Below are 64,306 nucleotides of genomic sequence, written 5' to 3' on the forward strand. Positions count from 1 at the left end.
TGAAGGCTCCAAGGAAATGAAGAAGGTGACTGAGGCCATGAGAGGAGTTGACCACATCGCCACCACCACCGACTGCTGGTCTGCAAGAAGACAGAGCTTCATTGGTGTTACTGCCCACTGGATAGACCCTGACAGTTTCAACAGATGCTCTGCAGCCCTGGCCTGTAAACGGTTGAGAGGATCGCACACCTTCGATGTGTTGGCAGGCGCCCTAAATAACATCCATTCTGAGTTTGAAATCATGGGTTAAGATTGTGAGAACAACAACAGACAACGGCTCTAACTTATTGAATGTTTTCCGAGTTTTTTATGAAAAGATGAAAAACAACGAGATAGTGGAAGCAGTGGGTGGTGAAGCAGCTCAGCCAGGACAGGAAGATGGTGAAGAGGAACAAGAGGAGAGTGAAGAAGTGGAGTTTGTTGAGGTGGCAATGATCCTGAATGAAGATGATGTTTTTGAGTACCAGTTGCCGAAGCACCAGCACTGTTCTTGCCACCGACTCAACTAAGTATCTACAGTCAATGCCCTGAAAGCAACATTCAGTAAGAAAAAATAAATAAAAAGTGTCTCGTTCAATATTTGCCAAGTGCCAAGCCCCAAGCACTTTGGAACAAATGAAGATGCTTGCAGCTGCTGCGCCCGAATGCTACAGTACAAGGTGGAACTCCTGGTTCATGGCTGTAGAAAGACTCCTGAGGATCGTCAAAGACAAAGGAGTGGCGGTCGTCAGAGTTCTCTGCACAGTCTTCGAGGTTCCAATGTAGGTAAGGATTATGTATTATTTTGTCATAATTTAAGTTCTTGAATGTTGTCTAAATCTGTTGCAGTTTCCTGACCCTTTGCTTGGGGACTAATAATTGTTTCATGTTGTAGCCATACACTAACATTGATTACTGTAGTTAAATCAGGTGAAATGGTTAGTAGTCCCCTTTGTATAGGGTTAGGAAACGCAGTATTATTATATATAATTTTTTTTCATAGGTTCAATCCAGCTGCACTCGCCTTCCTCACAGAGTATGCTGCCACCATGAGCCCAGTCGCAAAGGCCGTCAACATCCTGCAGGCTGAAACCAATGTCCAGATGGGGTGGCTACTTCCAACTACCAACCTGCTGATCACAAAACTTGACCGACTCAAGTTGTCCCTGAAGTACTGTAAGCCTCTGGTGGATACGCTACAACTGAGACTGAAGAAGCGCTTCAGCCACATGTTTCACAACCCTGAGCTGATAGCAGCTGCAATCCTTCTCCCCAAATTAAAAACAATGTGGACAAAGGATGATACCACCATCAGAATGGGTAACACAACATGTGGTAGATTAATAGTTTTTTATTATTCATAAACTGTGTATAGTGTACATTTTGACACTTCATAGAGTTGAGAAGCACCCATTTAAACTACAATCCTGACTTTGTGGTTCAGTCCAATGGGTAGCCTACTTAGCCCTGTTGCTTGGTTTATATATATGGGGGATGGGGATGGATTAATGTAGGCTCTTGACTGCATGATTGATATTGTCATCTCCCTTGTATTTCAGGAATGGACTACATCAAGGACCTGGAAGAACCCTTGATGCAGCTAGGTGATGGCATCAGTTCATCAGATGAGGACTTCTTCTCTGCCATGAAAACCTCTCAAGCACAAGAAAGCTCCAAACAGATGGACGGACACCTGGCCTGTTCAGCTGATCATATGGAGTTGCTCAAGTCCTTCCCGGCAGTCTGTAAGCTGTCTCTGAGGTTAAACACACCCTTACCTACATCAAGGCTGTTCAGCATTGCAGTACTTGTTTTCAGCCCCAATGGCTGGATTCCAGAAACGTTGAAAACCAGCTTTTCCTGAAGATGAACCGTAAATTCTTCAACTTCAAGTAATGACAGCTTACCGCTAGCAAGCCCAAGGACACGGCTGCCTTATGCGTTTTGTTAATTTATGTTTAAAATTCTAAATCTTTACACCCAAGCCATAAGACTCCTGAACAGGTAATCAAATGGCTACCAGGACTATTTGCATTGTGTGCCCCCCCTAACCCCTCATTTACGCTGCTGCTACTCTCTGTTTATCATATATGCATAGTCACTTTAACTATACATTCATGTACATACTACCTCAATTGGCCCGACCAACCAGTGCCCCCACACATTGGCTAACCGGACTATCTGCATTGTGTCCCACCACCCGCCACCCCCTCTTTTACGCTACTGCTACTCTCTGTTCATCATATATGCAGTCACTTTAACCATATCTACATGTACATACTACCTCAATCAGCCCGACTAAACGGTGTCTGTATATAGCCTCGCTACTGTTATTTTTCACTGTCTTTTTACTGTTGTTTTTATTTCTTTACTTACCTATTGTTCACCTAATACCTTTTTTGCACTGTTGGTTATAGCCTGTAAGTAAGCATTTCACTGTAAGGTTGTTGTATTCGGCGCACGTAACAAATAAACTTTGATTTGATTTATAGGTGTCCTTGTTACGAAGGCATGACCTGACACACTGATGGAGCCAGATACTTAAGGACATCCACCACTGCTTAATATAAGGAATTTAATGTATAACTTTTACTCACGTTTGATGATTGAGTACTTTTTACACCATTGAACTTAAGTACATTTAACACCAGATACTTTTAGAGTTTTACTCAAGTAGTATTTTACTTGGTGACTTTCACCTTTACTTGAGTCATTTTCTATTAAGGTATCTTTACTTTTTCTCAAGTATGACAATTGAGTACTTTTTCCACCACTGTGTCTACTTTAATTCACTGACATCAGGAAAGAGATTGAGGGAAAACTCTGTGGAATGGTACTGCTTGACCTACAAAAGGCCTTTGATACAGTTAATCACTGTCTCCTAATCTTCAAACTGGAGGCACTGGGGTTAAGCAGTATCCCTCTAGGCGAGCAAGTAGTAAAGGTTAATGGTTCACTGTCTCAGGCAAAACCAATGAGTTGTGGCGTCCGCAGGGGAGCGTGCTTGGGCCTCTACTGTTTTTTTACTGTATATTAACAATATGAAAGATGCTTGTTCTTGCCGTCTTTTCCTTTATGTGAATGACTCTACACTTCTTGTGTCTCACAAAAGTAAAACTATGTTGGAGAGCATACTTATCACAGAGCTTACTAGCAAATGGCTTGGCGATAATAAGCTATCTCTGCACTTAAGTAAAACTGAGGCAATTATTTTTGGAGCCAGACCTAAATTGAGTAGCTCCTCTGAAATCAGAGTGGAGTTAGGGGGTGAGGTGCTGACAACTAAAACCTGTTAGCTACCTGGAATGCTTCCTTGATGGAAGCTTGGGAGGTGTGAGCAGGGGCACTAAAGTGCAAGGGAAGGTTAATGCCAGGACTAAGTTTTTGGCTAGAAAGTCAAAGCTGCTTGATAAGGACTCCATGAAAGTGCTAGCCACTGCCCTCATTCAATGCCATTTTGACGACGCTAGTACTTCCTGGTTTGGGGGCTTATCTAGGCTTAAGAGGAAGCTCCAGATAGCCCAGAATAAGCTGATCAGGGTAGTATTGAAGGTGGAACTCAACTGGCTGCCTGTTGAGGCTAGGGTGTCCCAGATTAGACTGAGTTTGGTTTACAGAAGTATTTATGGTCCTGCGCCCAGATATCTAACTGATTACTTTCCCTGTGTTAGGGATGACCACAATCACAGAACCAGATCAGGTGTTGCTAATGTGTGGTTATACAGGTTCAGGAGTAATGCTGGGAAAGGCACTTTTTAGTTTACTGGAGCTTCAGAGTGGAATGAGTTGCCTCTGCCCATAAAACGACATCTTCTCTGGGCAGCTTTAAAAATAAAGTAAAAAACTGTTTGATGTCTTCTGTGTCCATATGAATGACCCCTATGATGTAGCTGCAATGATAATGTTCTTCTTCTTTGTTTCAAGAGGACCACAATGGAAATGAAGCCCCAGACTTTGTGCGTTATTGTCACGTTCCTGACCTCATTTCCTTTGTTTAGTCTTTGTTTAGTTGGTCAGGACGTGAGCTGGGTGGGCATTCTATGTTTTGTGTTTCTATGTTGGGTTTGTTGTTTGGCCTAATATGTTTCTCAATCAGAGGCAGGTGTTTGTCATTGTCTCTGATTGGGAACCATATTAAGGTAGCCTGTTTTCACTGTTGGTTTGTGGGTGATTGTTCCTGTTCGTGCGTTCATGTGTTCTATGTTCTCTAGTTCAGGACTGTAGCTTCGTTGGTTTTCGTTTGTTTATTGTTTTGTTCGTATTGAAGAAGTATTCTAATAAATATGGATACATACCACGCTGCGCTTTGGTCCTCCTCTCCTTCCAATGACGAAAGCCATTACAGAATCACCCACCAAACCCGGACCAAGCAGCGTGGTAACGGGCAGCAACGACAGCAGAAGCAGCGGCCCATTACACAGGACTCCTGGACATGGGAGGGAATTCTGAACGGTAAGTGACCCTGGGCTAAAACTGGAGAATATCGCCGCTTTCGTGAAGAGCTGGAGGCAGCTAAAGCCGAGAGGCGGTGGTATGAGGAGGCAGCACGGAAGCGAGGCTGGAAGCCTGAGAGTCAGCCCCAAAAATGTATTGGGGGGAGGCTAAAGGAGAGTGTGGCGAAGTCAGGTAGGAGACCTGCGCCAACTTCCCGTGCTTACCGTGGAGAGCGAGAGTACGGGCAGACATCGTGTTATGCGGAAAAGCGCACGGTGTCTCCTATACGTGTGCTTAGCCCGGTGCGGTACATCCCAGCTCCACGTATCGGCCGGGCTAGAGTGGGCATCAAGCCAGGTGCCATGAAGCCGGCTCAACGCATCTGGTCTCCAGTGCGTCTCCTCGGGCCAGTGTACATGGCACCAGCCTTACGCATGGTGTGCCCGGTTCGCCAGCACAGCCCAGTGCGGGCTATTCCACCTCGCCGCACTGGCCTGGCTACGGGGAGCATTCAACCAGGTAAAGTTGGGCAGGCTCGGTGCTCAAGAGCTCCAGTACGCCTTCACGATCCGGTATATACGGTGCCACCTCCTCGCCCCAGCCCAGTACCACCAGTGGCAACACCACGCACCAGGCTTCCTGTGCGTCTTCAGAGCCCTGTTCCTCCTCCACGCACTCGCCCTGTGGTGCGTGACTCCAACCCAGTACCACCAGTTCTGGCACCACGCACTAAGCCTCCTGTGCGTCTCCAGAGCCCTGTACGCCCTGTTGCTGCTCCCCGCACTAGCCTTGAGGTGCGTGTCCTTAGCCCGGTACCACCAGTTCCGGCACCACGCACCAGGCCTACTGTGCGCCTCAGCAGGCCAGAGTCTGCCGTCTGCCCTGCGCTGCCCGTCTGCCCAGCGCCGCCTGTCTGCCCAGCGCCGCCTGCGCTGCCCGTCTGCCCAGCGCCGTCTGAGCTGCCCGTCTGCCCAGCGCCCTCTGAGCTGCCCGTCTGCCCAGCGCCCTCTGAGCTGCCCGTCTGCCCAGCGCCCTCTGAGCTGCCCGTCTGTCCTGAGCCTTCAAAGCCGCCCGTCTGTCCTGAGCCTTCAAAGCCGCCCGTCTGTCCTGAGCCTTCAGAGCCGTCCGTCTGTCAGGAGCCGCTAGAGCCGTCCGTCAGTCAGGAGCCGCTAGAGCCGTCCGTCAGTCAGGAGCCGCCAGAGCCACCCGCCAGTCAGTCAGGAGCTGCCGGAGCCGCCCGCCAGTCAGGAGCTGCCCGAGCCGCCCGCCAGTCAGGAGCTGCCCGAGCCGCCCGCCAGTCAGGAGCTGCCCGAGCTGCCCGCCAGTCAGGAGCTGCCCGAGCTGCCCGCCAGTCAGGAGCTGCCCGAGTCGCCCGCCAGTCAGGAGCTGCCCGAGCCGCCCGCCAGTCAGGAGCTCCCTGAGCTGCCCTTCAGCCATGAGCTACCCCTCAGTCATGAGCTGCCCCTCAGTCCGGAGCTGCCCCTCAGTCCGGAGCTGCCCCTCAGTCCGGAGCTGCCCCTCAGTCCGGAGCTGCCCCTCAGTCCGGAGGCGCCCATCAGTCCAGTGAGGTTAATTTGGAGGGTCGCCGTTAAGAGGGGCCACGGAAGCGAGGATTAACTATGGTGGGGTGGGGGCCACGTCCAGCGCCGCCACTGAGGACAGATGCCCACTGAGACCCTTCCCTATAGGTTCAGGTTTTGCGGCCGGAGTCCGCACCTTGGGGGGGGGGGGGGGGGGGGGGCTGGGGTACTGTCACGTTCCTGACCTCATTTCCTTTGTTTAGTTGGTCAGGACGTGAGCTGGGTGGGCATTCTATGTTTTAAGTTTCTATGTTGGGTTTGTTGTTTGGCCTAATATGGATCTCAATCAGAGGCAGGTGTTTGTCATTGTCTCTGATTGGGAACCATATTAAGGTAGCCTGTTTTCACTGTTGGTTTGTGGGTGATTGTTCCTGTTCGTGCATTCATGTGTTCTATGTTCTCTAGTTCAGAACTGTAGCTTCGTTGGTTTTCGTTTGTTAATTGTTTTGTTCGTATTGAAGAAGTATTGTAATAAATATGGATACATACCACGCTGCGCTTTGGTCCTCCTCTCCTTCCAACGACGAAAGTCATTACAGATATCCACGATGATTTTACTGTGCATGTATGGCTTTTAAGTTTTATGTGCGTTTGTTTTTTTAAATGGTCGAATTAATAAACTAAACATCCTATGGGGGCTTTGCCATGGTAGCCAAAATCAAGGTCAGCCCAGCATTTTTATACATGACCCTATACATGATGGGATGTTAATTGCTTAATTAACTCAGAAACCACACCTGTGTGGAAGCACCTGCTTTCAATATACTTTGTATCCCTCATTTACTCAAGTGTTTCATTATTTCAGCAGTTACCTGTACTTTTCTAGTCCTTATTATTCGCCTTCCACTGGAACCTCTAGCGCAACATTTTCTAAAGCTACCGAGACCAAAAAAACTTTAAAACCTATAGGCTGACTTTCTCCAGGTTGCTTGGAAAAAACCTTTTTGATAGTACTATTACTTTTCATACTACAACCACATTTGCATGAATCACAATGGAGGATTTACCCAAACAACCCAATATTCAAGTCTATCAAAGTAGTCATAGTGCTAAACAGAACTCCACCAATCCTTAGCTAGAACCTCCATATGCAGCTTACTCTGTGTCTGTCTAAAACAGCATTTCCCAATCTCGGTCCTCAGGAGCCAAAGGGGTGCACTTTTTGTTTTTTGCCCTAGCCCTACAAAGCTTGATGATTAGTTGATTATTTGAATCAGCTGTGTAGTGCTAGGGTAAAAAACAAAACGTGCACCCCTTTGGGTCCCGAGGACCGAGATTGTGAAACCCTGGTCTAGAATGGCAACGCAGTACGCTATTGAAGCACGTTCTTTCCGTGGCTTACCGCCCCCGGTTGAGCTGGCTGTGCCTTGACTGCCGCGGCTGAGGAGCATGGTCATTGGAGAGAGCCAAGGGGGGTGGCACTGTACTGTGCTGGCTCTGGTATTTTCTAGACACATTCTCCTTTCTGGCACAGTTCCAGCAATTATGCTGAATGCCCATAGGAAAACCCTTTGAATAACCCTTTTGGGTTCCAGGTAGAACACTTTTCACTGATTGTTCTACATGGAACCAGAAAGGGTTAAGCTGGAACCAAAAAGGGTTCTCCTGTGGGGACAGCCGAAGAACCCTTTTTTCTAAGAGTAGAGACTACATAATGAGACCACAGACAACAGTACTGGATATGTAATAAATCACTCTGTGCCTTGAGATGTCATAATACTCCTAGTCTGTTAACTGACCAGAATCATGCTGGTCTACAATCTTTGTTGATGAATTATCATACTGTTAACAGCAATACACAAGTGCATGAACAGTAACCTCCCCTGAATTTCAAATCAAGTTCCATCCCCCACTACATCCTATGCACTTTTGGATTCAGGGTACATTTCAGCTTTAATAGAATATCAAATGATCTGGTAGCTTGACATCATCATTGTAAAGGATTCAGATAGGCTACACGATCACAACAACATTTATAATGACCATCTGAACATCTTTTTAGAGAAGACTATGCTGTGATTTTGAACATGTAAACCTCAGTGTTTAATGTATGGATTATATCGATTTTGTCAGATAATTTTTTTTAATAGATGTTGAGTCTTCTGTGGTTTGAATCCATAGCAACATGGCCATAGTTTCATTAAAACATTTCATTTTCAGTAGATGCAGTCGTATGCATTTTCATCATCGCAGTAGAAACACTGAAATGTAGCTTTTGAAATAACGATCTCACAACTTTAATAGCAGGTTTAGAGTTACAACAGCAGGTTGTGACATGTGTTAGCACAAATCAAATTAACAAAATAAAAAAAGGAGTTAAAAAGGTCAAATCCTACGGCCCATCTATGACCATGTATTAAAATGTTTTTGTTCACTTACAATATTAAAAACAGATCACGAGTTAGTCAATGTGTTACCAGGAACTACAAGCATCAAACCAAATAAATGGAGAGGTTCTATGAGCTCTGCCTAAAAAAAACACATGACTTCCTACACATGAAAGCACTTGGTCGGGTCCAGGTCCAGTGTCTGTCACACTTCATTGACTTCGTCACCTGTGAAAATGTCAATCATCAATATAACATTCCCTGCTTGGCCTAGGATTTTACAACATATAAAACAATGAACATAAATCTTCACAGGGCCGGCCCCCGACCAAATAATATATACTGAGTATATAAAACATTAAGAACACCTGCTCTTTCCATGACAGACTGACCAGGTGAATCTATGATCCCTTATTGATGTCACTTGTTAAATCCACTTCAAATGAAGGGAAGGACACAGGTAATTGTTTTATTTTTAAGCCTTGAGACATGGATTGTGTATGTGTGCCATTCAGAAGGTTAATGGACAAGACAAAAAATGTAAGTGCCTTGGAACGGGGTATGGTAATGGGTGCCAGGCACACCGGTGTGTGTCAAGAACTGCAACGCTGCTGGGTTTTTCACACATTTTTTTATGCTTTTTTTTTCACAGTTTCCCATGTGTTGTGTGTTATAATTGTAGAATACACAAGGTGCAGTTTTGAAATTTTGTTGTGGATTGGCAGTTTCTCTTGTTATGTCCGTCACTCAATCAGCCATGTCAGCTCACAATTCTTAGATTGGGCCCCTGATTGTGCCTAGAGCGACTTACAGGAGCATTTTTAGGGTTAAGTGCCTTGATCACGAGCCTAGTTGGCTCGGGGACTCGAACCAGCAACCTTTTAGTGGCCTAACTATCCTTTTATTTATTTTTTGTAGTACGTTTACTAGTTTTTCTCCCCAATTTCATGACATCCAATTGGTAGTTACAGTCTTGACCCATCGCTGCAACTCCCCTCCAGACTCGGGAGAGGCGAAGGTCGAGAGCCATGCGTCCTCCGAAACACGACCCTGCCAAGCCACACTGCTTCTTGACACACTGCTCGCTTAACCCAGAAGCCAGAGGAAACACCATCCAGCTGGCGACCGAGGTCAGCTTGCAGGTGCCCGGCCCACCACAAGGAGTCACGTGAGCGCGACGGGACAAGGAAATCCCAGCCGGCCAAACCCTCCCCTAACCCGGATGACGCTAGGCCAATTGTGCGCCGCTTCATGGGCCTCCCGGTCACGGGATTGAACCCCGATCTGTAGTGACGCCTCAAGCACTGTGATGCAGTGCCTTACACCACTGCCCAACTCAGGAGGCCCCTCAGCCCAACGATCTTAACCGCTAGGCTATCTGCCGCCCCGATGATTTTGTTAGTCACTCTCATATCATTAACATGGCATAAGTCTTGACAAAATGTGTAGAATTGCAGGACATTAGCTTTAAAAACATAAAACTTCTCTCAACCCCATGACAAAATGGGAAGAATTGTAGGAAATTAACTGTAAAACTACTAATTTTATCCTCTCTGCCCCATGGCAAAATTGTGGAATTTGTTATAAAGTTGCTAAACTTCTCTCCGAACCATGGCAAAATCTGTAGAATTGCCGAAAGTTTGCTTTAGAAATGCAACATTTCCTTTACTCCCTAAGACAAATGTATAGAATTGCAGAAAATTTGCTTTACAACAAAAATATTTATCTCCGCCGTCAAGAGGGGGGCCACTAAATGTTTTTCCTGTGAGGTGCAAATCTCACTTAGGGCACTCAAAATGCTAGGGCCGGCCCTGTATCTTCATTCCTGTCAGTTAACTTCTTATGGCTGCAGCCCGGCGTCGGTACACTTATGACAACAGCCACTTCAAGTGCAGGGCGCGAAATTCAAAATATATATTTTTTAAATATTTAACTTTCACACATTAACAAGTCCAATACAGCAAATGAAAGGTACACATCTTGTGAATCCAGCCAACATGTCCGATTTTTAAAATGTTTTACAGCGAAAACAGCACGTATATTTATGTTAGCTCACCACCAAATACAAAAAAGGACAGACATTTTTCACAGCACAGGTAGCATGCACAAAGCCAACCTAACTAACCAAGAACCAACCAAACTAACCAACAAACAACTTCATCAGATGACAGTCTTATAACATGTTATTCAATAAATCTATGTTTTGTTCGAAAAATGTGCATATTTCAGGTATAAATCATAGTTTACATTGCAGCTACAATCAGAAATTGCACCGAAAGCAGCCAGAATAATTACAGACACCAACGTCAAATACCTAATTACTCATCATAAAACATTTCTGAAAAATACATAGTGTACAGCAAATGAAAGACAGGCATCTTGTGATTCCAGCCAATATTTCCGATTTATTAAGTGTTTTACAGCGAAAACACAATATAGCGTTATATTAGCTTACCACAATAGCCAGAAACACATGCCATTTCCCAGTAGCAAAAGGTTAGCGATCGTAACAAACCAGTAAAAGATATATAATTTTTTGACTAACCTTGATATTCTTCATCAGATGACAGTCCTATAACATCAGGTTATACATACACTTATGTTTTGTTCGAAAATGTGCATATTTAGAGCTGAAATCAGTGGTTATACATGTTGCTATCTTAGCTACTTTTTCCACAACGTCTAAACAGCAACGATATTTTTCTGACACGTTTTCTGACACACATATTCTGACCAAATAGCTATTCATAAACATAACTAAAAAATACATGTTGTATAGGAAATGATAGATCCATTAGTTCTTAATGAAATCGCAGTGTTAGAATTCTAAAAAATAACTTCATTACGACATCCAGCTTCGGTATAGCTGAGTACCCCAAAGTTGGCCGCCGGCGACTAGTTCACATGCACGACAGATATATGAAATAGCATCATAAAATGTTTCTTACTTTTGGTGATCTTCCATCAGAATGTTGGACAAGGTGTCCTTTGTCAAGAACAATCGTTGTTTGGATTTAGAACGTTCATTTTCCCTCTTGAATTAGCAAGCGCACTTGCCAAGTGGCTCGAAGCTGTCCATGTCAACAAACGGAAGAGAACGGAACACGGCAAAACTCCCGAAAAATGTTCAATAATCTGATGAAACTATATTGAAAAAACATACTTTACGATGATATGGTCACATGTATCAAATAAAATCAAAGCCGGAGATATTAGTCGCCTATAACGGCAGCTAAACAGAAGGCAAATCCAAGTCCCCTTTCGCGCTCACCAGAAAACAGGAAATGGGCGGACACGTCATACAAAGAGCTTGTATTCCACTTCAGACCAAGATAAACACAAAATTTCTTCTCTCACCGCCTCTTGACATCCAGGGGAAGGTGTATGAAGTGCACGTATACTAATACGTATCATGCCCATGTATAGGCAGGAAGTAGAACAGAGCATCGATTTCAGACTTTCCACTTCCTGGTCAGGAAGTTTGTGCCAAATGAGTTCTGTTTGACTCACAGATATAATTCAAACGGTTTTAGAAACTAGAGAGTGTTTTCTATCCAATAGTAATAATAATATGCATATTGTACGAGCAAGAATTGAGTACGAGGCCGTTTGAAATGGGCACCTTTTATCTGGCTACTCAATACTGCCCCTGCAGCCCAAACAGGTTAAGCATGAGTATGAGAAATGTAGGTTTGGTTATAGAAAGGTTGTTATGTACTTACTCTCTGCACACGGGGAGCTGTATTCACTCACAGCTTCATCACCTGAAAACAGAAAAGAGGAGAATGCAGAGGTCAGTTCCTTTATAATGATAACTACTTCCCTGTCAGTCAACATCATTAAACTCCCACTTCAGGGGTGAACCAATGGGCTAGAGGCCAATTTCAAGTTTTCATAACAATCGGAAATTGGTATTTTTGGGCGCCGATTTGCCAATTTTTTTATATTTTTTTTGACCTTTATTTAATCTTTATTTAACTAGGCAAGTCAGTTAAGAACACATTCTTATTTTCAATGACGGCCTAGGAACGTTCTGCCTCGTTCAGGGGCAGAACGACAGATTTTTAACATTGTCAGCTCGGGGGGAAAAATCTTGCAACCTTACAGTTAACTAGTCCAATGCTCTAACACCTGATTACATTGCAATCCACGAGGAGCCTGCCTGTTACGCGAATGCAGTAAGCTAAGGTAAATTGCTAGCTAGCATTAAACTTATCTTATAAAAAACAATCAATCAATGACTGTCATTGCTCCAATGTGTACTTAACCATAAACATCAATGCCTTTCTTAAAATCAATAAACAAGTATATATTTTTAAACCTGCATATTTAGCTAAAAGAAATCCAGGTTAGCAGGCAATATTAACCAGGTGAAATTGTGTCATTTCTCTTGCGTTCATTGCACACAGAAACAGTTTGGGCCGCCTGGCTCTTTGTGAACTAATTTGCCAGAATTTTACGTAATTATGACATAACATTGAAGGTTGTGCAATGTAACAGGAATATTTAGACTCATGGATGCCACCCGTTAGATAAAATACGGAACGGAAAAATCGTTTTGTTTTCGAGGTGATAGTTTCCGGATTAGTCAAAGGTATATGGTTTAGAGAGAAATAGTCGACGCGTTATAATTCCTGTAATAACTTGTGGCTGAACTTGAAAGGGGTTCCTTCGTTATTTTACCGTTCATGTCTTCCATAGAGAATGTCTTGATCTACTTCAAATAAGGTCTGTGTTTCGTGCAGGCTTAAACCGCCTCGACGTTTTGATACCCGTGTAAATCTCACTAGGATAAGGTAACGTTTGTCAACATATTTTCATAAATCCACTCTACAAAAAAAATGATCTTCGCTTATATTTAGCCAATATTGATCAGAGTTACCTTGTCCTATGGATATCTACACAGTTATAAAATTAGCACGGTGGTGTAAGCCTACACGAAACACAGACCTTATTTGAAGTGAATCTAAAAATATCCTATGGAATAAATGAAGGAACCGCTTTTCAGATTTTGCTAGAAGGTGTCATGGGAATTATGACTCGCACTTTGGCCGTCAATTCTTACCATGCCCATTATTAAAATAGGATTTCCTGCATATTGAAATTACAGTTTTTGTTTTCAACATTAATCACAGGTAACTTAAACTCTATTTTTATTCAAACAGTTGAGAGTATTTGTCTCCTAAGCAGACTCTTCAGTATCATTGTCACTTCAGAGCTGTGTGTGTGTGTGCGTATTTATGTATTATATTAAGTTAAAATAAAAGTGTTCATTGTTCATTCAGTATTGTTGCAATTGTCATTATTACAAAAATGTGTGTGTGTATGATATATATATATATATATATATATATATATAAAAATATATAAAAAATGTTTTAAATAAATTGGCACGATTAATCGGTATCGGCTTTTTTTGTCCTCCAATAATCGGTATCGGCGTTGAAAAATCATAATCGGTCGACCTCTACAATGGGCCCATACTGGTGATGTCTCATTTCCTTCTTCAGGGAACTAGAGTTATGGACAGTACCAGTCAAAAGTTTGGACACACTTACTCATTCAAGGGTTTCTTTATTTTTTACATTGCAGAATAATAGTGAAGACATCAAAACTATGAAATAACACATATGGAATAATTTAGTAACCAAAACAATGTGTTAAACAAAATCAAAACCTATTATATTTGAAATTCTTCAAAGTAGCCACCCTTTGCCTTGATGACAGCTTTGCACATGCCTGGCATTCTCTCAACCAGCTTCATGAGGTAGTCACCTGGAATGCATTTCAATTAATAGATGTGCCTTGTTAAGTTATTTGGGGAATTTCTTTCCTTCTTAACCTTTCTAGGACACACGTTCCGCTAGCGGAACCCCTGACAACATTCCGCTGAAAAGGCAGCGCGGGAAATTCAAAAATATTTTTGGGAAATATGTAACTTTCACACATTAACAAGTCCAATACAGCAAATGAAAGATAAACATCTTGTTAATCTACCCATCATGTCCGATTTAAAAAATGTTTTACAGCGAAAACACAACATATGATTATGTAAGATCACCGCCAAGTCCAAAAAACACACAGCCATTTTCCCAGCCAAAGATAGGAGTCACAAAAAGCAGAAATAGAGATAAAATTAATCACTAACCTTTGATGATCTTCATCAGATGACACTCATAGAACATCATGTTACACAATACATGTATGTTTTGTTCGATAATGTGCATATTTATATCCAACAATCTTAGTGTACATTGTCGCCATGTTCAGAAATGCCTCCAAAATATCCGGAGAAATTGCAGAGAGCCACATCTAATAACAGAAATACTCATCATAAACTTTGATGAAAGATACATGTTTTACATAGAATTAAAGATACACTTGTTCTTAACGCAACCGCTGTGTCAGATTTCGAAAAAGCACACCATGCAATAATCTGAGACGGCGCTCAGATATAAAAAACATTTCTCCGCCATGTTGGAGTCAACAGAAATACGAAATTACATCATAAATATTCCCTTACCTTTGATGATCTTCTTTCTTCTTCACATCTTTTTTCTATGTGTGAGAACTTTTCTACGGGTTTGAACTGTCTTTTTCTTGTCATCAAATCCCTGCCAAAAGTCAGGTGACCTAAGTGCTTCCAAATATGGAGTTGCAGGTTTGCCATATCTGTCATGTTTGCGCTATGTGCAAATCTTTATGGCAGTCATTTTACTTAAGGCCCTTGGAAATGATCTGCATATCTGCAATTATTTAAAAATTATAATCACTATATCGATTTACAAATACAAATCAAAAGGTGTTTGTTTGTGGATAGTGAATTGCAGTTGTGGATAGCGATTTACATTTGTGGAAAGTGATTTACATTTGTGGATTGGTGATTTATATTTGTGAATACATTTGGCATTATATTGATCCCATACAGACCCCACCTGTTTTTGGGAGGTTTTTTTGTGTCTGTTTTGCATGTTATTTTGCCATTAATACATGTCACATATCAGTTTGCAAACAATGTAACATTTTTATAATCAAATGAGTTAATAAAGCCGTATACAAACATGGTCTCTTTTTTTCTTTCTTGAGTAATGCAGGTGTTTCAGACTAGCTCAGTGCTTGGTAATGTTGGTAATGTTCTCCAATTACGCCGTGATTGGCTCAGTGTTCTGTCACTCACGGGGACACTATGTCACTGCAAAATGTACGGGTAGAGCTCGAAAATTCAAGCCCCTTGGATGCTGCAATAGAGTTGCATTAGAAGTGCCTATCCAAGAAGGCTCAAGGTCATTGGACAGAGATAAAATGACGTCAAATCACGTTATATCTACTGTAGCTTTAATTGGACTGATCATGTCAACATCGTACTTTCAGAATCTTAGCTAGCAAGCTAGCAGTCATCATCATGAATCAAGTCAACAATCTACTGGCAAATCCTTTTCCATCATTGTCATATGAAGAGAAATTATGAAGAGAAATGATAGATAAAACACTGGTGCTCATCGGCCATAAATATTACACAACAAGTTGGAAAATCGCAAATTCAACAATAAGTGGTTTGGAAGGAATCAGTGGCTAACTGCAAGCTCTGCAAAGCAATCACTAGCCTGCTATTCAGTGGAGTGGGTGTGTGGTCCAAGTTTGGATTTAAGGGTCAACATTGGCCATTCAACATTGGCCATGCTTTCAATCCAGCATCACTTCTGCCGCGTTCAAGACAACTGGGAACTCTGAAAAAAACAAGCTCAGACTGGGAAAATAAATTTTGAACGGTCATCCAACTCAGAATTCCAGGTTGTAACTCGGGCCTCTTTCTAGAGCTCTTCAGTTTCCTGAAGATCACTGACATCATGATTGGACCTTGTTTTTTTTGTTGAGTTCCCAGTTGTCTTGAAAGCCCTTCATCAATAAGTGCATCGATGATGTCGTCCCCACAGTGACCGTACGTACATACCCCAACCAGAAGCCATGGATCACAGGGAACATCCACACTGAGCTAAAGGGTAGAGTTGCCGCTTCAAGGAGCTGGACTCCAACCTGGACGCTTATAAGAAATCCTGCTATGCCCTCCGACAAACCATCAAACAGGCAAAGCATCAATATAGGACTAAGCCTGAATCCTACTACACCGGCTACGATGCTCATGTGATGTGGATGGGCATGCAAATTATTACAGACTACAAAGGGAAGCCCCGTGAGCTGCCCAGTAGCACGAGCCTACAGACGAGCTAAATGACTTCTATGCGCGCTTCGAGGCAAGCAACAAAGAAGCATGCATGAGAGCACCAGATGTTCGGCTACGGAGAGCTTAATCACACAGTCGTCCCGATGTGAGTAAGACCTTGAAACAGGTCAACATTCACAAGGCCGCAGGGCCAGACGGATTACCAGGATGTGTACTCCTAGCATGCGCTGACCAACTGGCAAATGTCTTGTTCAACCTGTCCCTGACTAAGTCTGTAATAACAAAATGTTTCAAGCAGACCACCATAGTCCCTGTGCCAAGGAACACCAAGGTAACCTGCCTAAATGACTACCGATCCGTAGCACTCACGTCCGTAGCCATGAAGTGCTTTGAAAGGCTGGTCATGGCTCATATCAATATCCCAGAAACCCTAGACCCATTGCAATTTGCATACCGCCACAATCTTTATTGCACTCTTCCCACCTGGACAAAAGGAACACCTACGTGAGAATGCTATTCATTGACTACAGTTCAGCATTCAACACCATAGTGTCCTCAAAGCTCATCACTGAGCTAAGGACCCTGGGACTAAACACCTCCCTCTGCAACTGGATCCTGGACTTCCAGATGGGCCGCCCTAGGTGGTAAGGGTAGGTAATAACATCTGCCACGCTGATCCTCAACACAGGGGCCCCTCGGGGGTGCATGCTTAGTCCCCTCCTGTACTCCCTGTTCACCCATGACTGCGTGGCCAAGCACAACTCCAACATTAAGTTTGCTGGTGACACAACAGTGGTAGGCTTATAGAGAGGAGGTCAGAGACCTGGCAGTGTGGTGCCAGGACAACAACCTCTCCCTCAACATGGTCAAGACAAAGGAGATGATCGTGGACTACAGGAAAAGGAGGGCCGAGCACGCCCCCATTCTCATCGACGGGGCTGTAGTGGAGCAGGTTGAGAGCGTCAAGTTCCTTGGTGTCCACATCACCAACAAACTATCATGGTCCAAACACACCAAGACATGAAGAGTGAAGAGGGCACAACAACGCATATTCCCCCTCAGGAGAATGAAAAGATTTGGCATGGGTCCTCAGATCCTCAAAAAGTTCTACAGCTGCACCATCGAGAGAATGGTCACCGCCTGCTATGGCAACTGCTCGGCCTCCGACCGAGCAGAGTAGTGCCTTGCGGTAGCGCGTATGGCCCAGTGCATCACTAGGGCCAAGTTCCTGCCACCCAGGACCTCTATACTAGGCGGTGTCAAAGGAAGGCCCTAAAAATTGCCACCGCACGGCCAGTGGTATTGGAGCGCCAAGTCTAGGTTCAAAAGGCTTCTTAGCAGCTTCTACCCCCAAGTCATAAGACTGCTAATCAAATGGCTTCCCAGAATATTTGCATTGAAACCCCACCCCCCTTTTTTACGCTGCTGCTACTTGCTGTTTATTATTAATGCATAGTCACGTTACCCCTACCTACATGTACATATTACCTCAATTACCTTGACTAACCTGTACCCCCGCACATTGACACGGTACTGGTACCCACTGTATATAGCCTCGTTATTGTTGCTCTTAAATTTCAGTTAGTTACACTTACTTAGTAAATATTTATTATTTATTTAATTAAAATTGCATTGTTGGGGGCCTCCCGAACGGCGCAGCGGTCTAAGGCACTGCATCGCAGTGTTGTGGCGTAACTACAGCCTGGGGTTTTATCCCAGGCTGTGTCACAACCGGACGTGACCGAGAGTCCCATAGGGCAGCGCACAATTGGCCCAGCTTCATCCGAGTTAGGGGAGGGTATGGCCGGGGGGGGGTTTGTGCGCTGGCTTTCGGGTTAAAGGAGCGGGTGTTAAGAAGTGCGGCTTGGCGGGTCATGTTTCGGATATGCATGACTCAACTTCCACCTCTCCCGATCCCATTGGGGAGTTGCAGCGATGAGAAAAGATTGCAATTGGATATCATGAAATTGGGGAGCAAAAGGTGGTTAAACATTTTTTTTTGTGTTCTTTTGCCCATCTTAATCTTTTATTTTTATTGGCCAGTCTGAGATATGGCTTTTTCTTTGCAACTCTACTTAGAAGGTCAGCATCCCGGAGTCGCATCTTCACTGTTGACATTTGATACTGGTGTTTTGAGGGTACTATTTAATGAAGCTGCCAGTTGAAGACTTGTGAGGCGTCTGTTTCTCAAACTAGAGACTCTAATGTACTTGTCCTTGTGCTCAGTTGTGCATCGGGGCCTCCCACTCCTCTTTCTATTCTGGTTAGAGCCAGTTTGTGCTGTTCTGTGAAGGGAGTAGTACACAGCGTTGTATGAGATCTTCAGTTTCTTGGCAATTTCTCGCATGGAATAGCCCTCATTTCTCAGAACAAGAATAGACTGACGAGTTTCAGAAGAAAGGTCTTTGTTTCTGGCCATTTTGAGCCTGTAATCAAACCCAAAACTGCCGATGCTCCAGATACTCAACTAGTCTAAAGAAGGACAGTTTTATTGCTTCTTTAATCAGAACAACAGTTTTCAGCTGTAAGGTCTACTCTACACCTGTTGTATTCGGCGCATGTGACAAATATAATGTGATTTGAAATCCATAGAATGCCAGACTTTGATGACAAAATTTCCCCACGATGGCCCGCTGCACCACCTTCCTGTTCAAGTGAGCACAGCACAACAAGGTAAGTTGAAAAATGTATTGTATGCTGCTGCATAAATTATGTAATATGCCAGGGAGATAGATATACTGTAGCTAAGAAAGGAATACTAAGTGTATGTTGTGTAGTAAGCTGTTAGTAGCCCATGTGCCTCACCCTAATAATTTGGTCCCTTTCCCCCTCATAATTTAGGCTAATGTTCTGACTTGGTGGTGCACATGTAGCCTATAGCCTGTTTAGAGAAATGTAATCATTGAATATTGTAAGAGCTTTCATTGTCTGCTTATATGTCCCTTTTACTTATCCTACGGTTCTGACTTGGTGTACAGGGAATACTGTCAGAATGCCCATGTTCTGAATTATGTCGCTGTACATTTCAAAAGTGCTGAACAAAGTTAAATTGACTACGTCCGTCCTAGCTCGCTCATTAATGTCTTAATCGAAATTACGTATTGCCTCTTATCCGCTCGTCTTCCCCTTATGCCATAGTTTGTACATCTCAAATGTCAGTAGAAACCACATTTGTTTAAGCAAGTCAGCCATATGAGCCATGTATTTTTTTCTTTTAAAGGCAGTAAAATGAGGCTGAATTAACTTTTTCACTGCCAGACAAGGATTTCTGTACAAGAGATGACATTTTTGCTGTCTGTGTTAAGATGGAATTCTTACTTGTCTGGTAGTAGTCATACACTTTCACCACAGCTGGTTTCAGATTCCTCACAGGCACATCCTCCTCTATGGCCAGGCTGTACGTCTTCGTTTCCTTCTGCTTGAGCTGGAAGAAAAGGAATAATACATTTGACATTGCAGTCCAATGTTATAGATTCACATAGTGTTACTGTATAAAACATCCACTACAGTCTTACTTTGATGTTACTGTTCAAGTTAAATCCAGTGTGTAGATGCAAATGAGACCACATCCAACTAGGTTCTGTAACCGATAAAGACAGACCCGTTTAGATGCAACAGTCATGTTCCTACCCCATCTAGGTAGATGATGACATGTCCTTCCTCCAGGTCAACACGTTTGACAGTGGGGTCATTTTTCAACTGGAAGAACAGAACACAGGATAAGATAGTGTCATAGACAGTACAACTGATACATTCAAAGGACAACTACTGGCATTGACAAAAGGATAATACTTACAATTAGAACAGATGCCATTATCATTTTATACATTAACTAATCCTCAAGGGGATTATACTTAGGGCCAGGAGTGTTCCCCAAACTGGTAAAACTCCTGGCCCTGATTAACTGAGGTTCTCTTATCGACTCACAGGCCCGAGGGAGGATTTGTCCAGGACGAAGCCGGAGAGAAGCTTGACATTGATGATCACCATGTTGGTCTCCTCTCGCCGACCATTGTACCTGTCAGTCACACAGAGTCAGATGAAGGATGGATATTATCTTAAAGGTGCAAATACGCAGAAATCGCTCCACCATTTCCTGATTGCTAAAATTCTACTAGTTAGCTTAAGTTAAGTTTGTGACAAAACAAGCAAGAAAATCATTGTACCATCTAAACCACTTTGAAATATATTTTCAGTAACCAAACATTTTTTATTTTATGCTGTTCAAAACCGAAAGTAAAAGACGCAAAAACGATACTTGAGAATGGGAAGCATAAAAATAGCGTACATAGAACAGATCTAACACTTCTTAGACTTGCTGTCAATGAGGATGACAGATCTATAACTCATATGTCTACATGAATTTGGTCAGGTCGCCCAAAAAGTTATAGTGCAGCTTAAAAGATGCATTTTAAATGAGATGCATGAAATCAACAGACATTTCAATGTACAGTAGCACACATGCATTTCCATTAACGCTGAAATTCTAGGGTTGAAACGTTAGTTTTTGCGCAACAGTGTGCTCTACTGAACACAAACCAGATACTCAGTACATGCAGTACTGAGAGGCAGCAAAGGGGAAATGACTGGAGCCTGACCTGCACAAACACGCAGCTCTTGCCCTTTGCCTTGATGTTGTAGTCTCCAGGGACCTCCCTCAGCTGCTCCTCCTGATAGAGCAGCCTGTTGTTCTGATTCACAGTGAACTCCATCTTCAGGCCTCCGGCCGAGTTCACACTGACTGTACTGGCGCCCTCTGGACTGAAGGTGGCAGCACCGTACTTGGCCAGGGCCTGCAGTGCTAACACTGTGTCCTGGTGACAGGGGGGGGAGAAAAGTACTGTTGCAAAATCAAATCCGGGTCGACTATAGCTTGGGTATGAATGGAGAGAATCAATATAATAAAGCAATACATATGAAGATTGTAAAATGAAACACAACAATTCAAGGAAATCCATGTGTTGTGTTATGAAATGATTGTAAAGCTTTAATACAATGTCCAATTTACTACATTTCATATACAAATAAGGATTTGGTGTGATCCATGTTTGGCCATGTACTAACAGTAGGAGCGATTGGCAGATGAGTTGCTAGAGTGAATGAATGTCTACCAGACCAACAAAGTACCTGTGTGGAGGCAAAGCCTCCGTAGGGGTTCTGCTGCTGGGCCAGCCAGCGGACGATGCCAGTGGAGTAGTCCAGCCCAAAGCCTGGCATGGTGGGACCGGAGAGCAGCGCCAGCAGCACATAGGATGTCATCTCCACCTCCAGAGAGTCCGTCTTTGTCCCAGAAGCCTCTGGTCTCTCCCAGTGACGATTGCCACCTGTGGGAATTTTCATTGTCAGTGGTCGGCAGTGACCGTTTTACGGCAGACAGAAAGGTAGAAAGAGACATTTTCACCAAGAGACAAGACATACCTGAGGTAGCAGCTATCTTGTCCAGGTTGGTGATGAGCTTGGCCCTCATGACCTGGTTTTGGGCCAGGGTGAAGGTGTAGGACAGCAGGGCCATGGTGTAGGTGTTCTCCAGCTGGTCAGACACTGCTGCCTTCAGACACGTCAGACTCTTCTCCACCATGGGGTCCTGACACACTCACATACAACAGGATTGTGTTTATTAGGCACCAAACAGAGGAACACTGAATGATCCAGATATTCCCTCCCAGTTTCAATAAGAAACATGCACATTGTTGCAAAATGTTCATGGCTTTTCCATTGCGCTCCCTAATGAACACAACCCAGACCTTTTATCAGGTTTTTAATACGGGTATGAGTACCGAATAATGTTAGCAATATAAATAAATTAACTAGTGTATATACTGTGTACAGTGACAGAGCTTGAGAGAATCTGCAGAGAAGAATTGGACAAAATCCCTAATATATACACTTTTCAAAAAAATAAAGGGAACACTTAAACAACACAATGTAACTCCAAGTCAATCACACTTCTGTGAAATCAAACTGTCCACTTAGGAAGCAACACTGATTGACAATAAATTTCACATGCTGTTGTGCAAATGGAATAGACAAAAGGTGGAAATTATAGGCAATTAGCAAGACACCCCCCATAAAGGAGTGGTTCTGCAGGTGGTGACCACAGACCACTTCTCAGTTCCTATGCTTCCTGGCTGATGTTTTGGTCACTTTTGAATGCTGGCGGTGCTTTCACTCTAGTGGTAGCATGAGACGGAGTCTACAACCCACACAATGGCTCAGGTAGTGCAGCTCATCCAGGATGGCACATCAATGCGAGCTGTGGCAAGAAGGTTTGCTGTGTCTGTCAGCGTAGTGTCCAGAGCATGGAGGGGCTACCAGGAGACAGGCCAGTACATCAGGAGACGTGGAGGAGGCCGTAGGAGGGCAACAACCCAGCAGCAGGACCGCTACCTCCGCCTTTGTGCAAGGAGGAGCAGGAGGAGCACTGCCAGAGCCCTGCAAAATGACCTCCAGCAGGCCACAAATGTGCATGTGTCTGCTCAAACAGTCAGAAACAGACTCCATGAGGGTGGTATGAGGGCCCGACGTCCACAGGTGGGGGTTGTGCTTACAGCCCAACACCGTGCAGGACGTTTGGCATTTGCCAGAGAACACCAAGATTGGCAAATTCGCCACTGGCGCCCTGTGCTCTTCACAGATGAAAGCAGGTTCACACTGAGCACATGTGACAGACGTGACAGAGTCTGGAGACGCAGTGGAGAACGTTCTGCTGCCTGCAACATCCTCCAGCATGACCGGTTTGGCGGTGGGTCAGTCATGGTGTGGGGTGGCATTTCTTTGGGGGGCCGCACAGCCCTCCATGTGCTCGCCAGAGGTAGCCTGACTGCCATTAGGTACCGAGATGAGATCCTCAGACCCCTTGTGAGACCATATGCTGGTGCGGTTGGCCCTGGGTTCCTCCTAATGCAAGACCTCATGTGGCTGGAGTGTGTCAGCAGTTCCTGCAAGAGGAAGGCATTGATGCTATGGACTGGCCCGCCCGTTCCCCAGACCTGAATCCAATTGAGTACATCTGGGACATCATGTCTCGCTCCATCCACCAACGCCACGTTGCACCACAGACTGTCCAGGAATTGGCGGATGCTTTAGTCCAGGTCTGGGAGGAGATCCCTCAGGAGACCATCCGCCACCTCATCAGGAGCATGCCCAGGCGTTGTAGAGAGGTCATACAGGCACGTGGAGGCCACGCACACTACTGAGCCTCATTTTGACTTGTTTTAAGGACATTACATCAAAGTTGGATCAGCCTGTAGTGTGGTTTTCCACTTTAATTTTGAGTGTGACTCCAAATCCAGACCTCCATGGGTTGATACATTTGATTTCCATTGATAATTTTTGTGTGATTTTGTTGTCAGCACATTCAACTATGTAAAGAAAAAAGTATTTAATAAGAATATTTCATTCATTCAGATCTAAGATGTGTTATTTTAGTGTTCCCTTTATTTTTTTGAGCAGTGTATATGGGCAAATGTGTAGCAACTCTAACACACAGGTTTTGGGTTGTTTAATATATTTGATTGTAGTGCACCCATTGTACTTTAAATAAAAATCTGTACAGACAGAATATATTGGTTCATTTATTTTATAACCAAGCTCTAGTACTGTAGTTGAATCAGAGACAATAGGAGGTGCGTAGGAAAAACTCGCCGCCCACAGATTCTGCATTCAATCACCCCTTAACACCGAGTGCTGTTTGGGATAAATCTGTCATCTCCATATTACTGACCTTTCTCTCCCCTGCAATCCCAGAGCCCCAATCCCTCGTTGACCTTCTGTGTGAAGACTCACGACAGACTCTACTACATGGTGGCCTCTGCCCCGGAGGCCATGAGGATATGGATGGATGTTATAGTAACCGGAGCCGAGGGCTACACGCAGTTCATGAACTAATAGGGGAGACTTGTGTACGGAGGCCTAGCAGTGACACACTTCAATAGACTCAGGCCTTATCCTCTCCCCAGTATTGGGAAATTGCCTTTTTATTTTGTATCTATTTTTAAATCACTTTACAATAGACATTTTTCTCCACCTGCTCCTGCCCACGGATTGAAAAAGGGAGTCCTGGAAAAGACACTGTATATAACCAAAATGACAACTGTCAGATTTTCTGCTCAAAAGCCTTTCTATTTTGTCAAATTGAGATATTGTTTGTTACAGGTTCTTGCTTGTGAGACCTGTGTGTATCAGTGTCGTAACTTTTTTTTTTTTTTTTTTACACTATGGAATATTGCTAAATTACATTATACCAATGGTTTCAGATGGTTGTTTTATACAAAAGGCATTTCCCGACTACCTATTTAGTTCAAACTTAAGTGAAGACAACTCAATTTGTTCCATCGGACTTTAGCTTACTGCTGAACTAGATTCCACTAATGTTGACTTGACCACTTGCACATGTCATTATAATAATGCTAATCATTCTGTGCCTTGTCAGTCTAATGTCACTGAACAGTAACCTCCTATGCACTTCTGTAGATCTGATTGGGTAGGTTGAATTATTGCTTACACTTTCCAATTCTTTCAGATCAAGAATGTCATGATCTGGTAGCTTGACATGGTACATGAAAATCTTTAGGTTTTTTAAGCCTTGTGAAATTGAGGTACTATAAACATCAGAATATATTAAGATATTTTTTCCCCACACCGAAATGGGTGTAGCCAGAGGTATGTGTTAGAAAAAGGTTTACTGTAAAATGTCACTCATTCAACCAGTATTGTACAATAATTCTAATGGTCAGAATACACTTCAGTTAACAGTATACCACTCTGCTCCCTCAACACTGTAGAACATTGCTCCCATATGTTGACTGTACACTTTCATGTATGGATTCTCAATACAGATCTATTAAAACAGAAATGTTACAGAGTCTGGTTTGAATCCATAGCATGGTTTTATTAACGTAGAAACACGACAATCACTTTAATAGCAGGATTAGAGTTAACCTTAAGGCCCATCTATTAAATTGTGTTCACTTAATGTTAAACGGATTACAAGTTGGACAATGTGTAAGCACCAAATAGAACCCCTCCATTCTAGGAGCTCTTCCTAAATAGGAAAGCAATTGGTTGAGCCCAAGTCCAGTCAGCTTGATTGGCTGTGTCACCTGTGAAAATGACAAACATCAATAAAATATTCCATGCTTTGCCTAGGATTTTACTCCCTATAAAAAACAATGAACATACATCGCTTAACTGACAAATTTAGATGTGAAAATGAAGTATTAGAAAGGTTGTACTTACTCTGCACACGGGGAGCTGTATTCACTCACAGCTTCATCACCTGAAAACAGAAAAGAGGAGAATGCAGAGGTCAGTTCCTTTATAATGATAACTACTTCCCTGTCAGTCATTAAATTCCCACTGCAGGGGTGAACCAATGGGCCCATACTGGTGACGTCTGGTTTCCTTTCAATGAACTGGAGTTATTTACGTAACCTTGACGGGTATGCCAGTGGCCAATATTTCAGAGAATGGGGTGGTTTGGAAACTGGTATTCCATTAGAGAGGGGAGATAAAAAAGCTACACACACGAGGAAAAAAGAAAAACATCCCTTTGTCTTTCAAAGATAAGTAAAAATCCACAGATCATTGTAAAGGTTTTAAACACTGTTTCCTATGCTTGTTAAATGAACATGCACCTGTGGAATGGTCATTAAGACACTAACAGCTTACAGACAGTAGGCAATTAAGGTCACAGTTATGAAAAACTTGACACTAGAGGCCTTTCTACCAACTCTGAAAAAGACCAAAGAAAGATGCCCAGGGTCCCTGCTCCTCTGCGTGAACGTGCCTTAGGCATGAGGACTGCAGATGTGGCCAAGGCAATAAATTGCAATGTCCGTACTGTAAGACGCCTGAGACAGACGGACAGCTGATTATCCACAGTGGCACACCACGTGTAACACCTGCACAGGATGGCAACAACTGCCCAAGTTACACCAGCAACGCACAATCCCTCCATCAGTGCTCAGACAGGCTGAACTGAGGTCTTGTAGGCCTGTTGTAAGGCAGGTCGTCAGACATCACTGGCAACGTCGCCTATGGGCGCAAACCATCGCTGGACCGGCAAAAAGTGCTCTTCACTGACAAGTAGCGGTTCTGTCTCACCAGGGGTGATGGTCGGATTCGCATTTATCGTCGAAAGAATGAGCGTTACGCCAAGGCCTGTACTCTGGAGCAGGATCGATTTGGAGGGTCCGTCGTGGTCTGGGGGCGGTGGGTCACAGCATTATCGGACATTGCCTGCAATGACAAGCTCTCTCAACAACGCTGTGCGTTACAGGGAAGACAGCCTCCTCCCTCATGTGGTACCCTTCCTGCAGGCTCATCCTGACATGACCCTCCAGCATGACAATGCCATACTGCTCGTTCTGTGCGTGATTTCCTGCAACACAGGAATGTCAGTGTTCTACCATGGCCAGCGAAGAGCCCAGATCTCAATCCCATTGAGGACCTGTTGGATCGAAGGGTGAAGGCTAGGGCCATTCCCCCCCAGAAGTGTCCGGGAACTTGCAGGTGCCTTGGTGGAAAAGTGGGGTAACATCTCACGTCTTAGTTGTTCATACAAATATTTAAACATGTTAAGTTTGCTGAAAACAAATGCAGTTGACAGTGAGAGGACTTTTTTTTTTAATGAGTTTATATATTACATCACACGGTGCACTTTTGGTAAAAGCTAACAAGTTGACACTTAAGGTCACATCCAAGGGGTGTCACTCATTTAATGGAGGGCCTCTTCTGCTGGATTTTTTTTTCTTTCTCTCAATTAAGTCCTAGACAACCAGGTGAGGGGAGTTCCTTACTAATCAGTGACCTTAATTCAATCAAACATTTACAAGGGAGGAACAAAAACTCCCACTCGGCCCTCGAATGAGTTTGACACGGTCTAATATCTAGTTGAGTGTTTATCTTTTTCCATTTGAGAAAGAGTATCAGTTTTTCATGATAACCCTTGGGGAGCACAGTGTTTTCTGCAAATGAAATCACTTTTAAGGTTGCAGAATTTCAGGAAACTTAAATACCCTGGTATTCCATAAATCCTGGATGGAGGATAATGGATATCCTGCTTATTCTCCCTTTTCTGTGAATCCGCCAGTCGGGATTTTGGGAAAACCACAGAATTTATTTAAAGTTCTTGGCAACCCTACACATTTCACTGTTAGATGGAATTCTTACTTGTCTGGTAGTAGTCATACACTTTCACCACAGCTGGTTTCAGATTCCTCACAGGCACATCCTCCTCTATGGCCAGGCTGTATGTCTTCGTTTCCTTCTGCTTGAGCTGGAAGAAAAGGAATAATACATTTGACATTGCAGTTCAATGTTATAGATTCACATAGTGTTACTGTATAAAACATCCACTACAGTCTTACTTTGATGTTACTGTTCAAGTTAAATCCAGTGTGTAGATGCAGATGAGACCACATCCAACTAAGTTCTGTAACCGATAAAGACAGCCCCGTTTAGATGCAACAGTCATGTTCCTACCCCATCTAGGTAGATGATGACATGTCCTTCCTCCAGGTCAACACGTTTGACAGTGGGGTCATTTTTCAACTGGAAGAACAGAACACAGGATAAGATTGTGTCATAGTACAACTGATACATTCAAAGGACAACTACTGGCATTGACAAAACGATAATACTTACAATTAGAACAGATGCCATTATCATTTTATACATTAACTAAATCCTCAAGGGGATTATACCTAGGGCCAGGAGTGTTCCCCAAACTGGTAAAACTCCTGGCCCTGATTAACTGAGGTTCTCTTATTGACTCACAGGCCCGAGGGAGGACTTGTCCAGGACGAAGCCGGAGAGAAGCTTGACATTGATGATCACCATGTTGGTCTCCTCTCGCCGACCATTGTACCTGTCAGTCACACAGAGTCAGATGAAGGATGGATATTATCTTAAAGGTGAAAATATGCAGAAATCGCTCCACCATTTCCTGATTGCTAAAATTCTACTAGTTAATGACAAAACAAGCAAGAAAATCATTGCACCATCTAAACCGCTTTGAAATATATTTTCAGTAACCAAACATTTTTTATTTTATGCTGTTCAAAACCGAAAGTAAGACGCAAAAACAATACTTAAGAATGGGAAGCATAAAAAGAGATCTAACATTTGTTAGACTTGCAGTCAATGAGGATGATAGATCTATAACTCATATTTCCACATGAATTGTCAGGTCGCCCAAAAAGTTGTGCAGCATTAAAGATGCATTTTAAAATGCATCTACACACTGGTGGTCGTCATTTTTTTCAGCTGCTATTTCAAGGGTAAAAGGAATACCACTGTACCTGACAGCCACAGACACTATCAGAGATTTCTTGGTGCCGTCACATTTCCCAAGCGTCTGTGTTGAGATGTTGAAAGCAGAGAAGTCAGGAGGAGGGGGAATATTGTAGTGCATGGCGATCTGAAAAGACAGACAATACTATTGAGATGCATGAAATCAACATAGACATTTCAATGTACAGTAGCACACATGCATTTCCATTAATGCTGAAATTCTAGGGATGAAACGTTAGTTTTTGTGCAACAGTGTGCTCTACTGAACACAAACCAGATACTCAGTACATGCAGTACTGAGAGGCAGCAAAGGAAAATGACTGGAGCCTGACCTGCACAAACACGCAGCTCTTGCCCTTTGCCTTGATGTTGTAGTCTCCAGGGACCTCTCTCAGCTGCTCCTCCTGATAGAGCAGCCTGTTGTTCTGATTCACAGTGAACTCCATCTTCAGGCCTCTGGCCGAGCTCACACTGACTGTACTGGCGCCCTCTGGACTGAAGGTGGCAGCACCGTACTTGGCCAGGGCCTGCAGTGCTACTACTGTGTCCTGGTGACAGTGGGGAGGGGGGGGGAGAAAAGTACTGTTGCAAAATCAAATCTGGATCAACTATAGTTTGGGTATGGATGGAGAGAATCAATAAAATTAAGCACAATTCAAGGAAATCCATGTGTTGTGTTATGAAATGATTGTAAGGCTTTAATACAATGTCCAATTTGCTACATTTCATATACAAATAAGGATTTGGTGTGATCCATGTTTGGCCATGTACTAACAGTAGGATCGACAGGCAGATGAGGTGCTAGAGTGAATGAAAGTCTACCAGACCAACAAAGTACCTGTGTGGAGGCAAAGCCTCCGTAGGGGTTCTGCTGCTGGGCCAGCCAGCGGACGATGCCAGTGGAGTAGTCCAGCCCAAAGCCTGGCATGGTGGGACCGGAGAGCAGCGCCAGCAGCACATAGGATGTCATCTCCACCTCCAGAGAGTCAGTCTTCGTCCCTGAAGCCTCTGCTCTCTCCCAGTGACGATTGCCACCTGTGGGAATTTTCATTGTCAGTTTCCCAGCAGTCAGAAAGGTAGAGACATTTTCACAAAGAGACAAGACATACCTGAGGTAGCAGCTATCTTGTCCAGGTGGGTGATGAGCTTGGCCCTCATGACCTGGTTTTGGGCCAGGGTGAAGGTGTAGGACAGCAGGGCAATGGTGTAGGTGTTCTCCAGCTGGTCAGACACTGCTGCCTTCAGACACGTCAGACTCTTCTCCACCATGGGGTCCTGACACACCCACATACAACAGGATCGTGTTTATTAGGCACCAAGCAGAGGAACACTGATTGATCCAGATATTCCCTCCCAGTTTCAATAAGAAACATGCACATTGTTGCAAAATGTTCATGGCTTTTCCATTGCGCTCCCTAATGAACACCCAGACCTTTTATCAGGTTAATACGGGTATGAGTACCGAATAATGTTAGCAATATAAATAAACTAGTGTATACTGTGTACAGTGACAGAGCTTGAGGATCTGCAGAGAAGAATGGGACAAAAACATTATGGATTTTCTCCCATTCTTCTCTGCAGATCCTCTCAAGCTCTGTCATGTTAGATGGGGAGCGTTGCTGCACAGCTATTTTCAGGTCTCTCCAGAGGCAAAACAGTCAGGGGTCCTGAGCGCTCTGGAGCAGGTTTATCATGGACATCTGTACTTTGCTCCGTTCATCTTTGCCTTGATCCTGACTAGTCTCCCAGTCCCTGCTACTGAAAAACACCCCCACAGCACGCTGCCACCGCCACCATGCTTCACCGTAGGGATGTTGCCAGGTTTCTTCCAGACGTGGCCCTTGGCATTCAGGCCAAAGAGTTCAATCTTGGTTTCATCAGACCAGAGAATCTTGTTTCTTTAGGTGCCTTTTGGCAAACCCCAAGTGGGCTGTCATGTGCCTTTTACTGGAGGAGTGGCTTCCGCCTGGCACTCTACCATAAAGGCCTGATTGGTGGAGTGCTGCAGAGATGGTTTTCCTTCTGGAAGGTTCTCCCATCTCCACAGAGGAACTCCAGAGCTCTGTCAGACTGACCGTCAGGATCTTGGTCACCTCTGACCAAGGCCCATCTCCCCCGATTTCTCAGTTTGGCCGGCCGGCCAGCTCTAGGAAGAGACTTGGTGGTTCCAAACTTTTTCCATTTAAGAATGATGGCAGCCACTGTGTTCTTGGGGACCTTCAATGCTGCAGAAATGTTGGTACCCTTCCCCAGATCTGTGCCTCGACAATCTGTCTCGGAGCTCAACGGACAATTCCTTCAACCTCATGGCTTGGTTTTTGCTCTGGCATTCACTGTCAACTGTGGGACCTTATATAGACAGGTGTGTGCCTTTCCAAATCAAGTCCAATCAATTGAATTTACCACAAGTGGACTCCAATCAACTTGTATAAACACCTCAAGGATGATCAATGGAAACAGGATGCACCTGAGCTCAATCTCATTGCAGAAGATCTGAGGAATCTGTTTTATTTTCAATACATGTGCAAACATTTCTACAAACCGGTTCTCGCTTTGTCATGTGTATAGATCGCTGAGGATTTTAAAAATGGTATAAGGCTAACGTAACAAAATGTGGAAATAATCAAGGGGTCTGAATACTTTTCCAGAAGGAACTGTATATTGGGATGTTGTTTAACAAATTTGAATACATGGCAAGTGAGGCGTTCTGTGGGGGATATCGTCTTATTTAAAATTGTGTTAAGTAGTTGGACGGCTAAGCAGAAATATCCACTAAGGCCGTTCATGTTTTGATAAAAGCACCAAATGTGGCCTTCTTGTTTATCAATAATATTTCTTTTTAAATACTTGGATATGGAAAGAGGTGATAACTCACAGAAGTGTTGCCATCCAGCTCCAGCAGTGCAGCGGTGATGTAGGCAGTGAGCGACACTTGATCCCCGACCCCTCCCTATGACAACAAAGGATGCCAGTAAACGTCATACAGTACTCCAAGGTGTTACAGTTTCAAAGTCACTGATGTCAGGTAAAAACATTGCAGTGTTTAAAACATTCAAATGATAATGGTGCAAAGATAAAGAACAGGTGGGTAATAACTTTAAGAGTACGGTTTTGGAGATGCAAAAGCTGTCGGGACTAGTCAGTCAGACTGAGGTCCCTTTAGGGAGGTGGTATGTTCTCAGGACTGGCTAAAACATGCTTGGGATTCTTGTTGTGCTCAGTATGTGCTCCTTTAGGGCACACGTGGGGTTCTAAGGTCCTGCTGAACAGTACATTATCCTATATGTCAGTGCAATATGAAGTATGCTAAGTACTCATATTTGATGTTAGACTATGTATTATTATCAAGTCTTTTGTTTGCTAGTTATCTAGCATTTTATGCAGACTCCACCATTGCACTCTAAATAGAAATGGGACACTTGCACCAGAACCTCCTGCTGAATCTCTGCCCTTAACGTTACCTTGTCACATTTGGTGGCTGCAGTATAATACTCCTCTTATTACCCACTGAGCTCTGACCCCCCTTTACCTTCATGCCGTTATGGAAGAGTTTCCCCACTGACGCGATGCAGCCATCCGTCTGCTGGTGACTGGCCAACCAGGCCTTGGCCTGGGCAATGTGGGCGGGGTCCACAAAGATGTAGGGCTTGGCCCCTCCAAAGGACTTCAGCACAAAGGAGGTGAGCCTGAGAGGACACAGGTCAGATGTCACTGGAGTTACACGGACTAGATGTCGTGAGCCTAAACTATGGATCAGACTCTAGATAACAGTAGCCATACTGTATGTGCTGAAGCCAGCTCTATATTTGCCATAGCACATGCTAGTATGGTTTGAGACCATCACATTCCTACCTTGATTACATACTGCAACCCCCTATAATCTAATGTCATCTTCATGACAAACAAATGTAAATTGAGGAATCATCTAAGAGAAGGTATTATGACTGTGTGGACAACTGAACTGACCACGTGTTTCCAGACTCATCGCTCTTCCCAAAGGCACTGTAGGAGCCATCGTCATGCTTGTAGTTGAGCTCCCTCTGGTAGCCTGCAACACAAATGGCCAAATGAACAAAGACACTCCTAGGGACTTGTACTGTATGTGGAAGGTGACGTTAACTGGTTCAGAGCCAAATATATACAACAGGTTGTTGCTAGTCAGAGATGCACACAGGATCAGACAACTCATTTAAAAAGTACAAGGCTTACTACAAATATTGTCATATACCAGGGCATGCGATGTATGCCATTAAACGTTGCAGTCCATTTCACAAGGGTTGTGTCCAGTAGGAAGATTGTTATTTTTAGGCTGTAACTGAACATGTCTGATAATAATTGCTTGATTTTCGTTGCAACATGTTGTGCCTTACTGAACTGGACCCAGCTCACTCACCACTGTCTAGGAAGCCTGTGGCCCTGGTCTGGATCTCCATGGTGAGCTGCCTGGTGCTCTGCAGGTAGTTGAGGATGTAGATGTTGGGAGCAAACAGCACCATGTTCTGCTCTCCACAGCCATAGGGCATCTGCAACAGGCTGTCCAGGTTCTTTATGGCCCGACCCATCAGGTCGCCTGGTGAAAGAGACCAACCATTGAGACAATCGCAGTGGATAGTTGACCAGCAGAGCCCCATTTCTTACCTTAACCCTAAAAATAACCAATGCTTATCCTGATCAGCCATAACCTTAAGGCAATCATAGATCTGCAGGTGGAAATCCACATCCATGAATAGAGGGATGAAAAATCCTTGCCTACACTTCATCTGCACCAAAATGGAAAACATATCCTGAAAATGTTATGAAACTTAAAATAATTAGGTGTGAAAACTCAGCAAAACAGATGAGGAATTCTCACCCAGTACTGAGAGGGAGGCCTTGGCAGAGCCCTCCACAAACACCTCAGGCAGCTTCAGAGAGATGTCCTTCTCCACTGGGCCCTCTGGTGATGCGAGACAGATAAACGAGACACTGAGTGACTTGAGAACCAATTAAAAAGTATCTGTCATCTAAACCACAACAAATGCACGTCAACTTAATCGTCGGGGTAGTTATGAGAAAGTATGACTGATAGAGGTCAGGAGATTACCTGCAGGGCAGAGCAGAGCGTTGTGGCTGACCGTCTCCTGGGTTCCCTCGGCCTGACAGAGAAAGTGAAACAGCACCAAAATTTAAATTGTTTAAAAAGTCTAATGATGACAAGTAAATGCTACCATAGAATTTATATGGTAACCACTTAAAGGTACATTTCACTCAAATCAAAGTTAATCAAATGTTTTAGACCTGAAACGTAGACCAATTTTAAGATAAGTCTACGTCCCAGACCATCTGTTATGTAGGTCCAGCTATACAGCTTAATCTAAAAGATATGCACCAAGTAATTCTTTATTAAAAATATATATACACATTTTCAATTTATTATGCATGGGCCGGAGTCTAACTGCACTTGGGCTTGAAACACCAAACCTCGTTGGTCTCGTCGCATAAAAATATGCAACATACAATAGCAGGGGATATAAATTCTACTGTATTCACCCTTGCCCTAGTGTTACTGAACACCCGGATCTCTTTATAATTCATGTGGGAGAAAAACAGTTGACTTGCTATGCAGGACAGACACTCACCTCCACCAGCAGTGTTTGCACAACGGTGTCAATGCGTCCTTTCCCTGGCACCGTGGCCACTTCGTTGGCGCAGAACTTCTTAGTTGTCAACGCCTCGGCGCTCACTTTCACGCTCACCTCCCCTATAGTTCAGTCCAGGGAGACATTAACATTCTAGTCTAGACCAGTCACCCATCAACCTGCCCTTCCATCAGCTTGCGCACCCTTAACCACTCCACCTCCAGCCTCTGTCACTCATGTACCCTGGCTCAACTGTTCCCTCCTTTGTTCCATCCCTCGTTTCCTCTCCCCCTTGTTCCCTCCCGCCATTTCTCTGATAGCCACAGATAACCCGAGGGTTATCTTTGAGCATGTCATATATTCAAGGAATTTGTGTATCATATAAATAATTTCATTTACATAAATTTCAGTCTAACGAGAGCTGTGTGAAGTCAACAACCCTGTCTTACAGGAGCATCACTGCTTCCAAATCACTCCCTACCCCTCTGGCCCTAACACTTCACTATTTGCATATTTGAAAGGTGTGGATGGTATAAGTAGTGCAGTGGAGCTTCTACCATATTTCTAACACCTTACCGATCTGCAAACATCAAAGGGTTAGGGGGCAAGAGCCTAGGTGTAGGGAGTAACTGTGGAGTCTATTGCAAGAGCCTTGTGATAGATTGACAGAGAGTACTGTATGGCTCACCTAAAGCAGTTGGGGTGAGGGTCCACTTGAAGGTCCTGCTCTCTTCAGCACACAGACACAGTGTGTACTGGCAGCCTTCACATGGCCTGGCTGTGAACTGGTTCGACTCAGCTAGAGTTACCTTCACCTAAGAGAAACACATGGGGTCAATTGCAACTCTTTACTAGATTTCTCAAAAACGTCTATAGATTGTCGGCAACAGGCAGCTCGTGGGCCAAAACCGTCCCGTGAGTGATTTGTTCCCCCAAAGTTTAGCAAAAATAACTAATTCAAGGGTATCTTTATATGTTCTACATTGTAGAATAGTGACGACATCATAACTATGACAACCAAAAAATAAGTGTTAAAATATATTTGAGATTCAACGTAACCACCCTTTGCCTTGATGACAGCTTTGCACAGTCTTGGCATTCTCTCAACCAGCTTCATGAGTAATGCTTTTCCAACAGTCTTGAAGGAGTTCCCACATATGCTGAGCACGTTGGCTGCTTTTCCTTCACTCTGCGGTCCAACTCATCCCAAAACATCTCAATTGGGTTGAGGTCAGGTCACCTGACGCAGCACACCATTGCTCTCCTTGCTCAAACAGCCCTTACACCGCCTGGAGGTGTGTTTTGAGTCATTGTCCGGTTGAAAAACTAATTATCATCCCTTTAAGTGCAAACCAGATGGGACAGCGTATCGCTGCAGAATGCTGTGGTAGCCATGCTGGTTAAGTGTGCCTTGAATTGTAAATAAATCAGACTGTGTCACCAGCAAAGCACCCTCACACCTCCATGCTTCACGGTGGGAACCACACATGCGGAGATCCGTTCACCTACTCTGCGTCTCACAAAGACCTGGCGGTTGGAACCAAACATCTCAAATTTGGAGTCAGACCAAGGGACAGACTACTGGTCTAATGTCCATTGCTTGTTTTTCTTGGCCAAGTCTCTTCTTATTGGTGTCCTTTAGTAGTGGTTTCTTTGCAGCAATTCAACCATGAAGGCCTGATTCACAGTCTCCTCTGAACAGGTGATGTTGAGATGTGTCTGTTACTTGAACTCTGTGAAGCATTTATTTGGGCTGCAATTCCTGAGGCTGGTAACTAATAAACTTATCTTCTGCAGCAGAGGTAAGTCTGTGTCTTGCTTTCCTGTGGCGGTCCTCATGAGAGCCAGTTATCATAGCACTTGATGGTTTTTGCAACTGCACTTGAAGGTCAGTCAGAATTTTGTCATTCCTTTAAGACATGAAGAAACTTTCAGACTTGATTCTCATTGCTTATTTGAGCTGTTCTTGTCATAATATGGACTTGGTCTTTCACCAAATAGGTCTATCTTCTGTATACCACCCCTACCTTGTCACAACACAACTGATTGGCTCAAACGCATTATAGAGGAAAGAAATTCCACAAACTAACAAGTCACACCTGGTAATTGAAAAGCATTCCTCGTGAAGCGTTCCTCGTGAAGCTGGTTGAGAGAAAGCCAAGTGTGTGCAAAGCTGTCAAGGCAACAGGTAGCTACTTTGAAGAATCTCAAATACAAAATCTATTTTGATTTGTTTAACACATTTTTGGTTACTACATGATTCCATATGTTATTTCATAGTTGATGTCATCACATTATACAATGTACAAAATTGTAAAATAAAAAAACCTGGAATTAGTAGGTGTCCAAACTTTTGATTGGTACCGTACACTGCCGTTCAAAGGTTTGGGGTCACTTAGAAATGTCATTGTTTTTGAAAGAGCACATTTTGTCCATTAAAATATCAAATTGATCAGCAATACAGTGTAGACATTGTTAATGTTGTAAATGACTATTGTAGCTGGAAACGGCTGATTTTTTAATGGAATATTTACATCGGCCCATTACCGGCAACCATCACTCCTGTGTTCCAATGGCACGTTGTGTTAGCTAATCCAAGTTTATAATTTTAAAAGGCTAATTGATCATTAGTAAACCCTTTTGCAATTATGTTAGCACAGCTGACAACTGTGCTAATAAAACTGGCCTTTAGAGAATCAGAATTGGTGGGTTTGATTACAGGCAGAAACAAAGAAACTCGTTCTGAAACTCGTCAGTCTATTCTTGTTCTGAGAACTGAAGGCTATTCAATAGGAGAAATTGCCAAGAAACTGAAGATCTCATACAACACTGTGTACTACTCCCTTCACAGAACAGCGCAAACTGTCTCTAACCAGAATAGAAAGGAGTGGGAGGCCCCGGTGCACAACTGAGCAAGAGTACAAGTACATTAGTGTGTCGAGTTTGAGAAAGACACCTCACAAGTCCTCAACTGGCAGCTTCATTAAATAGTACCCGCAAAACACCAGTCTCAACGTCAACAGTGAAGAGGCGACTCCGGGATGCTGGCCTTCTAGGCAGAGTTGCAAAGAAAAGGCCATATCTCAGACTCAGCCAATAAAATAAACAGATTAAGATGGGCAAAAGAACAGACACTGGACAGAGGAACTCTGCCTAGAAGGCCAGCATCCCGGAGTCAATGCTGTTAAATTATCATCATCATCTGGGCCCCCCCCAATCATTTGCTCCAACACAAATTGGCCTGCAGCTGAATCTAGTTGCCTATCCCTGGTCTACCCAAATGAAGTGGGACTGGAGAGGTAAAGAAAGAGACAACACTGGGAGGGCTTACCATGATACACTTGGAGAGGTAGTTGAACACTGTGGCCTTGAGTGTGAACACCTCCCCCCGGATGACAGAGTAGGGCAGCGTCAGGCTCACAAAGAAGGGTTGGAAGGCAGTGAGGCCAGTGTTGGGAGCCAGGCCAAAACCCACTGGGGAAGTACAGAACGCTCCTGCAGCCCACTTAGTGATGGTGTCAGGGACAGTCTTCTCAACATTCACCTTTCCTGTATGTCTGGTAGTGGTGAAAAGGGCGCAAAAAAAACCCACAAAATGTATATTAACATTAGAACATATAACATGGTTAATTCAATAGCGGACTAGGTGATTTTTTTATATCGACCCCTAGGACAAAGACATGCCTGTGGTTTCAGTATTGCCATATTAGTAGGCATTGTCAGCCCAGCACCCCATGGAAAGGGATGTGTTGGACTACAAATATGGCGTCTGTCACAAAGCTTACCCCACAGGAACCAGGTCCCAGATCCAGGTCTCAGGGAAGTACGTGCGGACGGTCTCCTTAGGCCCGCCAGAGGCTCCAGGGGTTGGTGCACTCTCTTCATTTGGCATCATGTTCATGGGACGAACTGTAAATAGAAACAAATCTTTCATTAGGTTGACTAGAAAGGTTTATACATAAACATATCAAATCAAAGTTTATTGGTCACATACAGATTTGCAGGCATTTTGGCAGGTGCAGCGAAATGCTGGCATTACTAGCTCCAACAATACAAATAAAAGGTTAAGAACTAACAATCCAAGTAGATATTAGTGGGAATATAAATGGTGTGGATAGACAGAATATAATTTGGGAAATAAAAAATGTACAGTAGTAGCTATATTAGGATGAGCCATGTCGAGAACAGTATTATCATAGTGATTAAACAGTATATAAACAGAATGAATGCTGGTCACCTCAATGACTCTATACAATACCTTCCATCATAACATTATGTTTCATTGCATAGGTAGTCTTGCAGTCGTAAGGTTTTTTCACATCAGAGTTGGTCAGGATCTTGATTCCAACTTCCTAAAATGAAAAGTACAATTAATTAATTGAGTGTCTACTTTACAAAGACGCCATTTTAGCAGTCTTGTATATAGTATATACATTTTCCATATTCAAAAACAGACAAACTTATTTGAGTCTCATACTTTAAAGATGCTGTAGACATCGTTTTTGTCGTCGCTGGGGCCAAACCAGAATGAGCGTTTCCCCCAATCAGGTACAACCAACTCAGACCAGTTTTGGTACGGGTGGAAGGCGCATCATCATCATCTCCTCTTCAAATCTTGGAGGATATCGAAGGCATGGGTAGGGGTCTGCTACCCTGTATGAATATCCAGACAACTTCTGAACAGGCAGCTGACTGAAGACCTGCAGAGAAGTAATATACCTCTAGTAATACTGACTTTATAATCCGCAGCATCTTGACAGTCAGAGCGTGGTCAGAGGTTATAGGGTCAGGTCAGTACATAGTCAGGACAATGTCAGTGCATAGGATAACACCTGGGTTAAATTCAAATAGCCAATACTTGATCTGCACTCGATTTAGTGGTACAACAGAACCAACGAAATAGTCCCACAAGTTGAAACTTCTAAACTTTAAGTATCAGACAGTGGTTAATACATGGTTAGAGGAAGCTGACAATGAGCCAAATCCTATCTTGAAAAACATGGGTGAACAAAAACAATGCCAAAGGTGGTGTGATCATGGTTAGGCTTCAGCTTAGTGTGGTGAGTCAATGGTTAGTTAATGTGATGGGCTGTGTCTTGTCCCAAATGGCACCCTATTCCCTCTATAGTGCACTGACCACAATGAGGCCCTGGTTAAGAGTAGTGCACTACATAGAGAGCCATTTGGGATGCAGGACCATGGAGAACGTACAGAGTCTAGGCTGAGCTCCTGTTCAGGCTGCAGCAGCAGCACACTCTGGTCGATGGCCCTGAGAGAACACAGAGACCCTGGGTGGGCCTGGAGGCTCAGAGAGGTCTTCTCCCCTGGCAACTCCTGGAGGGACGAGAACTTCAGGGACACCTGGAGAGGAGAAAAGCAGGAGACATCACAGCTATGTTGAAATATATCTATACTAGCATACATGTCCAACGCATTGGTTCATTCCAAATATAGTAGCATCCTGGTACAGAGCCCATAACATAATAATGCTTGTACTGTGTAGAGCAGGGGTCTCCAACAGGTCGATCACAAGCTACCAGTAGGTCGCAGCCCACCTAGAGTAGCTCGCCCAAAAATTCTGAAAGTACATGTAAATCTCACGTGTTCCACAGCAAACTGTCAAACACCGTAAGCTCTCAGCTACTATCTAATCAACGCAACATTGACATCCCAGCCCTGGTTAGCCACCATTGGCTTAAAAAGCCAAACCTAACAATGTCTGCCAACTCATCTCCATTAATATTACCCCAGTCGGTCTGTGCGGTGTGCATGTGTGCCTACCACTCAGTGTGTAGCCAGTTGATGTGATCATCTTGTGGGTTGACAGAAATATTTCCCCCCCAAAAAACTAAATTCAAATGTTAACTGCGAAGTAGGCTGACCTGGCAGAATTATATCATGAGTAAGTGTATCTGTGGGGATTGCGCAGCAAAAGCCCCAGCTTAGATATTCAACGTACTTTTTCTTATTCAGCATGCTACTCCTCCTACACCGTTTACGCTAGACACGCAGTTCAAACTAAAACGTGTGGAATGGTCTCACTCAAGTTACTTGTATACAACTTTTTGTTCTGACTGGAAAGAGCAGATTAGGAATAGCTTCTACCAATAAAAAAAAGTTAGCCGTTTGTCAGAGTGACATGCTGAGGTCTACTATACTGTGTGTCATTATGGAGCAGCCCAAACGGAGCCATTGCTATGGGTACTCACCAGACAGAGGGGAAAAAAATGAGGGTGACCACAACCACACAAATATTGACCACAACCACACATCTAGTGATCACTCAACTGCTGACCACAACTACATATCTTCCGACCATTCATCTTCTGACCTCAACCACACAACACCTGACTACAACAACTAGTGACCAAAACCACTGACTTTCATCTACACCACTACTGAGCACGCAACAACTGACCAACCAGAAACAGAAACAGACCCAAAGGATTTGTGATGATCCAAAAGGTGCAGTTGAAGGATTTCATATCATCGTCTGATGCGAAGTCATTTTGGAAATTGATCGTAGTGCATGTTGCACCGATAGATCACATTTCATGTAGCTGGTGAAAGACGCCTAGTTGCCTACCTTGTTTTTAAGGCAGAGGTGAATGGGGAAGTCTCGGCTGTCTGCTACTGCCTCCCCATCAGGCAACACGGTGTACACCACCACCTGGGCAAAAGGGGTCAGCTCAGGCATCCGCTGCAGCGAGAGCATCAGCTGCCCTTGGTTAACTGAAACAAGAGATGGACAATGGGGATTGCCATTAAGTCACCTTAAACCACCAATACGGACATAGTGTTCAGTGACTAGTCTATGAAATATACTGTGCAGTAAGAACTTGTACTGAAGATGTAATCTGGATGATTGAATTCTGACATGGCAGGTTTATATCCCATGCCAGTTTAATGCCATTAGGTATTTTCCAGGAGGTATGTTCTCTAATCAAGTAGGGTTCTGAGAAGTCCTAAAGAAAAAATGTCAGGAAGCATTCGGAAGAATCCAAGACACTTTATTTACCTTTTCTTTCTTTAATGGCCACAGGAAGACGGCCGTGCTGCTGAATGCTGCCTCTAGATATAACCTGGGACATAAGAGACAGCCAGGTGGCAGGGTCAACATTAATAACCAGAGAAAGAGTTGCCAAAACCTGGAGATCTGCTAGCAAATATATTACTAAAGTGATATATTACTGTGTATCAGCTAAGGTGAAATAGTCAACTAGAAGTCAAGTACTGTATGGTTTTCCCAAGCCAGACAAAACAATCAAATACTGAAGTAAAATATCCCAAATCTTGTGGTGGAATCGATTAAAAAAGGTTATATTTTGAGTGAAACATCCCTTTAATCTTACCAGATAGAAAAAGTCCAGGGTCGTCTGTCCCTTTTTCAGCTTCACCCCTTGGATGATGTAGTGAGCAAGAACAATACCGCCCTTCTCACAGGAGAACTTCCCTTCACCCTGCATTATCTTCACAAAGCTCTTGCTCTTGGAATAAAATTTCCATGCGAAATGGTAAGCAGATGTATATAGAGGTCTACGCACACCCTGCTCGTACGGATAATCCTCCTCAACCTTTTGATAACGAGCCTGGTTCAAGAAAAACATAAAATGTATCAAAATTAGAAATTGTAGTAACCTTGGAGAATACACCAGGAAATTAATGATCAGTCAGAACAAACTGAATATTTACAGTAAATAATATATGAATAAATATTCAGCGGTAAACATGAGTGAGGGACCACTGACCGACAGAGAGACAGAATCAGAACTCCATAGAGAAGTGTCTAGAGAGAAAGAAGCAATGCCCTTGCTGTCTGTGGTGAGAGTCCAGTTCTCAGAATTGCCACTGTTTTGTAGGAAGAGATACACAGGCTCATTGGGAATGGGACTAGAGTCTGGACCGGTCACTTTGATCTGAAAACACAGGACAGGATGACTGCAGACATTCAATATACTAAATGAACACTCCCATTGCATACAAGACATCAAATGCCTAGTTTACATGCTCCAAATTACATGTTAACATTCAGCACAACTTCTTTCAAAGATATTTCCCTGCAGTGTTAAAAAAAACATTTGTTAATATAGTTTGTCCTCACCTTCCCCTCGTATGCAATTCCTGGTTTATATGCTTGGGGCACCTCCTCAAAACTGACAGTTATGATGACATTGGTGAAGCTTGCCTTGCCACTACCTTTAAGGATGACCCCTGGAGAGAACACAGGCAAGGGTCAGAGGTTAACAGTTCAGCATGTAAACACATCTACGTTCAAGATAAGGTTCTCCTACCCGTTCCATATTCCTCCATCTCAGTCTCCACTTCGAAGTCCCCAAAAGATTCACGTAGACGGAACCGGGTCAAGTCAATAATTTGGGTTGCACAACCAGTTTTGTCAGTCTAGGGAGAATGAGTACAGTTGTAGGTCAGCTTCGCGACAAAAACCTTAACATTTCGTCCACAGTGAGTGTTCTTCGTCAAAGAATTTGGCGTAACAATAAAAACACTTACTTTCATAAGATACAACTCGCAGATATTACTAGAATCATATAACCAGTGATATTGAATGACATTTCTGCAAACTTTCGCCGTGACAGACCCCACCACTGGTTTTCCATAAGTGTATCTAGAAATAAAGTCAGCAGAAGACAGACAAATTAACTGTTGCAAAAAAGTAGAAACAGCTTTGAACATGAGCAAGTAGCAAACATGGGACAGGATCTATAAAGTACAGTCTATGCAATAACCAAATTAAGGCTTAATATTCTGTCCATTAAGTGTCCCAGTTTACATCATCATCTTATTGTCTGTCATCTTATGCACTTACTTTCCACAAACTCTTAGTGTTGCTTGTTTGTCCAGAATAGTGATGGTTTGGGGTAGATAGACTTTGACCTCATATTTGGGTAAAACTATAAAAAATACATATCAATATTATTTCCTCATTGTCTGTTGAACTACACCAAAAACATAATCACAGACCACAATGGAATCAACATGTAAAAACAATAATCAGATTTGTTTTATCCCATACTTTTCTCTTTTTATCCCATGCCAATTTCCTCACCATATTCTTTGATGTCAAAGTTTTGGGAGGTTTGCTCTCCCTTCTCATTCCATGCAGTGATGATGTAACTTCCTTGTGTTGCCTCTGCGGACATGGGGTGGGACAGGTCCAGAATTCCACTCACTGTTGACTGGTTCAACCACTGAGCAATGCGGTTGGAGTTTGGGTCCTGTATACAGATTCATAATAGGTTGAAGGAATGTATTTTGTTATAGAGAGGAATTGTATAAATTCATGCCACAGTACATATTGGCAGGTAATATTTTTGAAGGGAGATCATGTCATTATTATTGCTCATGTTATATAGAGCTTTGGTTTTTAGTTGCAATGGATTTGAATGAGTCTCACCTGAAGCTCCACTGTTAGAAACTAGAAAAGAGAAACAAAACATTCAGCCCCCCAAAACATTCTCAAACTTTATTATTTCCCTAAATTGTTTTCACAGTAGGCCTAAAGGGAACTACTATCGTGTCAAAAAAATGGGTTTGAAGCAGTTTCACGACTTCCCAAAACAATTTCTACAGTACAGGCATCTTTATCTACAGAGTTACAGTAGAGAGCAAATAAACTCTGACCACGTTTGCCGAGCCAGCTACACAGTCCGTCTGTCTCACCCAGACAACACTGAAAGAGTAACTTACCATCTGATTGAATGTCAAGAAACTGGCATCCAGCGAGACGATTCGGAACTTGACTGGAAAAACGGTAGAAACATTTGTCTATATAGTGTACAGTATATCCATCCACCATTTCAGTAATGACCTTTCATCAAGCTTATGGCCTCACAAATATACTGTAAAGTACACAAACATTTCAGTGTTCATCAAAGATGATTTCTAACTACCTGTCTGTCCAGGTTTGTAGACTGGTTTGTCTGTCTGGAAAATGGTCAGGAATCTTTCAGGCTTGATAAGGATCTTGGTCTTATTACTCATCTCATCCTTCCTCCCCTTGATGCTGACATGGACAGTGGCCACACTTTCAGCCTTCACTGGGGGTACCTACAATACAAAGAACAGAAGCTTGTTAGATTGTCTACAATTGTCTAGCCCCTTAACCAAAGTATGGCTCTCTGACTGAGTAGCTTGAGAACAGAGGGCTTTTTGCTAAGTGGTAGATGTAGTAATCATACTTCGCTCTGCTGAGGTTAACTGCTATTGCCTTTCATAGGTTGGATCATTTTCCATACAACACCCAGCCTGTAATCCAAGTTGAATTCCACAAAACATGATTGACTACTCAGAATAAAATAATGAAGTGTTGAATGAATGTAGCTAGCTTGAGTCTAGTAAGAATAGTGTTCTTTAGATGATGGTAGAGGATGACCAGTACTAGTTTCCATAGTATTATAGAAGATCCTGATCTATAGCGCATCACATCGTTGTGGAACTTTGCAGTTAGAAATGTCATACATAGAGCTGGCTTGATACTTTACATGTCAGAGAGGCATGTTGGTTCTACATGAAATATTTATATCAGAGCATTCCACAACGTTGTAGCCTGCTGAACGCAGCACAGTTGCAGCTGACCTGGAAGGAGATGCAGCGATAGAAGTCCTGTGTTACAGCTTCCTCCAGTAGAATGATGCTGCTGCCACCCTCCATCTCCAGCGTCACCTTCAACGACAGAGGCTCTGTGGCTTGGTGGACCTGAGCACAAAGTTTCTCTTTGGTCCCTCCTACCACCTCCGAGCTGACCGTCACCAGGTAAATCCTAAAAGGGGAAAGAATCAGCATGAATGCGGCTGTGGTAATAATACTTAAGTGGCAGTGTACTCAAACAGCTCTTTAGTTCCTTTGTAGCCTACTGATTTTTTAAAGTTGGGGATAAAGTGACCTTAATTGTCTCTGGCTATGTGCCCCACTCAGAGTCCAATGGAGGGCACAATTGATTCTGTTTTGTCTCATAACAAATGAAAAGCCTCACATGCAGAGAGATAGAGGTACTGTATGTATAACAGTGATGTCCTGTGGCCTTACCACTATCTTTTTTTGTATTATTATTATTCCCAAATAGAGACAATTGCAAGCATCTATTAATTTATTAGTGCAATGAACATATAAAATGATATTTAATATGTTTAGAACTAAAATAATTATATTGTTCAGGTTGGCTATTCTACACCTGCACGTGCATAGCGTGCAGAATTCAGAGTATAATTAATTCCTACATTTGAAGTTGTATCCAGCCAGACATGTAAATAAAAATAGCTGATTGTGTGTTTAATCTACTGCTTTCTACATCAAATGTTTTGTAGCGTACTTACGATTTGAAGGTGCTCGATGTCGCGGTTTGTATAATCACTGATGTGATCAATACAAAGAAAAGTAAGTTGAGAGCCATGGCCATAGCTTCGGTACACAGTCGGTCTTCCTCCGCACTTCGAAATGCTCCCTTCTCTTCCTCGTCCAGGGAGATTGTCAGGAAAGCTGCACAAACGGTGCTATATATACCCAAATGCACCCTCTTGTGTCACTCCCTTCCAAATTGTTTGGAACACTGCAGCCACCTCCCGTTTCCTCCCAATTCCCGCTGAAGTTCTCAACTAGTCACAGCCCCCGACCAATGGGATGGTCAGAATGATGATGAAATCACCTCAGGCTATTTTGGCTGGAACACCTGAGAGAAGAAATACCTATGTAGCCTGGCTAACCTGTCGATTTAGTCCACCTGTCAATTTAGCCATTATTCATGTGAAAAGCCACCATAGCCTACAGCTTTCTGCTTTGACTGATAAAATGCAACATATTAGCTAACCAATAGCATATTTATTTCCCATTGTGTCAGCACTATGTTAATATCAACAGCCAAATATTGTCATCTAATCTAACAGTAAACCTAGTGGATTAATATACAACAACAAGAGTAATTTGAAACAATGGCAATTGTATGCTCCAATGCAGGGGGATTGTGCCTCTTGCTATTCTCAGTGGTGTAAAGTACTTAAGTAATACTCTCAAGTATTTTTACTTACGTAGTTTTTTGGGGTAACTGTACTTTACTATTGATATTTTTGACAACTTGTACTTTTACTCCACTACATTCCTAAAGAAAATGATGTGTTTTTACGCCATACATTTTCCCTGACACCAAAAAGTACAGGTTACAGTTTGAATGCTTAGGAGGACAGGAAAATTGCCTAATTCACACACTTATCAAGAGAAGATACCTGCTCATCCCCATACTGCCTCTGATATGGCGGACTCACTAAACACATGCTTCGTTTGTAAATGATGTCCGTAAATTAAAAAACAAGAAAATGATGCTGTCTGGTTTGCTTTATATAAGGAATTTGAAATCATTTATACTTGTACTTTTACTTTTGATACTTAAGTATATTTTAGCAATTACATTTACTTTTGATAGTTAAGTATATTTAAAACCAAATACTTTTAACCTTTTACTCAAGTAGTATTTTACTGAGTGACTTTCACTTTACTAGTCATTTTCTATTAAGGTATCTTTACTTTTACTCAAGCATGACAACTGGGTACTTTTCCACCACTGGTTATTCTAAACATTTCTTTCTGGGTGCTGAAATTAGCCACATGTCAATGTGAACAGCCGTTATGCCATTATAATGTGGATATCAGGCCCCGTGTTCCCCCAGGAATGAAGAGGAGTAAGTTAATAATGTGGATATCATGGAGAGAGTTTTCCATAGGCCAACCATGGCTGATAAAAATAATATGAAGATGGTGAAACTAAAACAATGACATTTCCTAAGGAAAATATGTATGCTTGCTAGTCTTGAAGTATTATGATTTAGTTTAGTTTACTAGGATCTCCATTAGCTGCTGCACATGCAGTAGCCACTCTTACTGGGATCCACATAAAATACAGTCACATCTGAAATGTATTAGCACCCTTGATAAAGATGAGCAAAAAAGACTGTATAAAATAAATAATTAACACTGAGCTATAATGTATGCTCAATTTTTTTCTGAGAAAAAGATTTACTTTAACAGGTATTGCTTTTGAAATCTTAAAAAGATAGGTGTGGCCAGTCCTTGCATCCATAGCTCTGTGTATGGATGCAGAGAAGTTCTCAACTAGTCGCAGCCTTCTGACCAATGGGACAGTCAGAATGACGACCAAAATACCCCAGGCAATTTCTTTTGGACACATGTTGGCGGGAACACTTGAGAGAAGAAATACATGTTTAGCCTGGCTAACCTGTTGATTTAGCCCACCTGTCGATTTAGACATTAGCCATGAAAAAGCCACCATAGCCTACTGCTATGTGCTTGGAGGGATAAAATGCAACATATTAGCTCACCAATAGCATATTTATTTCCCATTGTGTGAGCAGGAAATGTCCTTTTCTAGTTTCACTATCCTCATATTATTTATATCAGCCATGGTTGGCCTATGCAAAACTCTCTCCATGATATCCACATTACTGACTATCAACAGCCAAATATTGTCATCAAATTTAACAGTAAACCTAGTGGATCAATATAGAACAACAAATGTAATTTCATACAATTGCAATTGTACGCTCCAATGCAGGAGGATTGGGCCTCTTGTTATTCTAAACATTTGGTTCTGGGTGCCGAGATTAGCCTCAGCAAACCAAAATGTGTTGTTAGGAATTATGTGGATATCAGGCCATGTTCCTTCAGGAACTAAGAAGATTAGGTAAATAATGTGGATGACATGTAGAGAGTTTTGCATAGGCAAACCATGGCTGATATAAATTATATGAAGACATTGTAAAACTAGAAACGCTGTATGCTTTCTAGTCTTGAAGTATTATGGTTTAGTTTAGTTTATTAAGATCCCCATTAGCTGCTGTAACTCTTCCTGGGGTCCAACATAAAACTTAACATACAGTCACATCCAAAATTATTAGCACCCTTGATAAAGCAAAAAATACTATAAAATAAATTATACAAATACTGAGCTGTATTTTATGACCACATTTATATATATATATATATATATATATATATATATATATATATATATATATATATATATATATTTATATATTAAATTATATTATGTTATACCAATACAATTTCCTGGTAATGGCTTAAACTATCTGTCACGCCCTGACCTTAGTTTTCTATATTTTCTGTATTATTTTGGTCAGGTCAGGGTGTGACGAGGGTGGGTATGTGTGTTTTGGCCTTGTCTAGGGTTTTTGTTTATCTATGGGGATTTCGTATGTCTAGGTAATGTAGATTTATGGTGGCCTGAATTGGTTCACAATCAGAGGCAGCTGTTTATCGTTGTCTCTGATTGGGGATCCTATTTAGGTTGCCATTATCCATTTAGGTTTTGTGGGTAGTTGTCTATGTGGAGTTGCATGTCAGCACTCGTTCTATTTAGCTTCACGTTTGTTTTTTTTGTTTGTTACTTTGTTCGTTTGTTCAGTGTTCTTCCGTTATTAAAAGGAAGAATGTATTCATATCACGCTGCGCCTTGGTCTCCCCAATACGACGAGCGTGACAGAACTACCCACCACCAAAGGACCAAGCAGCGTGGAAGAGAGGACTGGACATGGGAGGACATCCTGGACGGCAAGGGATCCTACACATGGGAGGAGATCCTGGCTGGAAGGGATCGCCTCCCATGGGAACAGGTGGAGGCAGCAGGAAAAGGGAACACGGCTGGCAAGGAAGCCCGAGAGGCAGCCCCCCCAAAAAATTGTGGGGGAGAGGGAACACGGGGAGTGTGGCTGAGTCAGGTTGGAGACCTGAGCCAACTCCCCGTGCTTACCGTGGTGGGCGTCGTACTGGTCAGGCACTGTGTTATACGGTGGAGCGCACGGTGTCTCCAGTACGCGTTCTTAGCCCGGTGCGCTACATCCCAGCTCCCCGCATCTGCCAGCCAAGAAGGATTGTGCCAGCCCTGCTCTCCAGACCTCCAGTATGTCTCTACGGCCCAGGATATCCTGCGCCGGCTCTGCGCACTGTGTCTCCAGTGCGTCTGCACAGCCCAGTGCGTCCTGCGCCCCGCACGTGCAGGGCCAAAGTCACCATCCAGCCAGGACGGGTTGTGCAGGCTCTAAGCTCGAGACCTCCAGTGCGCCTCCACGGCCCAGTGTATCCGGTGCCTCGGCCAAGGACAAGGCCTCCTGCATGTCTCCCCAGCCTGGTGAGTCCTGTGCCTGCTCCCAGAGCCAGGCCTCCTGTGTGTCTCTCCACTCCAGCGAGGATCCATGGCAGGAAGCCTCCAGCGAGGATCCATGGCACGAAGCCTCCAGCGATGATCCATGGCACGAAGCCTCCAGCGATGATCCATGGCACGAAGCCTCCAGCGATGATCCATGGCACGAAGCCTCCAGCGATGATCCATGGCACGAAGCCTCCAGCGATGATCCATGGCACGAAGCCTCCAGCGATGATCCATGGCACGAAGCCTCCAGCGATGATCCATGGCACGAAGCCTCCAGGGGTGAGACATGGCGAGAAGCCTCCAGGGGTGAGACATGGCGAGAAGCCTCCAGGGGTGAGACATGGCCCGGAGCGTCCAGAGGCGGCCTCCGGCCCGGAGCGTCCAGAGGCGGCCTCCGGCCCGGAGCGTCCAGAGGCGGCCTCCGGCCCGGAGCGTCCAGAGGCGGCCTCCGGCCCGGAGCGTCCAGAGGCGGCCTCCGGCCCGGAGCGTCCAGAGGCGGCCTCCGGTCCGGGGCCCGCTGCGAGGGTCCCCAGTCCGAGATCGGCGACGAGGGTCCCCAGTCCGGGATCGGCGGCGAGGGTCCCCGCTCTAGAGGCGCCACCTAAGTGGGCCAAGCCAGAGGTGGAGCGGGGTCTACGTCCCTCACCAGAGCCGCCACCGCGGAGAAATGCCCACCCAGACCCTCCCCTATAGGTTCAGGTTTTGCAGCCGGAGTCCGCACCTTTGGGGGGGGGGGGGGGGGGGTACTGTCACGCCCTGACCTTAGTTTTCTATATTTACTGTATTATTTTGGTCAGGTCAGGGTGTGACGAGGGTGGGTATGTGTGTTTTTGGCTTGTCTAGGGTTTTTGTTTATCTATGGGGATTTTGTATGTCTAGGTAATGTAGGTTTATGGTGGCCTGAATTGGTTCCCAATCAGAGGCAGCTGTTTATCGTTGTCTCTGATTGGGGATCCTATTTAGGTTTCCATTTTCCATTTAGGTTTTGTGGGTAGTTGTCTGTGGAGTTGCATGTCAGCACTCGTTCTATTTAGCTTCACGTTGTTTGTTTTGTTACTTTGTTCAGTGTTCTTCCGTTATTAAAAGGAAGAATGTATTCATATCACGCTGCGCCTTGGTCTCCTCAATATGATGAGCGTGACACTATCAAAGGAGGTTCTATCAAAATAATTATATTAAAGTAAGTGAAATCAACACATAAAACCAAACCCGTCATTCTATGTTGTACAATCTAACTAGTAAGTCATACCGTTACACACATGCTTCATTACACAATTTTATTCATGGAAATACTATCATCATAATAAAGCTTAAGTCTACAGGCAAGGTTATACTTCTGTCAATGTGACACATACACAAAGGATCTGTAGACTCAGAGGTAAATAAATCTCTCAATGTTTAACCACTGTTTCCATAGCTCTTACCACAATGGGGTTGCACTGACATACAGTACCAGTCAAAAGTTTAGACACGCCTACTCATTCAAGGGTTTTTCTTTATTTTTACAATTGTAGAATAATAGGGAAGACATCAAAACTATGAAATAACACATATGGAATCATGCAGTAACCAAAAAAAGTGTTAAATAAATCAAAATATATTTGAGATTCTTTAAAGTAGCCACCCTTTGCCTTGATGACAGCTTTGCACACACTTGGCATTCTCTCAACCAGCTTCACCTGGAATGCTTTCCCAACTGTCTTGAAGGAGTTTCCACATATGCTGAGCACTTGTTGGCTGCATTTTCCTTCACTCTGCGGTCCAACTCATCCCAAACCATCTCAATTGGGTTGAGGTCTGGTGATTGTGGAGGCCAGGTCATCTGATGCAGCACTCCATCACTCTCCTTCTTGGTCAAATAGCCCTTACAGTCTGAAGGTTTGTTGGGTCATTGTCCTGTTGAAAAACAAATGATAGTCCCACTAAGTGCAAACCAGATGGGACGGCGTATTGCTGCAGAATGCTGTGGTAGCCATGCTGGTTAAGTGTACCTTTAGTTCTAAATAAATCACAGTGTCACCAGCAAAGAGCCCCCACTCCATCAAACCTCCTCCTCCATGCTTCACAGTGGAAACCACACATGCAGAGATCATCCGTTCACCTACTTTGCATCTCACAAAGACATGGCGGTTGGATCCAAAAATCGCACATTTGGACTCATCAGACAAAATGACAAATTTCCACTGGTCTAATGTCCATTTCTCATGTTTCTTGGCCCAAGCAAGTATCTTATTATTGGTGTCCTTTAGTAGTGGTTCATTTGCAGCAATTCGACCATGAAGGCCTGATTCACATAGTCTCCTCTGAACAGTTGATGTTGAGATGTGTCTGTTTCTTGAACTCTGTGAAGAACTTATTTGGGCTGCAATTTCTGAGGCTGGTAACTCTAATGAACTTATCCTCCACAGCAGAGGTAACTGGGTCTTCCTTTCCTGTGGCGGTCCTCATGAGAGCCAGTTTCATCATAGTGCTTGAGGTTTTTTGAGACTGCACTTGAAGAAACTTTCAAAGTTCTTGAAATGTTTCGGATTGACTGACATGAAGTAATAATGGACTGTCATTTCTCTTTGCTTATTTGAGCTGTTTTTGCCAAAATATGGACTTAGTATTTTACCAAATAGGGCTATCTTCTGTATACCACCCCTACCTTGTTACAACACAACTGATTGGCTCAGACACATTATGAAGAAAATAAATTCCACAAATGTACTTTTAACAAGGCACACCTGTTAATTGAAATGTATTCCAGATGACTACCTCATGAAACTGGTTGAGAGAATGCTAAGAGTGTGCAAAGCTGTCATCAAGGCATAGGGTGGCAACTTTGAAGAGTCTCAAATATAAAATATATTTTGATTTATTTAACACTTTTTTTGGTTACTACATGATTTCATATGTGTTATTTCATAGTTTTGATGTCTTCACTATTATTCTGCAATGTAGAACATAGTAAAAATAAAGAAAACCCATTGAATGAGTCCAAACTTTTGACTGGTACTGTATGTTCTGCATTAACTGTCAATGGGACTAGTCAAAATATAAAAACTGTTGTTTAACAAATCTGCTAGGGCCTTCAAAAAGTTGGTGCTGGCTTATCAGCTCAATATTCGGTACTTAAACTTTTACTTGGATCTCCTCCAGTTCTGGACAGTGTTCCACATAATGGAAACAGATGATTGTTTTAGATGACAGTACCTTCTTATTTAAATCACTGGTGTTATTCACACTATCGAATTGAAAAATTATAATTGGAAATAGTAAAAAACGTATATTATTCAATTATTCATACCTTGGTCCCTTACAGCCTGAGTTCAGTGAGTACCACTCACTTTCACTGGCGGCTTATCTATTGGTCCACAGGAAGCTTATCTTTAACCCAAACACCAGATGGCAGCCTCTAATTTCATATCAGTCCCAAGGCTCAATCCCTCTGTTCATCATGTGACCTTGTAATGAAACCTTAGCTTCTTCAAATTACTAAAATATTGCATTATTAGAGTGCTATCTGAAAGGCACTAATAACATTACCATTCACATACTGTCAACACTCATTAAATTTGACATCAACTGATAAATCATGAATACCATGACTCTTTCCATTTTACTGTCTTTATCACCGTCTTTTCTATCAAGTCTCCATATCGGTTTCAACTATGACCCTTCACTCTTTCCAGTAGGAAAAATCCTCTCAATCCCTATTGCTAATACACACAAATCACTCTCAAACAATGTTCTGCTTTTACCCCTATTGTAAGGTATAAAAACAAACAAAACAAACATGACAACTTTCGCCTCATTGGAAGGCATTGTTTTGCATTTTAGTCTACCCTAACAATGTCACTCTTAAAACCTCTATGGGATGGGTATCCCTAAACTGGGACGGTTGTTACTAAAGTGTGCTAATGTGACTAGTTGTATACAACAGCCAACTTTCTGGGACATAGACATGTCTTATATGGACAGAACGCTTAAATTCTGGTTAATCTAACTGCAGTGTCCAATTAACAGTAGCTATTACAGTGAGAAAATGCCATGCTATTGGTTGAGGAGAGTGGACAATTTTTTTTTTTTATCACAGCAACTGGTTTGATACATTCAACTCTGAAGATAAATAATGTACTTGCATTCAGTAATCTTGCTCTGATTTGTCATCCTGATGGTCCCAGAGATAAAACATAGCATAGTTTTGTTTGATAAAAATCTATTTTTATGTTCAAATGTAGGAACTGGGGTTTACAGTTTGACCCCATTGCTGTCTCTGGCTCCACACCCACCCCGCCCGGCCACCTAGATGTGTGAAGGTTAGTGTATCAGCTAATGATCCATCATGTATGACATTCCTGGGAGTGTGTAAAAAAAAAAATGTATGTTCTATATAGTTATGTACTTGAAAAGGTATCAATTGACCAATTCGCCACATTTGGGCAAACTCCTGGCAGACTTGATACAAAATATTGTGCAGTAATGTAATTCTTCACTGGATCAGTCTGAAACTTTGCACTCACACTGCTGCCATCTGGTGGTCAACATCTAAATTACACAGACTCCTTTCTGAAAGTATGGCCTTTCTCTTGCATTTCAAAGAATACATTCCTTCACTTTGTGTGCGGTATGTTTATCATTCTATGCCTTTAGCCATGTATACATTTTTTTATGTGCATCTGTACTGTTTTTCTAAAATTGTTTATCCACATTATTTTCTGTGTTAAAACAAAACGGGTGGATCTCTCCATCCACAGCTGCGCATTGATAGACTACCGGTCATCAGTGTGGAAGAGACAGTGCAGGACTTCATACTTTTAGAAGACTCTTCTGCCACAGACACACCTCCATCCACAGACAAGCCTGACCCACATCAAGTGATTTGCGAGGATGACATCATAGGCAAGCATGCATCCATCACTTATGAAGACAGATTAATACATCTGACAAACTTTCTTGTGCTACCTGTTGATCAGTGCCCATTCCACAACCGGCGAAGAGGTGAAGATTAACACGCCCTTCCACACTTTGAGGTCCACATCCATTCGAGAGGCACAGGAAGCATCATTGAATGAGTGAGTTAATCCAATCCTAACATGGGTTTGTGGTACTTCTCTACATGCATGCAATGAAGGATGTCACAGAATTGTATCTTTGAACTTCCTATGCTATTTAGACATAAGTAAGTATGCTTGACCTCTACGAACCAAAGACTGTGTGGTAGCCCTAGGTAAGACTTATTTCTGTGTTATGTTTGAGTGATGATGTACTTGTGCTCTAGCACTCGTTGCTGAAATCATATCCGCAACAGGCAAAGTGGAAAATGCCACTAATCTTTGAAAGAATGCATGCATTGCGATTGTATATCTCAGGACCTGTGGAGAGGTGTTATTCACCACGTGATGAATAAACACACATTTGTGACTTTGTGAACACGACTGCCTGGGAGACAACCACACCAAGGAATGGATCAAAAAGGGCTCTCCAGCACATCAGGCTCTCACAGACATCATCCTCAACACAAGGTGGCTGAAGGATCTTCATAAATAACTGAACTTCAGGCGGGTTACATATTTTCACAAGAATCCTTCCCCCTATTTAGCAATTGGTTACAAGGGGAACAACTACGTCAAGGTCTCAGAGCGAGTGACGTCACCGATTGAAACGCTAAACCCTGCTAACTAGCTAACCATTTCACATCGGTTACACCTGCACACAGCCAAAGGAGGATGACAATTTAGTTGATTTCATGACACATTCTTTATGTCTTCTGTGTTCTTTGTTTTGTGTTTTTTTTTTTTACAGATCAACAGCTGATCTTTAGTCCTACCAGAACCATATTCTGATCTACGACAGTAAGCGTTTTTCCTTTTCACCACCAGTCTATGAGGCCAGAACACTGCTGACAGAACTAGATTACAACTTCCACAAGGACAGACCAGCCAGGCAGAACGCAGATGGAACCAAGATGTAAGTCCCCACTCCATTTGAAGTCGATATGTTAGAGAAGGAACAGAACTTTTCAAGTCTGCCCCACGCACCTGTTCACACTCACACATTGGCCAAACACAAGGTCTTTCTAAATTAATATTTCTGAACTGCTTACATCCTCTCTCCTTACATTTTTTTCAAAACCTATTGGAGAAGAGGGTCAGATGGGAGTGACCCTGGACCTTCTTATACCATACGATTGAGAAGTAGGCAAGGACGTGGGATGCAAGAAAAATGTAGTCATTGAATATAAACAGGAACAGGAACAAGTGTATTTGCAGTGTATTGTAAACCATCCAATCTCCTTTCTCTTAACCATTGAGGGAGGTGATGCACAACCTTATTTGCTCTGTTGTACTCAGATTGTAACATCTGTGACCTTACTAATTGTCCTTGAAAGTACATATTTAATATTTTATAACACAATGCATACTCTCAAATTCTGTTGATTTATAGCTATAGAAGATTGTATTTAAAAAAAAAAGCAAAACATTCCGGACCTCCAATGCAAGATTTTGAGGAATCTGGTGGCGGGATGCCAAGGAGAAGAACCCTAAGGCCCGAAGACCCTAAACTCCAACCCCCTATTCCTCCACCAACAACTGAAGAACGTGCAATCACAAGTGAGAAGAGGCTTAGATAAGTAAAGAAGAATTGAAGGCAGGAATATCAGGTAGAGTGAGTCATATCAAAGCCTGTAGGAGATGATACCTATGCAGTCAATGAATAGTTGTCTTTTTATAATTTCACAGTATCGGTACACTAAACCTCCACATTCCTCATTCTTTCCCGCCCCCCGAGCGTTGGGTGAACCTCGAGACCATGCAGGAGCCCCAGAAACCTCCTCCAGCTCAGCAATCGTCTGAGAAACCCAGGTAACTACCCACATACGACAAATGACAGAATTTAGAAGCGGTTTCATGTAGTTTTTGCACTTCAGAATTCTTTGCCCCTCATAGTAACAATTATATTTTTTCTGATTCATCTGTTGGAATACATCTCTAGATTAACAGTAAAGGCCCTGATGAACCAAGTCCCCTGCTGCTGGACCTCTCTAATGACCCATCTGAAGCCTCCACAATCAAGCAACTAGGGGGAGACCTCCCTGCCTACCTCCCAGTCCCAACCGCAAAACTGATGCAGCACTTTCTCCATGTACCAGGCCACACACACAAACTGATGACAGGAACATACACATGGACAGCTTAAGCTCTATGTCTGGCTGGCATAGTGAAGGAATGGGATGAAATGAGCATTGATCTAATGCTGTGCAGAGGGCCTACAATGCCAGACCATTTCCATAAGTTTACTTTACTCTGTAAACATGGCCTTACTTTTGAGAGTAGATTACTTCATTAAAGGCCCAAAGTCATCACATGATCACCCCATTCAATTTGCCAAGCAGCACCTCCTAAAAGGCTATTCACAAAAAGTGATATCACACATCCCAATTTGCAAATGAATCATTGGTTTAGAAGACAAAATAAGAGTCAACTTGACTCTAGCCTATTGAAACAACACAGAGCAGACCATCCCCCTCCCAACCTCTTGATGCACACCTGAACCTTATTTTGATTTAGATTGTGGTCGGTGGTGTACATGTGAGGTCATTTGAATGGGGTGATCATGTGATGACAGTGGGCCATTAAACAGTTCAGATTAAATCTCTCTAAGTCTTTACACAGCTAGATCCATTGATCCACCTATGCTGCCATGTCTTACCCGGACCACCTGTCAGCCATAGCTCTAAATATATTGTTTTCCTCTTTATCCTCTAATCCTCCCATCCCTGTGTTCATGGGGCTGTACCTGCCTCTAGGGCTGTATATTATGTCTGGTTATATTAAGAGTTTCTGTTTTAGCCATTTGTCAGTTGACCATTCTTGGTAGCTAAGGGTTAACTTGCGTTTGATCATGTTCAAATTGCATCTTAACTCCTTAAAGCTGGAATCAGCGAGTCGTCTGCGATCCCCAGGACGCACCTCTTTTGTTATTTCTTTTGAAACCCAACAGCCATCACTTCTCTTTTCAGGTGGAGTTGATCCAGATCCAATACCAATGAGGATGATGCTTGTTCAGTAGATCATGTCTAAAAAACATTGTCCCTGCAACCACAGCTGTTCACCTAAAACTAGCTAGCAGCTGACTACCCTGCTGTTTACATTCTAGCTCTCTCATGCACGCTCCCTCAGGCCCAAGCGCTCTCTCTCGCATCTATGCCCTCTCCCACTCTCTCACAACCATAGATTGTGTATATATAAACAACACAAGAAGCAGGGGGAAGCCTGGGGTCATGGACGACTCGCGGATTACCACTTTAAATATGTCCAGGGGTACGCGCAATGCCGTCGGGGGTACGCCAAATCAAAATGTGAATCACTTTTTTATATATATATATACACTGCTCAAAAAAATAAAGGGAACACTTAAACAACACAATGTAACTCCAAGTCAATCACACTTCTGTGAAATCAAACTGTCCACTTAGGAAGCAACACTGATTGACAATAAATTTCACATGCTGTTGTGCAAATGGAATAGACAAAAGGTGGAAATTATAGGCAATTAGCAAGACACCCCCAAAAAAGGAGTGATTCTGCAGGTGGTGACCACAGACCACTTCTCAGTTCCTATGCTTCCTGGCTGATGTTTTGGTCACTTTTGAATGCTGGCGGTGCTCTCACTCTAGTGGTAGCATGAGACGGAGTCTACAACCCACACAAGTGGCTCAGGTAGTGCAGTTCATCCAGGATGGCACATCAATGCGAGCTGTGGCAAAAAGGTTTGCTGTGTCTGTCAGCGTAGTGTCCAGAGCATGGAGGCGCTACCAGGAGACAGGCCAGTACATCAGGAGATGTGGAGGAGGCCGTAGGAGGGCAACAACCCAGCAGCAGGACCGCTACCTCCGCCTTTGTGCAAGGAGGTGCACTGCCAGAGCCCTGCAAAATGACCTCCAGCAGGCCACAAATGTGCATATGTCTGCTCAAACGGTCAGAAACAGACTCCATGAGGGTGGTATGAGGGCCCGACGTCCACAGGTGGGGGTTGTGCTTACAGCCCAACACCGTGCAGGACGTTTGGCATTTGCCAGAGAACACCAAGATTGGCAAATTCGCCACTGGCGCCCTGTGCTCTTCACAGATGAAAGCAGGTTCACACTGAGCACATGAGCACATGTGACAGACGTGACAGAGTCTGGAGACACCGTGGAGAACGTTCTGCTGCCTACAACATCCTCCAGCATGACCGGTTTGGCGATGGGTCAGTCATGGTGTGGGGTGGCATTTCTTTGTGGGGCCGCACAGCCCTCCATGTGCTCGCCAGAGGTAGCCTGACTGCCATTAGGTACCGAGATGAGATCCTCAGACCCCTTGTGAGACCATATGCTGACACAGGCACATTTGTGGCCTGCTGGAGGTCATTTTGCAGGGCTCTGGCAGTGCACCTCCTTGCACAAAGGCGGAGGTAGCGGTCCTGCTGCTGGGTTGTTGCCCTCCTACGGCCTCCTCCACATCTCCTGATGTACTGGCCTGTCTCCTGGTAGCGCCTCCATGCTCTGGACACTACGCTGACAGACACAGCAAACCTTTTTGCCACAGCTCGCATTGATGTGCCATCCTGGATGAACTGCACTACCTGAGCCACTTGTGTGGGTTGTAGACTCCGTCTCATGCTACCACTAGAGTGAGAGCACCGCCAGCATTCAAAAGTGACCAAAACATCAGCCAGGAAGCATAGGAACTGAGAAGTGGTCTGTGGTCACCACCTGCAGAATCACTCCTTTTTTGGGGGTGTCTTGCTAATTGCCTATAATTTCCACCTTTTGTCTATTCCATTTGCACAACAGCATGTGAAATTTATTGTCAATCAGTGTTGCTTCCTAAGTGGACATTTTGATTTCACAGAAGTGTGATTGACTTGGAGTTACATTGTGTTGTTTAAGTGTTCCCTTTATTTTTTTGAGCAGTGTATATTTATTCTTCACATTTTCAAACAGTCCATTTATTTTTCAATGGGTCCATACATTTGGGTGAGGTTTTTTTCTCGCCTGAGTAGCCTCGTTTCACTGCCAGAAATAAAATTAAACCATCTAGTGTTCAGCGAAATAACAACAAAATGTCAAATACAGCTAGCCTAGTCAAATAATTAACATCCAATCACATTAACCGTTACTCTCTCGCGAGAATTCCACTAACGGTCCGTATGTAGCCAAACGTAGCTGCTGCTCATTCCGTTTGCTTGTAGTCAGATGTAGCTGCTGCTCATTCCGTTTGCATGTATGAGCTTATTATTTGTATCTCAGTGCCATTTGCTTGGATAGCTATAGCCTAATGTTAGCTCGCTAACATTGAACCTGGTTGGTTAGCGACCTGCAGATTCATGCAGGGTAGTAACGTCATGAGTTGGGCTTATGGTTAATTGTTTACCTAGCTAGCTAACGTTAGCTGGCTGGCTCGCTAGCTAAATTTACGTGTATGATCTTATTATTCGTATCTCAGAGCCATTTGCTTGGCTAGCTATAACCTAATGTTAGCTAGCTAACATTGAACCTGGTTGGTTAGCTACCTGCAGATTCATGCAGGGTAGTAACGAGTTGGGATTATGGTTAATTGTTTACCTAGATAGCTAGCTACATGTCTTAACAAAAGATTCCACTATGCAAGTAACCATTTCGGGTGCGTTTGTAAATTCTGTCTGACCATCTACTCCGATTTCAAAGCACTCTCGTCTGAGTATGCCAGAGCGCAGAATAACTGATGAATTTACGAACGCTCAACACCCGTTGAATATGGCCGGTGTCAGTAACAGTCTGCAAAAATGCGTAATTAAATTGTTGACAGCAGCACAGTTACAGTCCCCAACGCTCTGGATAACATGAAAACAGCCTAAGCAGCTCTGCTAGGGTGAGTAAAATGGTCAGAGTGGGGTGTTTTCTCATTTGTGTCTGGAAGTAGCTAGCAAGCTAGCCAATATTTGCGTGGGTGCTTGACTGCAGTTGTGAGGTCAGAACGTTCGGATCAACCCTACTCATCGGCCAGTCGCTCTGAATTTAGGAACGGACAATCTGACAGCACAGTTGCAGTCACCGACGCTCTGGATAACATAACATCCTAACCAGCTCTGCTAGGGCGAGTAATGTTCAGTGAGCTGTTCTCTCATTCGTGTCTGGAGCAAGTTAGCTTGTGTGCTTGACTGCTGTTGTTAGTACAGAATGCACAGATCAACCCTTAAAGAGATGGGTGGGGCTAAAGCTTAAGAGGGTGTGAACGATGCTGAATGGGTGTAGACAAAGAAGGGCTCTCCAGTAGTAGTACCAAAACATTCAAAGGCCATTTTCTCAATTACTTTCCCATTGTTGCTCAACAGTAGTGTATGATATGCCATTTTGTAGCACCGAGTCTCTACTTTTATTCAATGTAAAAAACACAATTTCAAAATTTGCTACATAAGACCAATTTGAGCCAGTCGGTCACTATGTATTCAGCCACCAATTATTCTGCTCATACATCAACTATTAAAAAATAAAAACTTTATTTTTGTTAAATATATAGGTATTTTCAACATAATACAAACCTGTGTGGCAGCCATTCTATCACGGAGAGCAAAAAGCCTCTTCTCATTTCTGTCTCTATGCACCTGCCTCTGCCCCCTGGCTTTCCCTCTAACCCTGCTAGTCGGACTGCCATCATCAATTTTGTCCAACGCAACCTGTGCATACAACGAATGACGTTAGCTAGATGTCCTGCTATGTGAAATACTTTCTTACAAACATTGGCTATTACTAGCTGTTTGACACTAATTGTGTCAAACTAGCTTTGGTTTAGCAAACGTTAGCAAGGGAACAGACAGAACACATCACGGAAAATCGAAAAGTTGGTTCAGAGTTCGTTTTTTTATTTCAATCTGCGTGTCCTGATCGCGTCTGGTGTGGGTGGACAAAATCAACATGCGCGCAATGGCCAGCATGTTAGCATTGCAAAATAAATTGACACATACATTTTATTCAATCATTGCACCCACACTGCTAGCAAGCGTCTGCATTAGTAGTTTCACAGTTCCAGACAAGAACACATTCTTGACTGGGCATTGACATCGCATTACTAGTTTCACAGCCCCATGCAAAAAACACATTCTTGACCAGGTATGGACATCACATTACCAGTTTAACAACATTCAAGAACACACTATAGGCCAGGAATGGTGGTTGCATTACCAGTTTCACACTGTTTACTTCAGATACAATTTACTGGATTTAATCAAGTCAAACTTTGGGATAATTCAGTAAGAACAGCAAGCACACTAATAACTAGTAGGAACCAATAGAACTTGATGAGCAAGGTATGTCGCAATATCCTTTAATCCTTCCTCTTAGCAAACACTATGTTTATTGAGGTAAATGTGTGTGCTTGCTAGCCTTGAAATATTAATGGTTGTGAAATAGTAGTATTAGTGACAGTGGTAATGACGGCAGTAGGCCTAGTAATGGTAGTAGTTAAAGGTAGTTATTTCGGGGTGGTTTGTAGGTGTGGACTTATTATAGTGGGTTATAGTGGGAAATTATAATAGGCAAGCATGAGTGCTAGTGCATTATTAACAATAGAATGGGTTTTAAAGATTTCCTTTTGTTTGTTATAATAGTCTGATTGTTCTGTGGCAGTGATTTCAGTTTAGAATGTTGAAGCTTGCATTCCACCATCGAAATGAATGGAGATACAACAAGCTTTATCGTTTCTAAAGTATGAATCGTGGCAAAAAGCTGTGTTGAGGAAATCTAAATTAAGTCAGTCAGCACATGTCAACATTGGGTGGTTTTTGTAGTTGAAATGGATCAAGAGCAGTGGCGAAAACAATTTTTGCTCCATATTCTAAACTGAAGTCACTGCCACAAAACTTTCAGAATGTTCAAAAATATATATAATTAAGCTTAAAACCCCATTCTATTGCTAATGATGCTATACTTACTCTAACCTATTATACTTGCCCACTATAATAACTCCACACCTACAAACCAACCCAAAATAACTAACTTTAACTAACCCATAGCCTATGACAACCACCATTACTACAACTACCATTAGCTAGGCATACTGCTGTCATTACCAATAATACTACTATTTCACAACCATTAATACTTCAACACTAGCAAGCACACACATGTATCTTAATAAATATAGTGTTTGCTAAGAGGAATGATAAAACGATATTGCAATATACCCTTGCACATCGAATTATATTGGTTCCTACTACTAGTTATTAATGTGCTTGCTGCGCAGTTATATGAACAAAATGTGTTCACTTATAGTATTGTTTTTACTGAATTATCTCAAAGTGTTACTTGATAAAATCCAGTTAGATATATCTGAAGTAAACGGTGTGAAACTGATAATGCGACCTCCATACCTGGCCTGTAGTGTGTTCTTGAATGGAGAGGTAAAACTGGTAATGCAAATAGCAACATTTGTTTTTGTCCAAGGCTCAACCAGTCTTCACTTGACCACCTAGCATCATAGCATGAGTTTTGTCTAACCTCCAAAAGCTTCAAACACTAACACAGAAGGCAGACGTTTTACGTGCCCCCAACCGTTTTTTGTTTGCAGCTTATTTTTTCTGAGAAGTCGGAGGCGATCGAATAAACCCCCAATTCTGCTAGCAAACATATAATCTTAGGACAATAACATGGATGAGTTACTGGGAAGATTAAATGACCAACAGGACATTAAAAACTGTAACATCTTATGCTTCACGGAGTCGAGGCTGAACGACGACAATATCAACATACAGCTGGCTGGTTATGTGATGTTCCGACAGGATATAACATCGGCGTCTGGTAGGACGTAGAGGTAGGACGTAGACGGCGGACGTAAAGGTAACGTAAAGGTAATGGCGGACTGAACGAAGTTATGTAGAGCACCTCAAGATAAAACATAATATTCGAAATATCTGCTAAATTAGACTAAAATATTAGCACTAAATAATCTGGTGGGTGATAACCTTCAATCTGGATAATAACACAAAACAAATCCTAAGACTAGAGACATTTATCGACAAATATTACAAAAACAAGCAACACCCAAACATGACGGAGAGTAAGACAGGGGAACCGATTCAAAAACGAAAACGTGACTCCTCAACCGACACTGATGATCTAATATTCTCACCACCGGCAATGGTAAAGGTCGAAACCGATCTGTTAAAATCAATAAATGACAAACTGGGTATACTTGAATTAGTTAGTAAAGATATAAAAGAGTTGAAGGCAAGCCTAGAGATGAGTGATGAAAAAGCTGCGGCTTTGGAGAAGGAAACACACGCGCTAAAAGGGACAGTCAATAAGATTGAAACCGAAATGAATGAATTTAAAAAGGAGAACAACGTTCTGAAGGAATGCTTACTGGACATACAAACTAGATCCATGAGAGAGAATTTGGTACTTACAGGTATCCAAGAGAAAGAAGGAGAGGTTCCTGAATCTGTAGTTAGAGAGTTCCTTTTTGCAGCGCTTCAGATTCCACGCGAAGTTATCGATAAGATCCAACTTGAACGTGTACACCGCCTCGGACAGAGAGGGCAGAGGTACGAACGCCCAATCGTTGCCAAATTTGCTTCATTTAAAGATAAAATAATGGTTAAAAGCCTGGGTAAAAGACTTGCTGGGACCAAAATTGGCATGAATGATCAGTTTCCGAAAGAAATTGCAGAACGGCGCAAAGTTCTGTATCCAATTT

The 64,306-nt window shown here is 43.1% G+C and overlaps 4 protein-coding genes across 5 annotated transcripts; all 4 read right to left on the reverse strand.

Annotated features, from left to right (window-relative positions):
* Positions 1 to 8,318: 8,318 nt before the first annotated feature.
* LOC120028338 (pregnancy zone protein-like) lies at positions 8,319 to 20,553 on the reverse strand. Of its 2 annotated transcripts, XM_038973557.1 has the most exons (5): positions 20,430 to 20,553; positions 20,133 to 20,201; positions 19,821 to 19,926; positions 12,043 to 12,084; positions 8,319 to 8,548 (listed from the first exon to the last, which is right to left on the reverse strand). In XM_038973557.1, the coding sequence occupies exons 1-5, from the start codon at positions 20,490 to 20,492 to the stop codon at positions 8,526 to 8,528; spliced, it is 303 nt and encodes a 100-aa protein (XP_038829485.1). In that variant the 5' UTR covers positions 20,493 to 20,553; the 3' UTR covers positions 8,319 to 8,525. The 2 variants fall into 2 exon arrangements, with proteins under 2 accessions (XP_038829485.1, XP_038829484.1); XM_038973556.1 differs by lacking the exon at positions 8,319 to 8,548 and having other exon boundaries at positions 12,002 to 12,084.
* Positions 20,554 to 20,811: 258 nt separating this feature from the next.
* On the reverse strand, positions 20,812 to 22,114 carry LOC120029186 (murinoglobulin-2-like). The gene is made up of 4 exons (XM_038974482.1): positions 21,921 to 22,114; positions 21,630 to 21,826; positions 21,101 to 21,316; positions 20,812 to 20,820 (listed from the first exon to the last, which is right to left on the reverse strand). The coding sequence occupies exons 1-4, from the start codon at positions 22,078 to 22,080 to the stop codon at positions 20,812 to 20,814; spliced, it is 582 nt and encodes a 193-aa protein (XP_038830410.1). The 5' UTR covers positions 22,081 to 22,114.
* Positions 22,115 to 25,710: 3,596 nt separating this feature from the next.
* On the reverse strand, positions 25,711 to 38,978 carry LOC120029189 (alpha-2-macroglobulin-like). Its single transcript, XM_038974483.1, has 20 exons — positions 38,892 to 38,978; positions 38,673 to 38,766; positions 38,200 to 38,323; positions 37,707 to 37,971; positions 35,103 to 35,229; positions 34,415 to 34,536; positions 33,880 to 33,931; positions 33,649 to 33,732; positions 33,190 to 33,366; positions 32,763 to 32,844; positions 32,326 to 32,482; positions 31,672 to 31,746; positions 29,906 to 30,071; positions 29,635 to 29,831; positions 29,129 to 29,344; positions 28,805 to 28,923; positions 28,281 to 28,371; positions 27,987 to 28,055; positions 27,675 to 27,780; positions 25,711 to 25,779 (listed from the first exon to the last, which is right to left on the reverse strand). Exons 2-20 carry the CDS (start codon positions 38,695 to 38,697, stop codon positions 25,736 to 25,738), a joined length of 2,298 nt encoding a protein of 765 aa, XP_038830411.1. The 5' UTR covers positions 38,698 to 38,766; positions 38,892 to 38,978; the 3' UTR covers positions 25,711 to 25,735.
* Positions 38,974 to 45,232, reverse strand: LOC120029190 (alpha-2-macroglobulin-like). The gene is made up of 15 exons (XM_038974484.1): positions 45,011 to 45,232; positions 44,326 to 44,482; positions 44,123 to 44,175; positions 43,830 to 43,850; positions 43,482 to 43,650; positions 43,242 to 43,326; positions 42,926 to 43,040; positions 42,706 to 42,814; positions 42,516 to 42,625; positions 42,163 to 42,330; positions 41,767 to 42,003; positions 41,433 to 41,496; positions 41,001 to 41,146; positions 39,626 to 39,775; positions 38,974 to 39,114 (listed from the first exon to the last, which is right to left on the reverse strand). Exons 1-15 carry the CDS (start codon positions 45,215 to 45,217, stop codon positions 38,974 to 38,976), a joined length of 1,932 nt encoding a protein of 643 aa, XP_038830412.1. The 5' UTR covers positions 45,218 to 45,232.
* Positions 45,233 to 64,306: the final 19,074 nt, after the last annotated feature.

This window comes from Salvelinus namaycush, chromosome 34 (genome assembly GCF_016432855.1).
Source record: "Salvelinus namaycush isolate Seneca chromosome 34, SaNama_1.0, whole genome shotgun sequence".
NCBI lineage: Eukaryota > Metazoa > Chordata > Actinopteri > Salmoniformes > Salmonidae > Salvelinus > Salvelinus namaycush.

Bases quoted from the DNA above. Each gene is read 5' to 3' on its own strand.
- LOC120029190 (XM_038974484.1), bottom strand. From the start codon at position 45,217: ATGCTGATTCTTTCCCCTTTTAGGATTTACCTGGTGACGGTCAGCTCG. The intron at 43,041-43,241 runs GTAAGTGCATAA...CTTTATTTCTAG, and splicing joins ACACTAAGAGTTTGTGGAAA to ATACACTTATGGAAAACCAG. The intron at 42,626-42,705 runs GTAGGAGAACCT...TGTTCTCTCCAG, and splicing joins GATGGAGGAATATGGAACGG to GGGTCATCCTTAAAGGTAGT.
- LOC120029189 (XM_038974483.1), bottom strand. From the start codon at position 38,697: ATGAAACATAATGTTATGATGGAAG. The intron at 34,537-35,102 runs GTGAGCCATACA...ACTGAACTATAG, and splicing joins CCTCACCCCAACTGCTTTAG to GGGAGGTGAGCGTGAAAGTG. The intron at 28,372-28,804 runs GTACAGTGGTAT...TGTGACTGACAG, and splicing joins ATAGTGTCTGTGGCTGTCAG to GTACAATGGTCGGCGAGAGG.
- LOC120029186 (XM_038974482.1), bottom strand. From the start codon at position 22,080: ATGGTGGAGAAGAGTCTGACGTGTCTGAAGGCAGCAGTGTCTGACCAG. The intron at 21,827-21,920 runs GTATGTCTTGTC...AAATTCCCACAG, and splicing joins CAAGATAGCTGCTACCTCAG to GTGGCAATCGTCACTGGGAG. The intron at 21,317-21,629 runs GTACTTTGTTGG...CCCTGTCACCAG, and splicing joins GAGGCTTTGCCTCCACACAG to GACACAGTGTTAGCACTGCA.
- LOC120028338 (XM_038973556.1), bottom strand. From the start codon at position 20,492: ATGGTGATCATCAATGTCAAGCTTCTCTCCGGCTTCGTCCTGGACAAA. The intron at 20,202-20,429 runs GTGAGTCGATAA...CTGTTCTTCCAG, and splicing joins ACAAATCCTCCCTCGGGCCT to TTGAAAAATGACCCCACTGT. The intron at 19,927-20,132 runs GTAGGAACATGA...CTTTTCTTCCAG, and splicing joins TCATCATCTACCTAGATGGG to CTCAAGCAGAAGGAAACGAA.